Source organism: Grampus griseus (genome assembly GCF_964374135.1).
Source record: "Grampus griseus genome assembly, chromosome: 19".
Classification (NCBI taxonomy): domain Eukaryota; kingdom Metazoa; phylum Chordata; class Mammalia; order Artiodactyla; family Delphinidae; genus Grampus; species Grampus griseus.
In genome coordinates this window covers 40,631,565-40,692,512 of record NC_139013.1, presented here as the reverse complement: position 1 = coordinate 40,692,512, position 60,948 = coordinate 40,631,565, and the positions used below count along the sequence as shown (strand labels likewise).

The 60,948-nt window shown below is 46.7% G+C and overlaps 1 protein-coding gene across 4 annotated transcripts; it reads right to left on the bottom strand.

The window, feature by feature from the left end:
• Window positions 1–4,270: 4,270 nt before the first annotated feature.
• ZFP90 (ZFP90 zinc finger protein) lies at window positions 4,271–25,008 on the bottom strand. 4 transcript variants are annotated; one of them, XM_082677215.1, is made up of 5 exons: window positions 24,903–25,008; window positions 24,511–24,577; window positions 12,298–12,424; window positions 11,863–11,958; window positions 4,271–8,402 (listed from the first exon to the last, which is right to left on the bottom strand). In XM_082677215.1, the coding sequence occupies exons 2-5, from the start codon at window positions 24,541–24,543 to the stop codon at window positions 6,757–6,759; spliced, it is 1,902 nt and encodes a 633-aa protein (XP_082533341.1). In that variant the 5' UTR covers window positions 24,544–24,577; window positions 24,903–25,008; the 3' UTR covers window positions 4,271–6,756. The 4 variants fall into 4 exon arrangements, with proteins under 4 accessions (XP_082533341.1, XP_082533342.1, XP_082533340.1 ...); XM_082677216.1 differs by having other exon boundaries at window positions 24,892–25,002; XM_082677214.1 differs by having other exon boundaries at window positions 24,853–24,974.
• Between the last annotated feature and the right edge of the window lie 35,940 nt (window positions 25,009–60,948).

The following is a 60,948-nucleotide window of genomic DNA, read 5'->3' as shown; positions in this document are numbered from 1 at the left end:
TAGAAGAAGAGGATTCCAGGAAGAGTCAATAGCAAATGCAAAGCGTCTGAAGTGGAAGCTTGCCGTGGGTGTTTAAGTTACTGCAGAGAGTTTGGTGGAGCCGTAGTACAGTGATCAAGAAAGAAGACGAGTGGTGAGTCAGACAGATAATACAGGAGGGTGGCACGTGGTGGCAGTACTGCATAGGGCTTTTACTTTAGTCTTTATTCGTGGAGAGCTATTTGAGGGCTTTGAGAAGATGAGTGACACAATCTTAGACTTTTACAGTGTCACTCTGGCTGCTGAACTTCGAACATAGAGAGACACGGGTGGAAGCAGGGAAACCAACTAGGAGGCTATTTATTGCAAATACCTGGACCGTAGATGATGATGGTGACTTGGCCTAGGATGGTAGAGGCAACAAGAAATGGCCATCCACATATATCCTGCAAGTTGGCAGACAGAACTTACTGAACCTTGGACGTGGGGTGTGAAAGAAAGGTATCAAGAATCGTTCCCCAGTTTGGGACTTGAGCAACTGGAAGGATGGGGTTGCCTTTTCCCAGACGGGAGGGCTGAGGTAGGAACATGCTTATGATGAGGGTGGGAAGGGGAGATCATGAGTTAGTTCATTTTTGGACATATTAAATTTGAGATGTCTGTTAGAAATCCAAGTGGAGGTGTCAAGTAGGCAGTTGGTTATGAGTATGGAATCTTGGGCCGGAGATAAAATTTTCAAGCAGGTATTTAAAGTCTTGCGAGTAGACGAGAGCCCCAATGAGGGTGACTGTAGAAAAAGAAGAGAGATCCAAAGATGGAGCCCTAGAAGAATTCCTATTTCTAGAGCAAGGGAAGATATAGAACTTGGGAGAAGTAGCTGTCAATAAAGTATAAGGAAATCTAGGTGTGATAACCTGGAAGCCAAGGATGAGGAAGTGATCAACTGTACCAAATAATGCTGACAGGTCAAGTAAAAGGACTGAAAAGGGCTTCCCTGGTGGCGCAGTTGTTGAGAGTCCGCCTGCCGATGTGGGGGACACGGGTTCGTGCCTCGGTCCGGGAAGATCCCACATGCCGCGGAGCGGCTGGGCCCGTGAGCCATGGCCGCTGAGCCTGCACGTCCGGAGTCTGTGCTCCGCAACGGGATAGGCCACGGCAGTGAGACCCCGCGTACCGCAAAAAAAAAAAAAAAAAAAAAAAAAGGACTGAAAAAATACGACTGGATTTAGCCACATGGAGTCCATCAGTGACCCTCTGACAAAAGCAGAAACAAAGACCTAATTGGAGGGGGTGCAACAGAGACTGGAAGGAGAGGAATTGGAGACAATGAGTATTAGACACCTCTATTGAGGAATATTCCTATTAAGTAGGGAATGAAGTGGCAGGTGGAGGGGGATGCAGTGTGTGTGTGTGTGTGTGTGTGTAATATTTGAATATATTTACAAATATAGATTTAAGATGAGAAAAATCACGTTATTATGCTGATAGGAAAAATTCAGTAGACAAGAAAAAAAAGATGCAGGAAAGAGGACAACTGTAGGAATGATGTTCTAGTTTATGAACAGGATCTAATACACCAGAGAGAAGCTGGTCTTAGATAAGAGAACAATGTGTCAACCACAGTAGCAGGAAAGAAAGGAAGAGCACAGGGACAAGATGCACGTAGGTGAGTAGTTACCTTCTGGTTGCTTTTATTTTCCTGTTACCTAGGAAACAAGGTCACCAGCTGAGTAAGGACTGGGGTGAAGTGCTGGAGGTTGAGAAGACAGAAGCTATACAACAGTACCTTAGGAGACTGGGACAACGACTGGACTAGGGAAACAAATGCCTGAGGTTAGCAGTCAGGGATTTAAAGTGGGACTAGTCACTGTGGCTCTGTTTCCTGCAGCCACATTTAGCTGCATGGGTACAGGAGCGGAATAGGCGAGTTAGAATGTTTTTTTGTTTCCAGATACTCTGGTTCCTTTACTGAAGTACTGTATTATATTAAGAATATGCCACGGTTTATTAACCCATCCACTTACTGTCAGACATTTATGTTGTGTCCATATATTTACTATTTCAAACACTGCTGCAATAATCATCCTTGTACATGTCTTTGTGCTCACATGGGAGTACTTCTACTCTACCACATAGATCTAGAAGTGGAATCAATGGGTCATCAAGTGTGCTTAACTTCAATTTTACTGGATATTACCAAATTACTCCCCCAAATGATTATACTAATTAACCCTCTCACTAGCAGTGTATAAAGTTCTCATTTTCCTCCTGCCAGACTTCTAACTAAATTTTTTGCCAGCCTAATGGATATGAAATAGTATCTCACTGTTTTGCAGTATTCTGATTTCAAGATTGAACATCTTTTCATTCTGAAAAACTAGCCTTCTTTCTCTATCAACACATCTCCACTATACTGCTAACAAGACTATATTAAGTACCTATTGTGTGCCTGGCATTGTGATAATCAAGGGAACAAAAAATGTTAGCAAAATAGATGTGGACTCTGCCTTCCTGGCACTCACAATCTACTGTGGGGTGGGGAGAAAACAAATAATCAAAAATACAAATTGTGGTAAGGTGAAGAACATTAACAATAATCCATGAAAATTTAAAAGCAGACCAATTTAGCCAGGCAGTCATTAAAACCTTCCCTGATGTGACATTTGCATTTTTAACAGGTAGGAATTAACTATTTCAGTATTTATAAAAGCCCACTGCAGCTATAAAGAACCAAGCATCACCAGCATCAATATGCCTAATAACTGCAGAATTGTTTTATTATCCATGCTGGCACAGAGAAGTGCTAGATGCTCTGGCAGACATAGTGCCTACCTTGGGGCCCTTCCCCACATACACCCAGGCACCAGGAGTAGGACACTGGTTTTCTCGTTTCCCTTTTGCAATTTTGAAGCTATTACTCCTGCACTATTGTAACTAGTTTATTCTTGCATGAATCTCACACCTGGTTATACTTACCTATACATGCTGACCCAGTAATCCCATTTTGGATATTTATCTCACTCTGGATATTTTAAGAAAAAATTCTATAGAAAAAAAAAGTGGGGGTGCTTAAAAAGGTGAAAGTATTCAATGTCATTATAAAACCAATGCCCCAAACTATTCAAATATTATTGCAACAGTAGGGAGTTTGTTAATGGGATCATGAGACTGTGTAGCAACATGAAAAATATTTGTAAGAAAGTTTTTTATTTAAGTATGAGACAAGATTTTATCTACAGTCTAGGCAAATGCAAATAACTTATATATTAAAGTGTGAGGGTGTGGGTGAATCTGGGGGATTTAATTTACTGAAACAGTCAAGAAAAACATTCCAAGGCCCTTCATCATTTTGCTTCCACTTGGTCTCCCGTCTAACCTATCACCATATCCCTTCATCCATTCACCCCCAAACGACACTGTGTTACATGCATCTCTTTGAACATAGCATGGCTCTGGAGACATGAAATTTAGAGGTTAAGAGCTCTGCCTTTGCAGCCAGGCAGTTCTGGGTTCCAAGTCTGAATCTGCCATGGGCAGTACTTTACTTCTCTGGGTTTTTCTCCCCATTATAAAACAAAGATATAATACATGCATTGTTTCTTTAATGCAAGCAACAGAAATATAAGAAAGGGGGACTCATTCAACTGATAGTGGGGAGCCCACTGAATCCCAGAAGAGCTTCAGAAATTGAGCCCAGTCCAAGGACCTCAGGAATGAGAAATGAGAACACAATCATGGCGGCTGCATCCTCTCCTGCTACAACAGACCTCCCCGCTCTGGTAAGGAATCAGGCTCCAGGCAACTTTAGGCCTTCACCTTACCAGCCTAGCAACCTCAAATTAAAGTATCCTTGCTAAGTCTATTTTGAAAAAATTCTGTCAAAGGACTCTGATTGGCTCAATTGTTCCTGGAACTATCATTGAGCCCCAGGATGTCCTGACTTGTGTTCCTGTGGTCAGTACAGCAGGGATTGTTACAAGAGGAAGAGTGGGGAAAAAGTTGGGCAAAGACAAGACACCACAAGACCTATTAGGGGACCTGTAAGGATTAAATGAAATGATGGCTATATAGTACTTAGCACAATGTCTTTCAAGTAGTAAGCAATCAATAAATGCTATTAACTCACCTGGCTGTGATGAGTTTAGCAGTTAATCCCTCTTCCTTGATGCACCACTCTTTAATCTTAGCCAAGTTCTGAAAATGGAAAAAGACAAACTGACTCCCATTCAACTAAGAAGGCTATTTATTGAAATAATACAACAATGTTACAAGGATGTATTTCATATGGCCTAGAAGCTGGGTGTTCATTAAGTGCATGGTGCATGGTTGCTGGGACTAGAGAATCCTCTGCTCAATTAGCCATACATACATCCTGGGCGCCCTCCCTGCCAATGATGATATGCTGAGATTCAGAGACTGGTTGGATCTAGGCCAGGCTGCACACACAAACCAGTGGTCTCCTTTAGGTCTTCTGGAACTAAGTCTTTATAAACTTCCACAACAGCTGCGTAGCACTCAACTGGTTACAATTCATGCCATTCTTGCAAACAGTCCACTATGGGGATCCCCAAACAATCAACAGAAAAATGAGTTCCTGATAGGCATCCTAGCCAATCAGTAGAGGAGGTTCCGAGTAGAATTGCCCATTGTCAAACTATGTATCAGACAACACAGGCACAGTCTTGGCATTGTGGCGTATGCTAAGCGTGGAACATCATAAACAAGGTATTTTTGAATGGTTAAAGTCTTGGAAGGGCAGATCTGCTATAGAGCATCCCATCTTGCTCCACATATGACAAACTCACTGGGCTGGACTTCCCACATTTCAGGCCCCAGGCACATTTTTCCAGCAGAGAATTACAAAGGATGTTTGGGAGCTGCCTCATGTTGTCCAGAATGAGACAAAAATGATGGATCCTCCCACCTGGCATGCAAAGAAGCCAGTAGGAAAGGTTCACCATCAACACCACCCCATATCACTCCTCCCCAGGATTCATCATTAGGGCAGGAACATTTGCTTATCTTGGGGGGAACAGAGGCTCTTTCATGAAAAGGGTCAATTTCTACAGTTGCTTCCAAATTTCTCTGCACTACTGGTGCCAATGAACGAACAAAGATTCTGGAAATTCCTTTAGAATAGGCCATGGGAGGCTTTAGGGGATATTAAGGATTAGAGTGGGCTATTGAAGCTTACCTCACGCTTTACTGATGGAAAGTCACCACAGAGCCATAAAAGTTAATTTTTTAATGGTGAAAATTTCCTTGGCACACAAAATGACCCACTACATGATGATTGCCTAAACTGATTTAAAGGCAAATTTTATGGCAATGGATAATTGGATTTATACTTCTCTACAGTAAAATTAATTTGAGGAATTTTTTTTTTTTTTTGCGGTACACGGGCCTCTCACTGCTGTGGCCTCTCCCGTCGCAGGGCACAGGCTCCGGACGCGCAGGCTCAGCAGCCATGGCTCACGGGCCCAGCCGCTCCGCGGCATGTGGGAATCTTCCTGGACCGGGGCACAGAACCCGTGTCTCCTGCATCGGCAGGCGGACTCTCAACCACTGCGCCACCAGGGAAGCCCAATTTGGGGAACTTTTTTTCTCTTAGTTCTGTGTTGTTTTCCCATTGATCAATACAGGAAGCTTGGGGCAGTGCTTTTTCATGGGAGGATCATGAAAAGCACAGTAGGAAGACTTATTAATTCTATGAAACTGACATACCTTAGCTGAAGTATGATATTGGGAAAAGAAAGAAAGTCATTAGTAGTTCAACTATTTACAATTTCTGTTAACATTTTGGTTTGTAAGCTTCCAACAAGCTGCTTTAAATAAGTGTGTGACAAATTTGCATATGTCTTGCTGCCTCTTATGCTTTTATGAATTCCCAAAGTATTCAACTCCTGAGCGTTCATTAAATATTTGTGCATCTGATTTATTTTAAAACTTATTTTAAAGCCCTGAATTCCAAAATATCTTTTCAGTGGCAAGACTATGAGGCCAAAGATCCAGGAGACCTGCATTTTCCACCCAGCTTTGCTGCTATAAACTGTATCATGCTGTGCAGCCACTTCACATCTTTGGCTTTCAGTTTCTTCATCTGTACAATGAAGCGGTTGGACCAGCTGATCTAATTCTTTGAATGGTGAATTCCTGGAGGTGAAACTGGTTTCCATGGTAAATTTAACATAAGAGCTGCAGTTGAATGCAGCTGTCAAGCAATTTAAAAATGAGTTTTGGTAACTACCATGGGAGTTTTATTTATTTTTTTAAAAAGCTGTAAACAGAGTTACAAGTTAAATTGTTGAAAGTTGGTGATCTCCTGCAAACACATATTCAAAAAATTTACAAAGTCCAATATATAGGCATACCATTTCTAACAGGCTATATGTTTGTAGTTGTTTTTACACACGTCTGTAATCAGATCTGAGAATGTGGCTTTTATTTATTCTTTTCCTTTTTTTTTTTTTTTCTCTTATTTGGCTGCACCACATGGCATGCAGGATCTTCACCGACTAGGGATCGAACCTGTGCCCCTGCAGTTGGAAGCGTGGAGTCTTATAACCACTGGACCACCAGGGAAGTCCCAGAGAATGTGGCTTTTATTAAAAAAAACACTGTCTACTAGCACAGAGTTTTCTCCACACACAATGTGCACACATACACACACACAATTCATTACATTCTCAAGCTTTCTCTCCAGTAAGAATCCTCTGATACTGAATAAGAACAATATTTTAGCTAAAGCTTTTGGCACATTCCCTAATGTCAAGGTTCCTAGAGTTTATTTCGTGTATGAATTCTCTGATGTTTAGTAAGAGCTGAGCTTCGACTGAAGTTTTTCCCACATTCCTTACAAGCGTAGGGTTTTTCTCCAGTATGGATTCTCTGATGATCATGCAGATTAGTTTTCTTTCGGAAAGCTCGCCCACATTCATTACATTCATAGGGTTTTTCTCCGGTATGAGTTCTCTCATGCTGAATGAGAGATGAACTCTGACTGAAGGCTTTACCACAGTCGATACATTCATAGGGTTTCTCTCCAGTGTGGGTTCTCTCATGTTGAGTCAGTGATGAGCGTCGACTGAAGGCTTCTCCACATTCATTACATTCATAGGGTTTTTCTCCAGTATGAATTCTGTGATGCTCTATGAAACTCGTACTCCTTTTGAAAGCTTTCCCACATACATTACATTGATAGGGTTTCTCGCCAGGGTGAGAAATAGATTGTTGACTAAAGGCCTGCTCACAATCATAGGGGTTTTCTCTAGTGTGGATCCTCTGATGGTCAGAGAAGTCTGTAATGTGACTGAAGTCTTCCCCACAGTCATTGCAATGATAGGATTTCACTTCAGTGAGAGTGTTTTCATCTTGAGTAAGAGATGAGCTCTTGAAATCTATGCTGTAGTTACTGCTTTGGTAAGGTTTGCCTCTCTTATGAATCCTCATATGTTTATAAAGGGATGGGCTCTGACCAAAAGCCCTCCCACATATGCTACATTCAAAAGGTTTCTCTCCTGTGTGAGTCCTCTCATGCTGGACAAGGGAAGAACACCGACTAAAGGCTTTCCCACATTCCTTACATTGGAAGGGTTTCTCTCCACTATGTGTGACCTCGTGCTGAGTGAGGGATGTGCCATGCCTAAATGACCTACCACACAAATTACATCGATATGGTTTCTCTCCAGTGTGAATTCTCTGGTGTTGAACAAGGGAGGAGCTGCGCTGGAAGGCTTTCCCACAGAGACTACACTGATAGGGTTTCTCTCCAGTATGAGCATTCTCATGCTGACCAAGGGATGAGCTATGCCTGAAGGCCTTCCCACACACATTACATTCAAAGGGTTTCTCCCCAGTGTGAATTCTCTGATGCTCAGTAAGTTGTGTCTTCCAGAGGAAGGTTTTCCCACAGTCAGTACATTCATGGTGTTTCTTTCCAGGATAAATTCCCTGATCTGTACCGTTGGGGAAAGTTCCATCTCCTTTATGAGTTTTCTCATGTTTAGTCAGTGATGACCTATGAATAAAGGCTTTTCTACATTTATTACATTTATAAGGTTTCTTTTTTGCAAGGATATTATTCTGACTGAGTAAGTCTGAATTATGTCCCAAATTGCTCCCAAGTGTATCACATTCATGAGACCTTGGAGGAATGTTCAGTTGTGTAACCAGGTCTGTGTTCAATCTAGAATTTTCAACAAATTTATTTTGCTCACAACCTTCCTCTGGTGTGATTATTTTCTTCTGGGTGGATGCATCTGGCCCCAAATGTCTCTTCCAGTTTTCCTTGTGCCTCTCTAACTGGCCATTAACATCCCAAGTGTCTTCTAACGTGGTACATGAGGGATCATCTGTGCTAAGGGATACTTCAGATATGCTCTGCTGCAGATTTGAAGATTTGGCTTCAGGCCTGGTCCTCCAGTCTGAAAGAAATCCAAAGTGCAAAAGTCCCCTATTCACTCCTGTTAAAACAAACTGCTACAGGAATGAGGAAGTGAAAGAGATATGTTATACATCACTCTGTTTTGAAATTAGTCCTGTAGCTTCAGGAGAAGACCCAAAATGGAGAAAGGAAGAGTAGAGAGAGGTGACAATGCAGACTGCAGATCCAGAGAGAAGAATAAGTCCAGAATGAAGAAGCCCATGTAGGAGGGCTTGTTAGGGAGTAGGGAACAGGTGAGCAAGATAGAGTTAGGCACAGATACAAATGGAATAGGATCATGGTCTGTCTTGCAGAGTCCTATCTGCTATCCATGCCTCCCGTCCATTTTACAAACTGCCATGGAATCTATCTTCCTAATACATTCATTTCATAATTTCTTTAAAGTCACCTCTGAGGCTTCACATCTTCAAACCCTGCAGAGAAAATCTGCAGCCAGTGATCTAACTGAAATGATTCTTTGACATAACCCGAGATCAAGGGCTATACTTCCCAAAGCGGAAAAAAAGTACTATTTCAGGAGGCAAATCATCCTTGCCCTTACACACGCAGCTGTGATTTTAGTCTATTTGAGTTCTGATTCTACATTAATCACCTCTCTTAACCAAAAACAATTTATTTTAATCTGCCTAAAAAACCGATCTCTAAACCTCTGTTTAACCTCAGAATACTAATAGCAGAAAATTAATTAATGTCTAGGTTCTAAGAAAGGTAACCTTTTAAAAACTAAGGGGAGGGAGGTTTCTGGAATGATGGAGATGTTCCATATCAACAGAAGTTTCGGTTGGATGGGAGAATGCACTTGTCAAAATCAAATGGATGGTACATATATAAGAGGTATATATTTCACTGTATATAATATTTTCTAAAAAAAAAGAACTATGAACAAATATTGAACTCTAGCCAATGATATACATGCTGAAGCATGTAGGGGTGAAATGTATTCATGTCTGCAACTCACTAGGAAATGCATCAAAGGTAAGACAGATTAATAGATAGACAGACAAAGAGATATGACGAAGTGATAAAGCAAATATAACAACATGTTAACAACTATAGCACCATGGTGGTAGGTATATGGTGTTCACTGTATAATTCTTTCAACTTCTCAAATATTTGAAAATTTGCATAATAAAATATTAGGAGGGGAAAAAAACCCCCAGTAACTAAGGAGCCCTAAACTCCCAAATTCCTTACCCTGGAACAAGACTCAATTCTAAATTTCTGAGGACAGAGAATGCTTTGTACTCCTTTTAGAATCCTTCTCAGTGGGACATTCAAGAAATGTTTGTTGGAATGAATGAATAAGAAAGTTCTCTCCCAGCAAGATTCCATAACAATCAATCAAGTAATTTTCTGACTGCTTTCTACATGCTCTGCAATACAAATAGAAAATATTTAGAAATATAATAAATAGACTCTCCAGGAGCTTAAAATCTAAGAATAAAAACAAGACTCAATCTTTTGATGACTTAATAAAAAACCCATCAGATGGCACGTATTAAATCTGAATTTTTGTGGTAGAGATGATATAAATGGTATTTGTGATCAAGGAAGAAACAAATAAATATATTAGCATATATTAAGTTTTATGGATTAGACAGACCTTGAACTTAAAGAATAGATGGTTTTGGATAGGCACGAAGTATTATCTAATGAGGGAAACTATATGCTACTTACAGAGAACATCAAGAAAAAGTTTAAACTAGGTGGAGTTTTTTTTAGCAGGAATAGAAAGATAATACTGGAAGGGATGATGGGGACCTTTAAATCAAGGGAGTTTCTGCTTCCTATAATGAGGTACAGGGAGTAATAGCAAAGTTCTTTCAGAGGTGGCTGGTTTAGGAAGATAAAGCATTAAAATCCAATATGGTCCATGAAGTGATGAATAGATAAACAAAATGTGATATATCCATACAGTAAAATATTACTCAGCAATACAAAGGAATGAAGTTCTAATACATGCTACAAGATGAATGAACCTTGAAACATTATGCTAAGTGAAAGAAGCCAGTCACAAAGGGCTACATATTATGATTCCATATATAGAAAATATCCAGAATAGGCAAATCCATAGAGATAAAAAGTAGATTAATGGTTGCCAGGAGCTGGGAGGTATGGGGAATGGAAAGTGACTGCTAGTGGGTATAAGATTTCTTATTGGGGTGTTGAACATGTACTGCTTAGACAGTGGTGATGGCTGCACAACTCTGTACATATCCAAAACAACCACTGAAATGTACACTTTAAAAGGGTGAATTTTATGGTATGTGAATTATATCTCAATAAAAGTATGATTTAAAAAATCCAGTATGGATTACAAAAAGATAAGATTCAGTGAGCAATTTCAACTGGGAATTATAATAATCTAAGTCTGGGGTTTGGTTTAGGATGTCACCAGTCCAAGTTAAAAGGGAGGAAAACCTAAGATACTTCTCAAAGGAGGAAAATAACTTGGGTTGAAAGAAAAAGACTAGACTGACTATGGTGTCTGGCCTGAGGGACTGGAATCCTGGTAATTTCTAATGGGCAAGGGGAGAAATGGATAATGGGCAATGTAGCAAAATGTGCTGACTGGAGATGCCAGATGATTAATCTAGATCTTACACCTCTAATAAGAACGTTGTGGGACTTACAAGTGGAGGGGTCCTGTGAGAAGAAAATAAAAGTGACCAGGGTACAAGTAAGGATGATTCTGAGTCTACAGCACACAATAAAGAGCTGCAACTACCAGAAGGCAGGCACCCTTTTATAGGGAGGTAATATAGAAAGAAAGGAGAGGAAGCCGGAAGGCAGGCTCCTTAAGGTAGATTCACTAAGAGGGAAAAGCAAGAAAAGCCAAAGACCCAAAGCCAAGAAGCATTGAATGAGTGGGGAAACCAGGAGAGGATGATACTCCAGGAACTGTGGAGGGAGGAAATGGACAGGAGTGCAGGACGGAAGGAGGATGGTGTTGCTCGCCAGACAGGTGGTACAGGAGTGCAGTCAGGGAAAGAAGTCTGGAGGGAGGGAGAATCAAGGTTATGGGTATTTCCTGCAAGTCTGGGGCATTCGACAGTGAAAGCAGCAAGAAAAAACAAGGAGGAGATATGGAAGTTCAATTAATGTCTGAATGAGTAAGAAAAGAGATCTCTAAATAATGAAGGGGTACTGAGGACACCAAAGGAGAAAATAATCCAGAAGTAAGGATATAGGATAGGGACAGATGGTATTCTGAGTGTAGGACAAAGGGCTACTTTCAGAAAGGAAAAAGAGGTACCTTTTCTTCCAAGACCTACCAGCAGCAAGACACCCTAATGGAGAAGGGAGACATACAGGTAGGTGTCATCCAGACGGTCCAACCTCTTCTACAAGTCTAGGCGCTCCCAAGGCAGCAATCTGAAGGTGCTTCCCTCTCCCTCAGCTGTGCCACTGTCCTACATGCTTGATTCTCCCTCATTTACCTGGACAGAAAGGTCTTTGGATTTCTCCCTCTGCTATCCATGGCTCTTCTCCTTGCTCCAATTTGAAGATCACCTCTGGCTTGGAAACTTGATATCCTGCTCATGGGTAAATACACAAGATTTGGTTGTTTGTGCAAGTAGACAAAGAACCCTCTACAAGTCAGTATTAGGCCTTGATCCTCAGGAACTCTGAAGGGAAAAAATGGTGCAACTTGAGGAGTCATGCAATCAAATGGCCTATTTCCAGTTCTGCAAAAGAAAGACCTTTTACCTAAAGAGCAGGCTCAGAAACCCATAAAGCTGGGTCCCAGCAAGATGAACAAGCTCTAACCGTGTACACTCTGCTCACAGTCACCCAAACTATGAGTCCCACAACCTTAGCAACTGAGAAAGGAAAGACCCACCAATACATAGACAATGAGATGTGGTCCTTACCAAGAGAAACCAAGTGGCTATAGTTCTCCAGCATCACATCCCTGTACAAGCGCCTCTGAGCGGGATCCATGTGGTGCCATTCTTCCTGGGTGAAGTTCACAGCCACATCTTTAAATGTCACCGATTCCTGTAGGAACACATTCCTGCTCAAGTAGGGATCAACCCCACAAATGTTCCCATGGCAAAACTGGGAACCTACTGTAGGGTCTATCACAAATGGTGATCACACGTGTGATATCCTGAGGGGGCAATGTTGGGTTAAATATACTAGTTGTTATACAATTTTATAGAGAATCTAATATGGCAGGCAGGAAAGTCATGAGGGGCAATGTGTCCCGCAATCCTGTAAGCCTAGTTTTCTTCTTGTTCCCTTCAAAGCCAAGCCTTTCCTATACAATCACCAATTCCTCACTGCCCATTACAAAACCCAAATACAGCAGGGAATAAAAAGTGACAGCCCTTCTTCACCCCCATCACCAATCCCACACAAACTCCCTACAAATAACCACTGTTAACAGTTTGGTGTATACACTTAACAGTCCCTTTCCATGTTTCACACACACACAGTCTTGTTTTGTGAAATATCATATAAATTGTTCTACATTCTGCTTTTCACATTTAGCTATGTATCTTGGAAGTCTTTCCTTAGTGCTATGTATAATTTCACCTTATTTCTTTGAATTGCTTCATAGCACTGCAGAGTACAGCTGTACCATAAGACACCCATTGCCTAAAACCCATAGCACCCCACTGTACTAGGAACAAGATTCAAACTCCCCCATCACTCACTGGGCTCTGGCCATGCTAACCTTGCCCTGAATATATCAAGCCTGTTCCCACCCTGGGCCTTGGGATCGCGACATGGTTGACAATCAGTCAACCTAAACCACGTTTAGGTCTCAGGTCCAGGATCGCCGCCTCAGAAGAGGTGTCTTAGCACCTCCTTCTAATTTACTATGCATCATATTACCATGCTTAATTTTTCTCCTAAAACAGGTGTTGCTCACTGTCCAAATTCCTGCCACCTGAACTCAGGAACCAAATAGATTCAGATGAAAAAGGACACTTGTACTTCTAATCGTTATGAGATTTGTTAGCTTTTCTGTCTCCCCAATTGCAAGTCCCGTGAGAATAAGGACTTTACCTATCTTATTCACAGCTATATGCCCCCCAGTGCCTAGACCGATGCCCAGCACATAGTGGATGCTTAGAAAAACTTGGTGAATGAATAAATGGACCAGTTCTTTTTTTTTTTTTTTTTTTTTTTTTGCGGTACGTGGGCCTCTCACTGTTGTGGCCTCTCCCGTTGCGGAGCACAGTCTCCGGACGCGCAGGCTCAGCGGCCATGGCTCACAGGCCTAGCCGCTCCGCGGCATGTGGGATCTTCCCGGACCAGGGCACGAACCCGTGTCCCCTGCATTGGCAGGCGGACTCTCAACCACTGCACCACCAGGGAAGCCCGATCAGTTCTTATTATTAGATATTTGGATTAGTTCCAATATTTTGCTATTACAAACATCACTGCAATACACACTCTTTGTGCAAATATATTAGAATTCCTGTAGGCTAGCTAGCTAGAATTGGAATTTCTAGGTCAAAGATTTTTTCATGCTTTACTCCACTCCAATCACTTCTTCCTCAACACCCACTGAAATTGGCTAAGGACTCTCGTGCCTCTGAATAGTCAGTTCTGATGCTCACAGGTTGATTTCTGTCTTGCCTCACCAGGCCTTGTTAAGCCATGGGACACCTGTCACTATGCCCAACTTGAAATATCTCCTTTGGTCCTGGTTAGATTTCTACCTCAAGAAGTACATAATAAAGTATGTAAAGACAATCAGCATGAAAAGACACTGAAAGCAGAGCCATGAGTTCACTGGAGCAGTGAGGGAAAGTTACGTGAAGGTTTCTACCTTATTCCATGCCCTCCTCCCATGTGCTTAGCTATAGCTGAATTGGACTTCTGTTTCCTGGAAGATATAATTCTCTCTCCACCCTCCCATCTGTCTTTCCCTTGCTAATTCCATACTTCGGGTGTAGGTTAGCAGATCTTCAGTGAGGTTTTCTGATCCCCCAATGGAGGGTCAATCCCCATATCATGTGCTTTAAGCCACTTTGCGCATCCACAATTGAAATAGACCTAATAATCTACTTAATGCTTGTTTTCCTAGTTAGATGGTGAGCATCGTGAGAGCAGGGACTCTACTTTTCCTTTTTTTTAAACTCTAGAATACCAATGTCTAGCAAGTGCCTGACCCAACACTAAATATCTGTTTCCTGACTGAGTTGAGCCTTAAGGAGATAGCTGAGATCTGAATTTTAGAGAAAAGGAGAGTGGCCCCATCTCCTACTGGGTGAGGTGCATGATTGCATCCGTACACAACAGTGCCTCCTCCATATCACATTTCTGCTCAACACTGTGGCTGTGTCCCCACAAGAACAGAGAAGGGTTGAAACGTGGCAGATTTTTCTGACAGAGGTCAGGGATCTGACTGTGCCAGGTAAGATGATACTAGATGCTAAAAAAAAAGACACTAGATATTTACTAGGCGCCTGGCTTTACCATATGCACCATGGCAGAATAAAAATGCAGAAGAAAAACACTGCAGTCCTTGAATAGGTTTCAGTTTATTTTAAAATGTGTTGTTTATTAGAGCACGACATGAGACAATACATAGTAAAGTGGGTGCTACCAGCGTTCTGGGCAGGGAAAACTGGGTACAGGAGAGAAGCTTCAAGGTGGGCTATGCACTGGGCCTTAAGAGGTAAGTACCATTAGGATGGGAGAAAAAAGAGTGGGAATCCAGCCCAGGGACTGAGAAGTTAGAGAAGGGAGGCTGGATTTGGGATGCACATGGCTAACAGAGAAAAGGTTTGGACCAAAGCAGACATTTTAAGTTAGGCTGTGAGAAGTAACACCTTTCCACTCCTACTCTGTCCTCTCAACTTATAGCCCCTTTGGTTTAGGAACACAGAGTTGGCAGCCAATCTGGATTCCTTTGCTTCACTGGTTCCCTGTATTTAACACATGGCCTCCTGACTTTATTCTGCTTCCCCAAATAGGTTGAACTAATGTTAAAGAATGTGCTAACCAGTAAACAAATGTCTAGTCCAGGCCACTCATTTCTTGCCCTGGCAGGACAAGTAACTTCTGTTCTACTACTCACGGTTCCACCAACTCTTTCCTGTGTACTATCAGAGTCACTTCTCTAAAACAAATTTGATCATGCATACAAACCTTTAATTTCTTCCCACTTTTCCCTATTCTTACTGCCCTCACCCTAGTCCATGCCACCATCACCTCTTACCTGGACCACTGCTACTATCTCCTACCTTGTCTCTCCTTTTCCACTCATGCCCCACCCCTCCCAAGTCTGTCTTCCATATAACTACTAGACTCATCTTGTTAAAACCTTTCAGAGCAAGTCATTCCTTTGCTTAAAAGCCTCCAATGGCATCGCCCCCCCCCCCAAAAAGCCTCCAATGGCATCCCAATTCATCCCAAGTAAAAGCCAAGGTCTCGATAGTAGCTACACAGCCCTTCACAATCTGGCCCCCAACTATCTCCCTGACTTCATCTTGAACCTCATCCCCAACCTACTGCTCTCTTACCTTTACTCACCCTGCCCTCCTTACAACTCCTGGAACGTACCACATATGCTTCTGCCTTGAGATCTTCACTCTGCCTGTTCCTTGACTTGGAAGCCTCTTCCTGAAGATATGCATGTGGCTCCCCACTCACTTCCTTCCGCTTTTTGTTCAAACGTCACCTCACCAGAGCCAACATCCTTGACCACGCTATATAAAACAGCGCCCCCCCTCCCGCAACCTTGCACTGTCACTCTCTGTTCTTTTCCTTTTTCATAGTCCTTACACCTGACGTGTCATATTTTATTTGTTTACAGTCTGCATCCTACAGCAGAATGTAAATTCCAGGAGAGTAGGAATATTACCTATTTTCTTTATGGCTGAATCTCCATTGGCTACAAGAGGCTGGGCACATAGTGGGGGCTCCATAAATATTTAATAAATTTTCCTTGAGATTAAAAACTAGACTCCTTAGTGTGAGCTTCTGAGCTCTTCCAACCTAGTCCTCACCTTATTTCTGCAGCCTCAGCTCTAGCTTCTCTTCCCCTTGTACACCATGATTCAGTGTGCAGAACACTTACACCTCCCTGAAAAAAAAGATCTCTTTCTCTTCTGCAAGTGCTGCTTCAAAATGTTCGGCCTTCCCTCCTCTGCCTGCTAACACTCTCCCACAAAGACTCACTCAAGTTCTCTCCTCAGGGGCTCCATTTCTACCTCCAGGTCTAGGCTAACCCCCGCCCCCCAGCTCCCCTCCCTAGGCCTCTCTTCAGCACAGCTCATAAGACACTACCTTATGGCAACTGTTACCTATTGTTCACTGTGCTTCTAGAGGGTCAAGACCTTGTCTCAGGCACCTTCGAATCTCCACTGGCCAGAACCATTTTGGTACATAATGGACAGTCAGTGGTCTGCAAGATTAAATAGGTAAAATGTACTCTGAGATCCTTGGTGTGAGTTAGCCACTCTGAATCAAATCAACTTTAGGGCATCTAATGCAGGTCACACCTCAGACTGTAATAAAATGATCCAGTGATGTCTTGTAAACACTGCTTACCCTTCTTCCAGATTTAACTGGACCTCATAATCAACACCTTTTAAAAACTAACAAGAAGTATTAAATGTTCCCCTTCCTCATGCTGACATAAAGAGGACCTTGGCCAAATGATGGAGCCCAAAGCAAAGAACTGGAAACAGCACATACTAAGTTAAGAAGTTAAGTGTGTAATATCCTTGGGCAAATCACAGACCTCCTGGAGATCCAATTTTCTCATCTATAACATGGATTCCCTGAACTGAAGAAATAAGAGTTTTAAGAGCAGAAGGGTGGAAGAGTACATCCAGAAAGGACATGTCCAACTATAAAAAGACACGCTCCTGCAACTCTAGCATATACCATCCCTGCAGGAGAAATCCCCTAAAACTATAACTCAGGAAACTTTGTAGTTTTGCAACTTTGCAAAGCTCAAAACCAGAGCCTGGAAGCTAATGAGTAAAAATAATCTAGTTATTTAAATCACATATTTTTAAATACTGTATTCATACTACAAGTAACATTTTTATTTATTAATTTAACTATTGTATATAATATTTAATTTTTATGTTATATACAATTATAGTAATATAAAAACTACCCCCCTCTAAGACCAAGTTACTTTAACCAGTTAGAATACATTAAATTTACTGGGATACAGTGTGGCATTTTCACTCAAGTACTCGGTGCTCTATGATACTGGACAATAACAGTTTGGTAAGCTGAGAGTTAACAGCATCCCTAACAAGTGCGTACAGAGAGAAGTAACATGATTACTGTTAACCTTCACACACATACACAGATGCCCTACTGACGCTAATGGCATCACCATCTACAGTATCCCAACTGGAAACCTGGACCTTACCCTTGACTCTTCATTTTTCCTTTATGCCGTAGAATCACCAACAGCCTCAAAAATGTCTCCTACATTCAGTCCCTTCCCTTCACCTTTCAAACCCAGCTTAAATCCTCCCTTGCCAACAATGCCATTGGGCCAGGCAATGGCCTAATGGTCTAGATCTATGTTGTCTAATATGGTAGCCACTTGCCACATGTGAATACTGAGCACTAGTAATGTGGCTAGTCCAAATTAGGACGTGCAGTTAAGTATAAAACACTGGATTTCAAAGACTTAGTACCAAAAAAAAAAAAATAAAACATCTCATTAATAATTTTAAAATATTTATTCATGTAGAAATGATAAGATTTTGGCTATATGAGGTTAAATAGTACGCATTACTAAAATTAACTTCCCCTGTTTCTTTCTACATTGTGGCTACTAGAAAATTTAAAATTATCCATGTAGCTTATGCTTGTTTTGGACGACACTGTTCTAGGTTGTTCCAGATCTCCACCTCAGGCCATTCTCTCTAGGTGACAGAATCATCTTTCTCTTAAATTCTGCCTGCTGCCACATACCCCATGCTTCTGACAAGTGGACTCTTTGCCCTGATTACATCATTCTCTTCCATGTTTCCTTGCCTTTGTACATCCTATTCTGACCATCATGTACTTTCTTCCCTCAGCTCTACAGGATAAATTCCAAGTCATCCTTCTAGAGCCAGTTCAATGGTCCCTTCCCTTCTGAAGCTTTTCCAGATCCCTGCCACCTTTAGTATTGGGTCCACATCTCAATTTCAGAACTATAGCTATATTTTCATGTTTTTCTCCCTCAACAATTTCTCAAACTCCTTTTCATTTCAGTATTTCCAAAACTAAGCATGTTGGAATTTTCCACAATCACAGGGGCAATTTGGAAAAACTGGCCATGCATGAAGGGCCCTACCAGGCAACATTTAAAAGCTCCTTACATGATTCATTATAAAAAAGCAACAACTAACATTTATTGAGCATTCACCGCAGGGCACGCACCCCCTCGCTAAATTTTCTCACTGAAGCCTTACTGCCACCCCACAGGAAGCAGGTACCTTCTCCTGACTGGTTCTGAAGCGTGACCCTGGTTAAGAATACCACCCGGCACAGAGCAGGCATTCTAAAAATGTCTGCTGAGTGAATGAATAGAGTCTGGGTAATTCTTACCAAAGGAAAACGAGGAGTCATTTTGAGGATTAAAAAAAAATTACAGATTAGTGAATTCTATTCTTGGATTATAAATAGTAGGGGCAAATGGCAAAACGATGGCATTAACAGCCAAATCTAAAAGCTGGCTCCTCTTAAATACTGGCTGAACAAAAAAACCTCTGACAAATATACTAAAAGAAGAAATAAAAAAATAAGTCAATTTAAAAATAAGGGGAGGGACTTCCCTGGTGGCACAGTAGTTAAGAATCCACCTGCCAATGCAGGGGACACGGGTTCGATCCCTGGTCCGGGAAGATCCCACATGCTGCAGAGCAACTAAGTCCGTGTGCCACAACTACTGAAGCCTGTGCACCTAGAGCCTGCGCTCTGCAACAAGAAAAGCCACCACAGTGAGAAGCCCGCACAACGCAACGAAGAGTAACCCCCGCTCACCACAACTAGAGAAAGCCCGCACACAGCGACGAAGACCCAACACAGCCAAAAATAAATAAATAAATAATAAATTAAAAAATAATGATAAAATTAAAAGTAAATTAAAATTAAAATAAGGGGATAAACCAGTAAAATACCTAGCAGTGTGTTAAGAAATGTGAAAGATCTTAGTGAAGTGGATAATTTTTAAATCCTAAATCACCAATGTTGACACAAAAAAGGAGAGAAAATAATTGAGGAAGAAACAGAGAAAACTGTTCCCAAGTCATCCTCTTTATAAAAATCCTGGATCGAAATGTTTTATAGGCAAATTCTTTCAAAAGACAGAAAAAGATGAAAAGCAATCTGAATGTTTCTACAAATTAAGGATAAGCATGCCATCAAAACCTGCCAAAGATCTCTCTCGTAAAAAAAAATTTTTTTTAAATTATCTATTGTAACCAATGGGATTTTATCCCAGTATTATTTGTAATAGCAGAAACTTCAGAAGCAACCTAAATGTCCTCTGAGAAATGGTTAAATAAATTTTAGTATATCATACAAAGCATTATAATACAACCATAAAAGTGATTTAAAAGAACAAAAGAAAAATCCTCATAAAAATGAGATGAAATTTAAAATGTTGTCATTGAGGGGACTTCCCTGGTGGTCCAGAGGTTAAGAGTTTGCCTTCCAATGCAGGGGACCCAGGTTCGATCCCTGGTTGGGGAACTAAGATCCCACATGCCATGGGGCAAATAAGCCCGCGTGCCACAACTACTGAGCCCACGTGCCACAACTACTGAAGCCCGCACTCTACAGCCCGTGAGTCACAACTGCTGAGCCCACATGCCACAACTTCTGAAGCCCATGTGCCTGGAGCCCATGCTCTACAACAGGAGAAGCCACTGCAAGGAGAAGGCCACACACTGCAACAAAGGGTGGCCCCCGCTTGCTGCAACTAGAGAAGGCCTGCGCACAGCGAAAGTCACACTGTTTCATTCAATTGCTTTATCAGAAAATTAGCATCACTGCAACTGGAAAAATTACATTTTTGCTATGTGACGAGCAGAAAATGCAGAAAGTATGAAATCACTGCCTGGGGCTAAGTGGTTATTAATGTTCGCTCATGTGACACCCACTTACTGTGTGTGTACTTTGGAGCAAAGGATGAAAGGAGTCAGGTGGCCCTTCTCTAGAAGAGCAGAAAGCCCAGTACAAGACGGATGGGTAAGCACACCACTCCATATGACATGAGACACTACTATGACAAGTGTACATAGGTGCTACAGGAATGCACAAGAGAGGCACTTGACCTTACCCAAGGGAAGGAGGGTCTGAGCTGAAGCTTAAAGACCAGCACCAGTCAGCTCAGGAAGAGGTTAAGAAAGGGGACCTCCGTATGGAGGGAGCTTGAATATCCCTGGCCACAAACATCCTGACCTGGTTCAGCAAGTGGCTTGGTTTCCCTGGAGCATCTCATCTGAGTTTGTGACCTGAGCCAGCTTTTGCTGGGTCTGTTCAATTCTGATGACCGAACCACAGAGCTCTCTTGGGATCTGAAGTCAATAGAGACCAGGGCCTGGTCCCTCTGCATTTCCTCCCCTTCAAGATAGAACACCAAGATACCTGGTCTCCATAAGCAGCTTTTTCTTATAAAACTTTCCCCATTTCTTACTTTTCTGGTGGCTTCAACTTTAAGAATGGTTAAAAAAAAAAAAAAAAGAAAAAAAAAGAATGGTAAACACCTTTTCAAAATCCTAACTAAGGGCTTCCCTGATGGCGCAGTGGTTGAGGGTCTGCCTGCTAATGCAGGGGACACAGGTTCGAGCCCTGGTCTGGGAGGATCCCACATGCCGCGGAGCAACTGGGCCCGTGAGCCACAGCTACTGAGCCTGCGCGTCTGGAGCCTGTGCTCCACAACAGGAGAGGCCATGATGGTGAGAGGCCCGCGCACTGCAATGAGGAGTGGCCCCCGCTTGCCACAGCTGGAGAAAGCCCTCGCACAGAAATGAAGACCCAACACAGCAAAAATAAATATAAATAAATTAATAAACTCCTACCCCCAACATCTTCTTAAAAAAAAAATCCTAACTAAAAACATAGTACACATATAACAAAAAAAAAGAATGCATAGTTGTTTACACAGCTATAGTTACTAACAATCCATAGAATCCAAGGATTTTGGGGGTATTCCGCCCGGCCCATCTCTGCTCCCATTCCCCTCCCACTGTGAGACCACTTTAGGTATTTGTTAGCTAAGCCCTGGGAGAAGGTCTCAACCACAGGAGTCCCAACTTTCAAACTCTTGCTCCTGCACATCATTCACAGCCATCTGTAAAACTAAGAAACTGTACAGTTCCCTGCTCAAAATCATTGGCTCAAGCTACAAAAGCCTCCTTGCAGCTCCTTGAATACACCAGACACACATCCCACTGTTCCCTCTACCCAGAACACTCTCCCCCAGACCTGAATGTTGTTAACTCCCACACTTCCTTCAAGTCTGCTCAGATGGTATCATCTCAATAAGGATAAGGCTTACCCTGACCACCCTATTTAAACTGCACTCCTTGGACTTCCCTCGTGGCCCAGTGGTTAAGAATACGCCTGCCAATGCAGGGGACATGGGTTCGATCCCTGGTCCAGGAAGATCCCACATGCTGTGGAGCAACAAAGCCCGTGCACCACAACTACTGAGCCCGTGTGCTGCAACTACTGAAGCCCACGTACCCTAGAGCCCAGGCGCCGCAACTACGAAAGCCCGCATGCCTAGAGCCCATGCTCCACAACAAGAGAAGCCACCGCAATGAGAAGCCCGTGCACCGCAACGAAGAGTAACCCCCGCTTGCCACAACTACAGAAAGCCTGCATGCAGCCACGAAGACCCAACGCAGCAGACATAAAATGAATGAATAAATAAATAGCACTGCTACCACAAGCCCCCAGTTCCCTACTCAATCCCCCTTATCCTTCTCTACCTTTTATCTTTTTTTTTTTTTTTTTTTTTGCGTTACGCAGGCCTCTCACGTCGCGGAGCACAGGCTCCAGATGCGCAGACTCACCGGCCATGGCCCACAGGTCTAGCCGCTCCGCAGCATATGGGATCTTCCCGGATCGGGGCACGAATCCGTGTCCCCTGCATCAGCAGGCGGACTCTCAACCACTGTGCCACCAGGGAAGTCCTACCTTTTATCTTTTTTCTAGGATACTGATGCCTTCTAGGATATCATACAATTTCCTTACTTATTTGCCTCTTCCTTCTAAGATGTAAGCTCCAAGAGAGCAAAGACCATTATAAATTTTGTCCACTAATGTATACCAACCACCTAGAAAAGTGTCTTAACACTTCATAGGGGTTCAATGACTATCTGCTGAATGAATGTATGAATGAATGAATGGATTACCAAGGCCAAAGAGAAAAAAGTCCAAACGCCCTTGTATTCTCATCTACGCAGTGCCTGCAGCCCACACCCACTGTCACACAGGACAATGGTTTCGGATATAGGCCCCTCATCTTCTTGCCTCCCAACCCCTGACCCACAGTCAATCAGCTCTACCCCCACACCCTTCATTTTCACCGGCTCAGACCCTGCCCCTATTCAAAGGTGAAATCTCCACTGATTCTTCCCACCGGCAGAATTTCCTTTCCCTTCTGCACTCACAGCAGTCCCTGGATCTCTGCAGCAACACTTGACACCACCTTTCTGGTGCTATACTTCTGCATGAGGCTGTCCTCCCCCACTAAATTAACTTCCTGGATAAGTAGTCACATGACTCAACTGCTCATCTTTTGCATTCCTCTGAGGGCCAGGCTCAGAGAAGGGGAACCACTGACAAAGGGAAATTTCTGCCTGAAAAGCCCCATTTGTAGGGCCAGTGTTCTGTTCTGTCCTGTCCTCCATCCCCAGTCATTATCTGCAGCCTAAGTCAGGTAACCCAAGTGAACACTGTCAGGCCATTCCATGAGAATATAACTGAGTGCTTTTGGGAACACAGCTTTAAAAGTGAAGTTTAAAGAGGTCCCTAAAGTTCACTGTTCAGAACACAGATTCATTTTCACATCAAAAGGCAACTCCCACCCCCACGCTGCGGAAATGATCAACACCCCTATGAGGTGTTAAGTGAGTTAAGTCATCTGAATTCTCAAAACCTACTGAGGAAACACTTTATACGGAAAGGTGCTGATGACAGTGATTTGCTCTGGCTCTCCTCAAACAAAACAACTGTTTTGTTCTAGTACTGTTACTTGTCTTACTCCTTAAAGCTCACCCCTGTAAAACAAAAACATATAACAAGAAGTAAAAAAATATAAAGGCATTATATGCTGTGTTTAATTTACTGTGAACTGCTTTTAAAGAACATTGGTATTTTTACCTGATTTGTCTCACACCGTAGCAACTAGAATCTGTGATTTTTCCTTAATTGTAAAGAGTGTGGATTAAAATACCATCTGAACTTTGTTATATTTTCACTGATAAGAGTCTGTAAATCAATGGGTAAGCTCAGAGTTGTGATGCTTCTAGAAAACGCCTCCTGTCTCACAAGAATAAATGGGTTCACAAATCAGCGTTATGTTAATTAAGTTGAAGGCCGGACATCTGGGGACGTGCATTATTATACCTCTGTTAAAGCAGAAAAAAACATGTAAAGCTACGGGACACGTCCTCCCTTGTTGTTTTCCTCCTTGCCCGGGAAGAGCCCATCTCCAGGCTCTTCCTAGGCAAGTTCAGACCAGGCTTCTTTGGTCCCTTAAGGTCTCTCTATGGCCCCTGGGTCAGAAGCTAGGGCTCCTCTCTCCTTCACTCACAGTCACTTTCCCCTCTACAGTTTTCTATTCTGTCACCCGACCCTCTAGATTCCTAATGGACAGAGTTCAAGGAATTGGCTTGGCCCTCAGGATTCTCAACACTGACACTTCCTAATACATCCACTCTTAACTCCTCCCACAAGACCACCCCGCCCTGGTCCCCCTCCTCCCTACCAGCCCTCCTTTGGGGAAGCCCTTTCCCCCCAGCTCTGGACACCTTGGTTTTGCAAGGCTAGGAGGCTCCGAGGGGGCAAGCAAGCCAGAAAGGAAGGTCGCTCAAGCAGTGAACAATGACTACTCCAAATACGCCCCGGGGTAGGAACGGGCTGCTCACCTGCGGCCTGGCCGTCGGAGGCCTTGGGGCCATTCCTGCGTCGCCGGGCCCGGCTCCTAGACAGGGTCTGGGGAGAGAGGAGAGGGCCCACTCAGCCAGCTGTAACTGCCAACCAGCCCGCGCCCCGCCAGGCCCGGCCCGCCTCCTCCCCGCAGCCACTTCTCCAGGGTAGAGAGATGGGGCGGTGCGCGGGCCCTGGCTGAGCCTGCCTCCCCAAAACTAAACGCTCACCGCCTCCTAGACACCCTCCTCCGGCCACGCCCAGTCCCACCCGCAGGATGGTGGGCGCGGCCGAACGCACACGCGCAAAGTCCGTGGGAGGTGCCGCCCCAACCCGCGCACTCGGAATCACCGCCTCCTGGGGACTACGGATTTCGAGACCTCAGGCCCACCCAGGGCTCGGGCCGGCTCCTCCAGTCCCCGGTGCCGGTTCAGTCCTCTGCAACTCTGAAGCCCGAGGGGCGGCCTTCGCCGCACCTGGGCCGGACAATGGCTGCAGCGGCGGGGCAAAGCCGGAAGTGCGCCTGCGCATGCGGAGCCTTTCTCCCGTAACCGCCGGGCCGCGGCGGGCGCGCTAGTACACTTCCCAGCGGCCACCGCGCATGGGTCCCACGGAGGCTGCCTGGTAGGACGCTTAGCTTTCCGAGGCGCCCCAGTGGGGACCGCTATCCGGGCCCAACGGGTCGGAGGGTGGGGCTTGAGTACTCCTGCGTCCGCTTATTCCAGTAACAGTCACTGAGCGTCTTCTCTGTGCCAGGGGCGTGTTGCTAGAGGCGGGATACTGCGGTAGATCGGGCAGGAAAGATCCTGCTTTCTGGGAGCGAGTATGCACTCCTGTAGACGAGGCTGACAAAAAAAACCGTAAACATATCAACAAGATAATTTCACGTACTGACTTCAGCTGTAGGAATAAGACAGTGAAGGGAGTGGGGCAACGTTGCCTCTTCTATGCCGTCTTCATCCGTGGGTCACTACCAAAGGTTTGGACACTGACTCCCCAGACCACATATATAGAATATTACGGCCAAGATACTTGATGAAATAGTTGATACTACAGAAAGAAAAAAACAAAAAACCTTCAGATGAATCCGTAGCCTCCCGAACAGTATTCAAAAGCAAACTGTGCCACTGCCATGTTATTTCATTACTTGGTATCCTATTGCTCAGGATTTTGTACTTGGGGAAATAAATAAATGATGGAAAATTTCAACTCAAAGAATTAGATTTATATAATTATGGGTGTTTTTTTTTTTTGCGGTACGCGGGCCTCTCACTGTCGTGGTCTCTCCCGTTACGGAGCACAGGCTCCGGACGCGCAGGCTCAGCGGCCATGGCTCACGGGCCCAGCCACTCCGTGGCATGTGGGATCCTCCCAGATCGGGGCACGAGCCCGCGTCCCCTGCATTGGCAGGCGGACTCTCAACCACTGCGCCACCAGGGAAGCTCTATAACTACGTTTTATATATCACAAATAGTCTAAAAACTTCCTAGACTTACACTTGATTTTTTAACATTAGAGTATCACATATTCACATGGTAGAAAATGATTGCAAGTAAATGTTCTTTTTGTTACATGCTTTATCAAAAGGATGGACATTAAAAAAAAATAATGCTTTCCACCACTGCCGCCTGAATATGATGCTGTGGAACAAACAGAAGGCATCATTCAGAAATATGAATGAGTGGTCTAAGGAGGCCTCTCTGAAGCAGGAACTCAGTAGACTGAGACCTAATGAGGCAACTGCTGGAACATGAGGGAGAAAAGAATTCCAGGCTGAAGGAACTGAGGGTGCCAAAGCCCCGCGGTGGAAACAAACGATGTGTTTTAGAAACTGATGCCTAATGTAGCTGTAGCAGAGTGAGGGGGAGGGAGAGTAAGTGACATAGAGGTAGGACAGGTAGGCTGGGGCTTGATGGAGCAAAGGTTTTTAGAGGCTGTGATAAGGAGTGTGGATTTTACTTTGAATGTAATGGGAACCACTGGGTTAGCAGGAGCAATGGGTCATTTACTACTATGAGGGGATAAGAGAAAATTTCCCTGTTGTCCCAGAATTGGAAACCAGGACTCAGAGCTGAGATTAAATTCTTCTGCGTTCAAAAGAGAGACAAAATGGCGTTTTTCACAGAACTAGAAAAAATAATTCTAAAATTTGTATGGAAATACAAAAGACCCCAAATAGCCAAAACAATCTTGAGAAAGAAGAGCAGAGCTGGAGGTATCACACTCCCCCTGATTTCAAGCTACAGTCATCAAAACAGTATTGGCACAAAAACAGACACATACATCAATGGAACAGAATAGAGAGCCCAGAAATGAACCCTCACTTATATGGGCAATTAATTTATGACAAAGGAAACAAGAATATAAAATGGGGAAAAGACAGCCTGTTTGATAAATAGTGTTGGGAAAACTGGACAGCTACATGCAAAAGAGTCAAACCAGATAATCTCTCACACCATGCACAAAAATAAATTCAAAATGGATTAAAGGCTTAAATGTAAAACCTGAAATCGTAAAACTTCTAGAAGAAAACATAGGCAGTACTCTCTTTGACATAGGTTCTAGTAACATATATTTTTTGGATATGTCTCCCCAGGCAAGGGAGAGTAAAGCAAAAATAAATAAATGGGGCTACATCAAACTAAAAAGCTTTTGCCCAGCGCAGGAAATATCAATAAAATAAAAAGACCACCTACTGAATGGGAGAAGATACTTGTAAATGATATATCCAATAAGAGGTTAGTATCCAAAATATACAGAGAACTCGTACAATTCAACATCAAAAAACCAAACAACCAAATTTTAAAAATGGGCAGAGGATCTGAATAGACATTTTTCCAAAGAAGACATACAGATGGCCAACAGACACATGAAAATGCTGTCTGTTGAAAATGAGTGATGCTCAACATCACTAATCATCAAGGAAGTGAACATCAAAACCACAATGAGGTATCACCTCACAGCTGTGAGAATGGCTATTATAAAAAAGACAAATGACAACTGTTAGTGAGGACACTGAGAAAAGGGAACCCTCATGCACTGTTGGTAGGAATGTAAAGTGCTGCAGCCACTATGAAAAACAGTTGGAGATTTTTCAAAAAATTAAAAATAGAACTACCATGATCCAGCAATTTCACTCCTGGGTATTTATCCAAGGAAAACAAAAAACACTAATTAGAAAAGATATTTGTACCCCTATGTTCATTGCAGCATTATCTACAATGGCCAAGATATGGAAGCAACCTAAGTGCCCATCAACAGATGAATGGATAAAAATGTGGTATATATACAATAGAATATTAGCCATAAAAAAGAATGAAATCTTACCATTTTTGACAACATCGATGGACCTAGAGGGTACTATGCTAAGTGAAATAAGTCAGAGAAAGACAAATACTGTATGATATCACTTGCATGTGGAATCTTAAAAACAAAACAAATGAACAAACATAAAACAGAAACAGAGTTATAGATACAGAGAACAAACAGGTGGTTACCAGAGGAGAAGGGGAGGGGGGAAGAATAGGTAAGGAAGATTAAGAGGTACAAACTTCCAGTCCCAAAATAAATGAGCCACAGGTATAAAATGTACAGTGTGGGGAATATAGTCAATAACAAAGTAATATCTTTGGGGTGATGTAACTAGATTTATGTGGCGATCATTTGAAATGTATAGAAAAAAATCACTATGTTGTATAAGAGGAACTAACATAGTGTTGTAGGTCAATTATACTTCAAAACCGAATAAAAAACATACAAACAAACTCAGAAAAAGAGATCATATTTGTAGTTACCAGAGGCAGGGGGTAGGGGGAGAGGAATTGGATGAAGACAGTCAAAAAGATACAAACTTCCAGTTATAAGTAAGTACTAGGGATGTAATGTACAACAATGAGCCGTATAATGAACACAGCTGTATGTTGTATATGAAAGTTGTTAAGAGAGTAAATCCTGAGTTCTCATCATAAAATCTTATTTCTATTCTTTCATTTTGCATCTATATGAGATGACAGATGTTCACTAAACTTATTGTGATGATCATTTCATGATGTAAGTCCAAATATTATGCTGTATACCTTAAACTTATACTGTGCTGTATGTCAATTATTTCTCAATACAACTGGAAGAAAAAGACAAAAAATTTGGGGCTAGACACCCTCAGGTCTTACAGAAGCAGACCGTGTTCTAAATTTGCCCTGCTTCTATTAACCATTGCCTCAACACCACCCCTCTTTCCCAGGCTGTATAAGGAGACTAGGATGGGAAAGAAAAGGAAGAATTCTTCAGAATAGCAAGCCCTCCGCCTAGTGGAGAATGCGAGGTTCTACCCTCACACCAAGATAAGTGTGAGAAAGAAAACAGAGAGCACCCAGAAGAAGAGGAGGGTTTATAAACTACCCCAAGGCCTCCCCAAAGCAAGGGAAAGGGGAGTTAAAGAACAGGCTGAGTGTAAGAAGAGTAGCCTGAATTTTCATTATTTGTGTAGTAAGTGGATGCAGTGGAAAACGACTGGGCTTTAGCCCCCAGGGGAGGTGGGGGATGGGTGCAGCTCACCACAGTTAGAGGCTGTGTAATTACATGGGTATGAGAAGAAGTTGAGGAGGTTAGAAGAGGTTGAAGCAGAGCCAGATCTCCCAAGTCTGGTATTGGTGGGTTTCCTCTAAAGAACTCACAAATGCACCCCCATTTCTGCCAGTGTGACTTCATAACTTTAATGCTGGATGAAATATTTTAAAAATCTTTTTAAATGGATTGATGAGTTAGAAAATTGGTGAGGAATACACAGAGCCAAAAATGAAGCAAAACTGATAGAGTGGTAGACAGATCACTGAAAACTAGTTCTCACCTGGAAATCATTTGCCAAATGAAGCAAACTTGAGCTTTATTTTTCATGGTCCTGTAAGCACAGGGGCCAGGTGATGAAACTCAAATCCCACCCAAAGTAGGATATCTAATAGGAGACACATACACACACACACACACCCCAATTCAAATTGGGACTCCAAGGGTGAACACCCTCCTGGTGGAGACTGCAAGGTAAATTGCCTGTTTCAAACCTTGGCAATGAGTGGAAGAGGTAGAAAATGTTTCCCCTGAGAATTTCTAACCACAAGCTGGTTCCCATGTGGATTTGCAACCTGAATTCACAGTCCCTGGGTGCTCTAAAAAACTGCAAGCTAAAATTTTAGTTAATATTGGTCCCAGGTTAATGGTGTTTCCAGGCATCTGGCAGAAGCAAACACAAATCCTGCTTGGAGGAAACTACCTTCCTAAGAAATATGTGTTCACAGTCTTGAATCACGAAACATATATAGAAAACAGGGAACCACGAATGACAGACAGTAGGAAAAAACTGTATAATCAGATTTGTAACAACATCAAATAGAGGGAATTCTCAAACACAGAATTTACTATAATACATCTAATACATTTCAAAAATTATTTTAATAAACTCAAATAGGGGTTGAGTATATGAGTAGAGATCAAGATTGTTAAAATATTATGAAACAGAACTGAATAAGAATCAAGTAGAATTTTTATAAATGAAAAACTACAGTAAGTTAAATTTATTTTTTAAATTAATTTTTGGCTGCGTTGGGTCTTCGTTGCTGCTCATGGGCTTTCTCTAGTTGCGGTGAGCAGGGGCTATTCGTTGCGGTGCGTGGGCATCTCATTGCAGTGGCTTCTTTTGTTGCAGAGCACGGGCTCTAGGCGTGCGGGCTTCAGTAGCTGTGGCATGCGGTCTCAGTAGTTGTGGCTTGCGGGCTCTACAGCACAGGCTCACTAGTTGTGACGCATGGGCTTAGTTGCTATGCGGCATGTGGGATCCTCCCAGACCAGGGCTCAAACCTGTGTCCCTTGCATTGGCAGGTGGATTCTTAACCACTGCGCCACCAGGGAAGTCCCAGTAAGTTAAATTTAAAACTTCACACACAGAGTTAACAGCAGATTAGGCATAGCTGGAGAGAAAACCAGTGAACAGTGAACAGAAGCTAGACCTCAGGAAATTATCCACAAAAGGACAAAGAGAAGGAAAAGATGAAAAAAGCAGAGAGTTATAATGTATCTAACTGTGTTCCAGAAGAAGAAAAGAAGGGGACTGAGGTAATATTTGAAAAGATAAAGGATGAGAATTTTCTGAACTGATGAAAGATACAAACCTACAGATTCTGGAATACCAACATCCCAAGCCAGATAAATAAAAAGAAATATATGCTTAGACATATCATAGTGAAACCGAAAAACACCAAAGAAGATCTTAAAAGTAGTGAGAGAAAAGACAGATTACCTTTGAAAGAATGAGGTGTGTATAGAGATGTCACTCATCACAAGGTCCAGGGCTCAGAAGGGATCTCTGAGAAATAGGAGGGAGACCCGAGCTGGGCTGGAGCTGAGTGTGCGTATGCCTTCAGCACTCAAGAGCAGTAGAATAGCAAAATGGTGCAAAGATACGTTTATTCATTTTTAACCTAAGATTTTAAAATTTCCAATTGTCCATTTCAAGGATCATTTATAAAACCTGAGAAGGGACCAACTGGAGATTTTGGGGGCAAAGCCCCTTGATTCACACCGCTCTGGTGGTTAGCTTGGATTTCTGCATAGACAGATTAACAGAAGGATGAACACACTTGGGAGGAATCACTGGCTCCTCCTCACAGTTCTGAAATGCCGCACCGAACCAGAGCCACCCCTAACCCTCCTCCTGAACCAGCTCACCTAAGGTCTGGGTGCACCACAGATGGGCGACGTAACTGGTGCCTGTCAGCTGACTGCCGCTCCGGAGGTCCCACCGGGCTCTGAGCCCTGGGGAGGAAGCCGAACCCGCTGAGGAATGGGGGGATGGTCCGCGGGGAGTCCAAGAGCAGCCTCACACAGCTCTGGACGCCGTTCCTGGGTCCCAGGCGCAGTCCCCTTCCTTCATCTGGAGGTCAGCCCTCTGGATGGAAGAGTCGGGGCACCTCTCAGGGGAAGCGCGGCCCTACGCTGCCAGGCTCTGCTGCTGAAGGTCAGGGGGCGGTTGTGGACTGGCCGCAAAGCGCAGACATCCGAGTGGCCAGTTTCCTCAAGCAGGTCTGCACTTTCGGGTTGACCACAGCGCCCACTGGCCCTAACAAGCCTCCCAGCCAATCAAGAACCACATTCTTCTCCGCGCCCTCCTGTCTCCATGACAACCGCCTCAGCATCTGCTCCACACCCGCAGTCCTACTGCTGAAAAGACAGACTTGAAGGTCCAATCCAGGTTCCCGGCACGCGGGCCGGGCCAGGGAGATCAGCGGGGGCCTCCAGGTACCCTAGTGGTACCCCAAAGCCTCTTCACACCCCGCAAGCTGGTGGGCGGGAGGCTGCCCCTCTGTTTGGGGAGCAGAAGATGCGAGACTCAGCAGAACTTTGTCTTTAGCAGGGCAAAGGCTAAATGTTTTCCATGTTACCTGCTCTGTCTTTTAATGCCCACTTGGACTTGACTTTCAACTCCTCACTCGGCCCGCCATGGGTCCAGGTTTCTGGCTGGGTCCTCTCCCATAACACAAGAATATCCAAGTTCCAGTCACTTTAAAACGTTCGTTAAAATGTTCCACCCGCTGGGTTCCACGAAAACTCCTCGTGAGGGGAGACGGGACCCGGCGAAAGTAGCTCGCTCAAATCCGACCCTGTTAAGCCAAAGAACCAGCGATTCCCGGAGCAACAAGGAACTCGGGTCGCCTGTCTTCTGGGCACACTCGAGCCAGGAGGACAAGACGGGGCGCTGAGTGGGGGTTGCGTAGCTTCAGCCCTCCATTGAGAGATCTTTGGCTAAGCTTCGAGTGGGACTCTGGGGAAGCGAGTCTCAGCGCTCGGGTCCTCCTCTTCAAATATGACCAAAGCACCTGCTTCAATTTGGAGCTTCCAGGGCGTCCTTCGGCAGAGCGCTGGGCTCGAGCGCCACCTGCCTGCCACTACGACCCTCTACTGCTGTAAAGTTATCGGCATAACAATAACTCAGATCCTGGCAGTTTTCACCTGGCTAGGTGCTTTACATACACTATATCAACTGAATTTAACAACCTATGAAGTATTCTCATCCCAATTTTACATGTGAGGAAACAGGTTCAGAGAATTTAAGAAACTTGCCAAGGTCACTCAGCTACCAAGTGTCAGATCCTGGATTCAAGTGGCCTCTTGTCTCAGGCATGCTCTTGACTCTGTGCATATATCCTCCTATGTTACAGTTGAGTTCCTGGTGATCCTGTCCCAAGGGCCCTCCAATGGGTTCTTCTGCCTGCCTCTGACACTGTAGGCTCAGCACAGTTTTTCCCCAGAGCTCATGCCCCTCTGTGGACCACCCACCCACTAGTCTTCAGGCCAGAGCCTGGCTGGCACTGAGACTCACCTGATGATCACTGTGCATGCAGGCCACCACACTGGCACTTTGAACTGTACCACCAAGTTGTTTCCTTATTTCTAATAGATTCAGGGGCTGTTTTCATTAATATGCTAGGGACTCCCCTGGTGGTCCAGTGGGTAAGACTCTGCACTCCCAATGCAGGGGGCCCGGGTTCGATCCCTGGTGGGGGAACTAGATCCCGCATGCATGCCGTAACTAAGAGTCCGCATGCTGCAACTAAGAAGCCCATATGCCACAATTAAGGCCTGGTGAAGCCTGAATAAATAAATGAATAAATTTTTAAAATGTTACCCCATTTAACATGCTGTAATGGACATCTTTTCTCCCCCTCTGCCCAACATCCCTTCCCTCATATCTCAGTAACAGCATCCCCTTTCTTTGAGAGAAGTTCTTCTCCCTCTTCTATGAAGGGATGGGAGATGGGGGATGGGAGAAGGGGATGGGAAAGGGGAATGAGAGAGAAAACAAGAAAGAGAATTTTGTCTGTGTGATTCCTACATTAGCTGGACGTGTGTGCAGCTCTATCCCCGCTGTTCCATAGTTTGATCACATGCACCAATAATGTCCTTTTTGTCCTATGCCAGTTTAAAATGGCTTCTCTGACTCTTGTAACTAGAGTCCTAGATGATACATTACGCTAACCACCTCCAAACTCAAAACATTCAAAACAGAATAAAGCTACTCACTAGTACAGTTTTTATTAAAATTCTTATTTTGAGGTAATTATAGACTCACAAGAACGTACAAAAAGTAGTACAGAGAGGTTCCATGTACCCAGTATCCAGCTGCCCCCATAATGGCATTTTATGTAACTATAACACATTATCAAAACCAGAGAAGTGATATTGGCACAATACAATTAACTAGTCTACAAACCTTACTTAGATTTTACCTATTTTGCATGTATTTTTTAATGTCCTAAGTGTATAATTCTATGGCACTTTATCATTTGTATAGAATAATACAACCATCACCACATTCAAGACACAAAGCTACCATCACCACAAAAGAACTCCCTGTGCTGTCATAGTGATACCTGCCTCGCTCCCTTCTCTAATCCATGACAACCACTGGTCTGTTCTCCATCTCTATACTTTTGTAATTTCTAGAATGTTATATAAATGGAATAATAGAGTATGTGACCTTTTGAGATTGGCCTATTTTTCCACTCAGAATAATGCCCTTGAAGTCCATCTAAGTTGTTGTGTGTATTAATAGTTGATTTCTTTTTATTGCTGAGTACTATTATATTGTATGGATGTACCAGTTAGTCTCTGGTGCAATCTAATGAAAGTTCTTCCCTCAGACATACAGGGTAGGGAAGGTAGAAAAGGGAAAAACTGGACACTCAGTCCCCCAGACACACATAGTGAGTTGTGAGCATCTGGGGCCTTGTCACAGACACCCCATGGTGACATCTGATAAGGTTTGATCTTGGTCAGTTTCTTGACCATTACTGACCCTGCCAGCCCACCCTCAAGTCAAGCTTGAAGCCTCCACAAGCCCCCAAACTGTTTTAAATTCAACAAAAGTTCACTGAGCACCTACAGCTCAAATTTTCTGAGCCCCTGCTGCTCCAGATTGCCTCACAAAACCTCCCTGGTGGTCTCCAGCCACCCCGAGCCAAGCTGAAGGGACCCACAGACTCTTGGTTCATCTCTGCTGTGGTGACTCAGGCCAGAATCAAGTGATGTTACCTCAGGGACAATGTAGTCCCTGCAAGTAACAAGGGCCAGGGGTCAGGAGACCTCACTTTGGCTCCTGGCTCAGCCATCTGGCTCTCCCAGACAGGTTCTCCTCAGGCCAGTCGCTTGCCTCCTTGTTTATTAAGTCTCCTCATTTGTCAGTTGATGGGATGGGCCCTAGGAGCACCCTAGCAACCCATCTTTGCCCTGACCCTGTGGCCTAGTCTGTTTGATCCCAGGCTCCCCTCATGGGTTTGGAATCATGAAAAATGTCTACTCAAGGAAGGCTCTCCCCAGATACCTCTGTACCCCCTGAGACCAGGATGTTCAATGACCTTGGGATATGGTTGGTTGTGTGGGGAGATTATCCCATTGGGCCTTCCAAGATGCAAATGGCACCTGAGGGCTCTTGCAGCCAAACAAGGGGCTTTGCTTAGAGATCAGAAAGTAGAAAAAATGAGCGAAGAACAGGATAGAGAAGGAGGGCAGAGAAAGAATGAGGGACTAGAAATGAAACAAGATTACTCTCACATGATGTTTACTGAATTAACTATGTTTGGATTTGAGAGTTTTTTCCCCATCATGATGAGTGTCTAGAGGCTATTTCTTAATGTCTTTGAGTTTTAAAAATAAACTTGCAAGTTAACTAACTCTCAAATATTCTCGTGGAGGTAGTTTTTGTTCATGGCTAATGTCCTCCAACATTGCAACCAGATACATGAACCCAACGGACCTGGGCTAGCCTGTCAGGGGCCCAGTTACAGAGACATCTGGCTGCCAAGCAGTCTCTCACTCCAAGAAGTCCTTACCTATTCGTGTGCCCAGTTAACTGGGCTGAGTTCATGAAATGAAGGCTTTGCTTTATTATAGACAGTGATGGGGTTTGAGATCAGCTAGGCCAGCTTCTTCATTTTATAGAAGCAATAGAAGCCCAGAGAAGGAAAAGACCCTAATTGGAGAAGGAAGAAAATGGTACAGGAAGGAAAAGATGCATGTGACCGGCTAAAAGAGATTCTTGTTACATTGCAGCATTATGTATATGCATACACACATGTGTGTTTAAAACATTTTAAATTAAAAAATGGTAATAAAAAAATTAGAGCACATTGCCAGATTGGTCTTTGGTCATTTGCATACTTTTCTTCCTTTTTTCCACCAGTTTCTCTTCAGCTCTACTTACAGGACTGCTGTTGTGTGGTCTCCAGCAACTGTCTTTCCCTCTCTGGGTTTCTATTTCATCTTTAAAATGAAGGATTTGGTTTGGCTGATCCAAAACCCCATTTTATTTTTCTTCCACAACTGCTATGCCTGGCTCAACCGGCAAAAGTGTGACTTGGGTGGAGGTGAGAAAACATTAAAGTCACCTGGGTCCTTCGTCCTTGCCTGGAGCTGATGGCCACAGACCCGCGAGCATTCGCAACACCCTGCTTGGGCGTTCTCCTTACCTCCCTGCCAGAGTCTAGGGATAACTCAGCAGCTGGCTCTGCGGTTACCATGGCTACCCGCCAGGTGGCTTAGCCTCTGTTTCCCCCTAGCGGACATTCCGGACACCTACAGCTCTGTCATTTTTCCCTTGGGCGGCGTGTTCCGCAGGCAGCTCTGTCCAAAGAGGCGGCTTTCGTACAGGCCCCTCTCTGCTAGGCCCCGTCCTGAGCCTTGGCTTCAGCGGGCCCGCTCCCCGTCCCGCCGGTCCAACCATTCCGGCTTCTCTGCCCTGGGGCCATGTTTCTCTGGCTTTGCTGCCCAGGCCCAATAACCCTAACCACCCACCCCTCCCAGCCAGAGTTCTGGGAATAAGAAGGGCTGTTACCCAGGGCACTTCCAGAATCCCTCTAAAAGTGCAAAAGTTCGATGTGATATGAACTAAAACACTCTTCCCTTGGTCAGACTCCACCCTCCGACCCAGCCAACAGCCCTTAATTCAGACCTCAGCTTCTGGAACTGCTTTTCCGGATGGACTTTGTCCATCCTTAGGATGGGATCCCATAGACAGGACAGCCTGGCCAGGATCCAGAGAGGCACCAGTGTAGTCGGGGCACCACCAGAGCTGGGCATGGCAGCTTCAGTTGGGAGATGGGCAGGCATACAGACAAACGAACCCAACATGGGGCTGGGGTGGGCCGTGACAAGGATGGTGGCACAGGGTGTGCTGGGAGCATGCGTGGGGAAGGGGGACTCACCCCAGCCTGAGCCAGAAAAACTTCTTGGGGGATGCAATGTCTCAGTTGAAGCTCCAAGGATGAATAGGCACTGTGGGCTGCAGTAGAAATTTCAGCAATAGTAATAGTGGACTGGGAGGTCTTCAGTGCATGCCTTCCTCAGGGTGTTATTTCTCATCAGGGTCCATGGATCCTGTGTCTCTTCTTTGTCCTCTTCCTCTTCTCACCCTGCCCCTCTCCCTGGGCAATCTCCTCCAGCCCCATGATTATAATCAGCACCGCTTTGCTACATGTGGTCCATTCTACCTTGTCACACGCAGTCCCTTCTACCTGGACTTCCCTTGACTTACATGCCTAGCTGGGGAACCCATCTTTCAAGACCCACCTTGATATTCACTCCTTTTTGGAATTTTTGGCCTTTTCAGAACCAACCTTTCAATCATGCTTTCATTCTACAAACTTCTATTGAGCATCAAGTATTAGGTCCAGAATGTGTCCCTAACCCTGTAACTTTCTGTTCACTTGTCTGTCACCCCAACTGACCAGGATCTCCTGAGGGCAGGAGTAGGCAAGACTGTGTCTTTTGTCTTCTTAATCCTCAGGTTTTAAGATTCACTCCCTGAACGAATGGATGGATAGGTGAAATGAATTTAAGTACAGCTTCTCCTTGTAAAACAACCAAAAACACCCCAGTTAGCAGAGCTGGCACTCTCTGACTCCCAGTTCTGTCTCCTGACATTGCCCCAAAAGAATCTGGCCATATGTTATTAAATTAAAGTGAATTAAAATTTTCTTGAAATAACCACAGACTCCCCCGCTCCCCTAAGCCTGCAATGACCAGATTACATCTCCTCCAGGCACAGAAGTTTGACATTTCATTGCAAAGTCATTTTCTTCTCATTTCCTTATGTTGCTAAAATATTCTATTTCTCTTCACTTCCCCTTTGTGTTCCCATTACTCACATTTAGTTAAATTTATCTGCTGCCACTTAATCATCTGAGATAGGCTTGCTGGTGTGGACATCCTTAGGGCACTGCCTTCCAGACCATTTGTCTCCTCCGGGGCCACTCTGAAAACAGGACCCAGATCCCTGCCCCAGGGCTTCTGGGCTGACCCTCAGACCCTAGGTTTGTGCCCAAGACAACTCTGACTCGGGTCCTCCCTCCCTCCTACACCTACTGCCTTCCTTTCCCCAGCTTTCTCATCTTCTCTTTCCTGGGGCATGTTTTTCATTCTGCCTCCAATCCTGGCACCTCCTGAAACCCCTTTGGTCACCCTGAGCAAGGGGCCTCACAGTTCAGCTCTCATTGGGCTCCCTGAGTAGGTCCTTAACAGGACAGCATATCCAGCAGGGCAGCCAATGTGGGGGTTGTTTGGTGCCTGCTTGGGACACTGCCACATCCACCATGTTTCTGTGGCTGTCCGGGACACCTTTCTTCTCACCTGCTCACCTACCCTCATAATGTAGGGGTGGGGAGTATTCTTTTCCCTGGAGACAGTTGGCAAAGACCAGGAAGGCAATTTTGGCTTGGAGTGGAATCCCAGTTTCTCTTCTCAATAACTGTGTCACTTAGGGACCTGGGATTGCCCTTGGGACTTAGGGCTTAGAACTGCTTAGGACAGGGGCAGTCAAGGCCCAGTGGCCACAGAGCCCTTTCCTCAGCCCTGGGAGGCAGGATCAGGAGCCCGGGATGGCTGCCATTTACTGGGCATTTGCAGTGTGCTGGGCTCTGTGGGCATATCTGGAGAGTTGGTGCTGTGCATCTCCTCTTCCCAGGAGGATAGTGAAGGATGCTTGCTCCTCACCTCAAGCTTGGGGAAAGGAGCTTCTGTGAGACCACGCAGAAAGCTCAAGACATGTCCTTTGGAGCTTCAGGGACACAGTGAACTGGGGCGACTCATGCCAGAGAAATCCTGATGGCAGGAGACAGGCTGGCCAGATGGCTTAGCAGTGCAGCTAGGAGAGCAGCCGCGTCGGGATCCGCCTGCATGCCCAGAGATCAGGGGGGCAAAGGAGGAGCGAACACTTCCAGAGGATGAGAGGTGGCTGCTGACATGAGAGAGCCAGCATGGGGTTGTCTTATAGCCTGATCAAGAAAGCCTCCAGGAGGAACAAAAAGACATCAGCCAAGGGGTGAAGAAGGGGTCAGTAGGCGATTTAGCTTAGATTTCATCCAGAGGCTATAGGGAAAAGGTAGGTCCATAAGTACATTTAAAGGACAAAGGGAGACAAAGAGAAACTGTTTTATAGTTAGTTCTATTTTATGAGTCATGTTTGTAGGGCTGTGCATAAATTACCTTACTTTTTTCTTTAATGAAACGTACTTCATTCTTGTGGCAATTCAAAACATATTCATCTTTCTAGAACAAGATCGTATCTCCAGTCTACACTCATCTACATTTTCTATGATCTCTGGTTGCATCTAGATTAAAAAGATCTATTATCTTTATTATTTCTGAAATAGTTTATGCCCTCGAACTCTTATCTCAATTTTCACAGCAACCCTGGAAGGGAAGGGCTCCTGTTAGCCCTGTTCTACTTTTGAGGATCAGAAATTCAGAACAGGGCTCAAGGGTACACAGGAGTAAGTGGCAGAGTCAAAGTTTACTTGGAAAAGTCAGGCCTGGTTGGGGTGCCAATAGGGGAGAAGGGGCTTCCCCAGCCCTCCCCCAAATCTCTGTCCCCACCCCCATTATCAAGTATGGGCAGCTGTTGTTTAGATGCCCTCCGAGGAGGTTCTGGGGCGGGGGGGCTTCCTGACAAACGCCAGTGGCCCTGGCTGCCCAGGACCTTGACAAGAGTGCACGAGCCACTCTGTCCCCTGGAGACCCCCAAGAAGGAGCCAGAAGGGGGTCTCCTTGGTTAATAGTGGCTCTCAAGCTACTGGATCAAGTGTCATGACTAGAATTAGTGAACCCAGAGTCATGCTTGTGTGAGTTCAGGTTTTGGGGGGAGCAGGAGCCAAGGGTTCATCTGCAGAGAAGGGGGTGCCCAGAGCTAGAAGATGGGTGAGCAGCCCCAGGTCCAGCACCATGGAGGTGCTGCCTGTGACTGGACAGTTCCCAGGAGGCCTGGAGGGCTCTCACAGTTGGCTCCAGCTCAGGATTTCCCTGGATCCCTGCAGGGACACAACTCCCCCTTGTAACCTTGGCTGTTGATGGTTCTATTCTGACATCAATACATCCCCAACTAAGAAACTCTAAGAAACTGGATTTCACGAAAAACGTACAATTCCCTGCATGCACTGACCCACACCAGATTCCTCCTTTCTTAATGCCACTTACTTATCACTACTATGTCTCCAAGAATGCTACATACTCCCAAGAAGACCACCAGCCCTGCCTTGGTCTCCTAGCCTCCTTCCTGCCATACTGTTTCTTTGGAATAGATGGAGAAAAATGGGAAGACTGGCCTGAAATCAAGCCCCTTGATTTCACATGGCTGTTGCTTGCAGTAGGAACAGAATGAAGTCCCATGGGTTTTTCTCAGCCCAACCACATCTGCCCGGCAGGTCAGAGGAGATGTCTGCCAGGGGCTCAGATGCAGCTGACGTCAGACTGGTTCTGAAGGAGGGGTCTTGCATTTCACCCCTTACTAGGACTTCACGGGTGACTTAACGTGACTCTGGTAGAGGCCACACCGAGGATCCAGTGGGTGTTACTTTGAATCAGAAGCTCCTCTTTCATTTTTTCCAATGAGGAGGTTTCAGCAGGTGTTGAAGAGCCTGAGGCAGTAGAGGGTGAGATGCACTAAGCAGCATGTGTCTGGCATCTAATTTGATTTGACTTGTTTTCCTGGCCATGCGAACCTGCAGCCAGGAATAAAAAGCACAGGCTGCGGGGGTGACAGCTCCCTGCCTTGTGTCCTTAGCTCTCTCCAGCCCAAGGGCTCACTCTACAGCCACAGGGCCATGTGAAGGGAGCATGGCCAAGGACTCCTGCCAGGCATACACAGCATGGCAGATTGGTTTTGATTATGTTTGAAAAGCCCCAGAAAAATCTCTTTCCCAAACTTTCTACAATCAGGCAAGGAGGTGATTTATTAAGCATGGGTCAGACTGGGCCAGCTCTCCTGGTTGGCTAAAATTGGCCTAAAAAATAAATTGTGGTTGTCAGATCCATTAAATTAAATGATTCAAATACTACTGTAGCTGATTAAAGAACTTTATTCAATTTCCTCTTGACCACATGCTCTTCTGTGAGGGCAAGAGAGATACTGTTTCTGGAAGAATTGCAATGTTCGGAGACTGTTGATCTAATCTAATGGATGATGTTTATTAAATATGGTTCCTTCTCCCTTGTTTGATGAAAGGTGAGACTAAAGAGGGAAGAGGAAATGACTTACTGTTTGTTTTACTATGAATGACCCTCCCTCTGCCAGGCCTCTAGGTAGGAGCCTCCACAGTGAACCAAGCTGGGTGGCTGAAGAATTTTAAGGATCCTTAAAAGACCTCTAGGCAACAATAACAAAGGTCAACAAATGAAACTCAAGCATGAGTAAACAGATAAAAATAATTAATGAATCTGGGACTCTAGCAGACAGTCTAATAGTGGTGCCTGCATCACCCAGGGCACTGGTGGGAGAGACAGCCTTGTGCCGGCCCCCTTAGTGCCTTCCCTTCTTGGCCCCACTGATTGGACCAGGAGGGGACCATGACCCAAAGCAACCAATCCAGAGACACATGATGTGCTGTGGCACAAAATAGGTGAGTGAGCTTGGGAACATGAATGAAGAAGTCCAGCAATGAGGCAGTTAGCAGCTGGTGCAGGCACGGAAAGGAGGAAAGGGAGAGGTCAGGAGATGTTCAGATCAATAGTGTGTTCAGATACATGAAAGCAGAAACTAGCGGGAAACAGAAGCTAGGAGACAGGGAAAGGAAACTCAGAGTTAAGGAGATACAAAGGAGCTGTTGGTCAGGAGAGAGAAGAGAGCAAAGCAAGCTCAGAGAGAGACTGTGTGACCCTGGGAGAGACATGGAGAAGAAACCAGTGACCCCAGAGTGGCCCTTACTCTCACCTGCCCTCTGTGCCAAGTTCTGGCCCAGTTTGCGCTCATCTTGAAAACCCCTTCATAAGCTGGTCTAAGCAGGACTCAAAAGAGCCCAGGTGGACACAAGAATCAACAGAAGTATTCAGCACTGAACAAAAGAGCAGTTCACCATATGAAACATAAGCAATTTTTAGAGGTGATTCATCTAATCAAAGGGATGTGATGAGGCCACACCAGTGGGGAAGGGAATGGCCTTTCGGCCACAGCAAGGAAAGTGGCAGGCACTGGGAAAGAACTGGGTTCGCCTCCTCCGGGGCCACCTGGTCTCCCTTTGACCTTACTCTGGGCTTCTGTCTCTGGAGGAAAGTAGGCCATGCAGATAACAGTCATGGCCTGGCCCTTCTACCCCAGGGCAACAGGCAGGGAGCTCACTGAAGGGAAGTTCACTTCTGAATTCTAGGTGCCGCCAAGATCTAGTGAAGCAGAGAGACCACAGACGCCTGGGCACCCAGGATCCCGCTGGGGCCCATCGGTATGTGCAGAGCGCACTCATCCCCGACTCCCTCAGGCCCCTGTGTGGGCTGACCTCTCAGAGTCTGGGATATGGGTTAGATGGTCCCTCCTGGTAATCAAACCTCTCTCATTGCATTTTACAGGGCTGACTTTTGCTGCCATCCCAGCTCAGAGGGCCAGAATCTGGGTTAGTTATCTCCACCTAAATATTAGTGGGGGCTTCCCTTCCACTTCTGCAGATCATCCCACCCTCTGCTGAGACTCATGGGGACAGTCGTCACATGGGACCGGCTGCAGGGAAGTAAGCAGATGCCCAGGGCAAAAACAGGTGCTATCCTCACTTAATGGTTAGCAGGCATGTCCTCCCTGAACACCTCGTATGGCCCTGGGCACTGGCGATGGACCAGGGAGGCCAGGAAGGAGCCTACCACCTCCTATGCACGTGGACAGCACCTTCAGCACTGGCCTCAGGGACTTTCTCTCTGCCTGGAATGTTCCTCTCACTGATAATCACGAGGCTTCCCTTTCTTTAGGTCTCAGCTCAAGTGTCACCTTCTCAAAGAGGTCCACCTGACACCTGATTTAAATAGCCCTCCCTCTCCCCCTTTCCCTGCTATTTTTCCCCATGCACTAGCCCACCTGCCATAGAATATTGTCTCATGTTTACTGTCTGTCTCTCTCCCCAATGGAATGTAAGCTTAGTGTTTTGTGTGTTTTAGTGTCTATTCCCCTGCACCCATAATAGGGCCTGGCTCACAACAGGCATCCAATAAATACTTGTAGGACAAATTAATTTACTGAATGAATTGTTTTAATGTATACTTTGGTTTTTAGCCAGAGTGTATATTTTCCACATGTTGAGAAACAGTCTGGTGCACTGAGTAAGGCCCTAAGACTCTGGTGCCAGGCTGCGGGGTCAGATACTGGCCCTGCCACTTACTGTATAACCTTGAGCAAGTCACTTAGTCTCCTGTGCTTCAGTTTACTCATCTGTGGAATGGGAATACTCCCTAGTAGCTCTGTTGAGAGATCTAAAGGAGCTGATGCATATAAGGGCTTGCAACAGATCCTGCCTATGTAAACATCAGCTTAATGTCTTATTGGGCGTTTGTGTTTCATCTCAAATGCCTCTGTTCCTGTCCTTTGCCCATTTTTATGGGGGTACTTTTCTAGTTGATGGGTAGGTTGTTCAAGCCAGCGCCCTCCCGGGCGTGTGCTGCGCATTCGGGGCTCTCACCGCCTCCAGGGGGCGCCCGGGGCCTGCGGGCGCAGGGGCAGAGAACTCCAGATGGAGCTAAGACCTGGGTGCACGTGGGTTCGTCCCCCTCGTGCCAGATCCTCTTCCCGCTCCCCCACCCAAGGATAGTGAGCTGAAGCGGGCACCGGCGCGGGCGGCTCTACGCGTTGTCTGGGGAGCGCAGCCTCCCGGATCGGTCCCGCTTCGACCTACCTTTGTGTGTGATACCTCGAGCTTCCAAACCGACGTTGGAGGGTTTCACCGCCTACCGCGCCCACAGCGCCCCTGTGGAAGCAAGCAGGGATGCCGGCCCGAGGGTCTCAGAGGACGCCCCCTGCGGGCTGCCTGCATCTCAAGCAAAAGGAAGCCCTGGTTATTTTACTCTGAAGAATTTGTACATTAACACGTCTTCATGGGTGTCTCGGTGTGACCCGAGGAACTAGGGACAGAAGCAGTGGTGGGGTGGGGCGGGCTGGGGGGAGTGGGAGGGAATCCGGGGCCAGGTTTCCAGCCACGCTGTCTAGTAGTGTCACCAGGCAGCAGCTCCCTGCCCAGGCAGGGGCCTTAGATGGCAGCACCTGGGAGTGAGAGATGGCAATGATGAGCTTCAGGGTCCAGAGAGGGAGGTAGTGGGATGGCCACAGTGTCCCAGCTGGAAATGAGGGGACACAAAATCCTCGGGGCTGCTGACCAGAGACCTCCTGGGGGGCGGGGGGCAGAAGATGAGAGAAACACAGACTGCTGGGTGTGGCCAAGACTGTACAGGGTCCAGTCTGGACATGGCAGCCTGGATGTGGCAGAAAGTGAGGGGCATCAAGGAAGCTTGTGACCTGGACGGTGGGATGGGTCGTTCACACCTCATTAAAGCTACCCAAGATGAAGGCAGGTCTTTGAAGTGGGAAAGGGTGAATCAGGGCCCAGAGCAAGGGCTGGAAAATAGGGGGGCAGCATGAAAGAGCGTCAAAGGCTGGGGGCTTTGTTCAAGGGCACAGGATCCATGGTATCCAGGGGTATAGGGGGGCGGCTGGAGAATGAGCGGCAACCCCCAGCGGCTGTGGGGAAGCTGTGGTGGGAGGGGGCAGGTTAACAAAGCAGATGGAAGAAGAGGCGAGCATGTTTCTATGGGGATGGTGCCTGTGGTGGGAGGATTGCAGAGGGGAGCAGGTGAGGAGATATGAGACTTCACTGGATGGGAGGGTAAGATGGGGCAGCCAAGGGTGTGAGGGTGGGAGGCTGGGCAAGCCCCAAAGCATCACAGGGCCTCTGGATAGAGCCAGGACAGCAGGGGCCTCGCTCATGCTCCAGACCTCAGCGGCTGCTTCGTAGGACCCATCTCCTATTAAGAAACCCCTGTACCACAACAGGTTCTTAGAGGGAGGGAGCCCTGGGCTCTCAGCGCACACCCAGGAGCCTCACACGTGAGAAAGCTCCGGAAGCATTTAGTGCTTTAAAAGGCCCACTGCTCGGCATGTTGGCCCCATTAGAGGGAACATTTTATCACAATGGAGGCACAAGTAGGTTGCCTGATGATAATTGCGTTTCTAACCCATAGAGAAAATGCATCACAAACCCACCACAATTAAGTAAAGTGGTCACATTCCTCTTTTTTTGATTTAGAGCTATTTAGAAATATTAGCAGCTGACTTTGCTTCCAGGTTTTTTCCCCTCAGCTGAACCTTTTTTTTCTTTTGAATCCCATTAAATAATCTAAGTGCTCTAGGAGGGAAGAATGAAAAGATGTTTGCGTTTCCAGCTCTGCAGCCAACCATTGCTCAAATAATACCTTCAATGCGTAACCTGGTAGTTTAATATCCCCAAATATTTATAATTATGCAGAAATAGCCCTAAAAAATGTTCGGCTTACTCACAGCTGGATAATTATCGGCATCCAATGTTCACAAACTCAGAGCTGCTTCTCAAAGTTCGGTGGTGTCCCTCTGCCACCCAAGGCATTCTGGGTACGTGGAATCAGTGGGCAGATCCCTAAAGGGGCAAGGAGATGGCCTGTAGAGCTCCGGCTTTCCCTAGCACCTTGCAGCCCCCTCCCCTGCTAGGCTTGACTTCCCTTTTCCTCTCCCAGAGCATGAAACGTCCAGACGTGGAACACAAATGGTGCCCAGCCCCACTGGTCATGAGGAAGAGCCAGTGTTTTGTACAAACACACACAAAAGGAGGACTCAGTCACTCCCAAGAAATTCTTTAGTCAACTCATGGATGAAGTCCCACATCCAGGAGTGTCCCATGGAGTCTCAGATGCTGCCCGAAAAAGGGTGCCGTGATCAGATAAGCATGGGAAGCTCTGCACACTCTATGGCCCTTTGGAGAGGCACAATGCACACCCTCTATTAATACATGTCCCCTTTCCTATCGTCTCCCCTGCTGCTCTCTCTGCTCCAAGCACATTTCCAGAAGAATATCAAGAAAACTATTTTCCCTGCATAATTACCCACCTCCTCCCCACCCACCTACACACATCTTTCCTGCTTTGAAGTGGCAGCTGCTCTGATTTCTTTAAGTGGACTGCACTCTGCATTTACCAGTCAGGTGGAGTTAAATTGAGGGAGCGCCAGACAGGCTCGGGGGGGAGGGACCTCAGCACCAGCCTTCCCCTCACCAGACCTGCTGCCCCTTGGCTTCTCTGTCTGCAATGAGGGCCATTTCCCACCTCCCCTGGGCTGGGGGTGCAAGGCTGTCACTCCCTGAATGGGTCACCAACCAGCTGCCTGGTCTCCTTCCCTTGAACAAGGAACCCTCAGTCGTGACCTTGCAACCTGATTGGAACTTTCTCTTTAGTGAGATCAGCTAGCATGCTCTCAGCTGGAGGTTACAGAAAACCCAACCCAAACTACAATAGAGTGCGTTGGCTCATGTAACCTCGGAGTCCAGAGGTGGCCGAGGTTCAAGCCGAGCAGGGCACTGGCTCCAGAACTCTGGAATTCTCTCAGGCCTGTCTGCCTCTGGCTCTGGACCTCATCCCCAGCCTGGCCACACTCAAGGACACAGATGGGTCAAAGCTGCTCCAAACCCATGTCCCCCATGTCCGTGCTCTGACCATCCGGAAGAGTCAGTAGGTCTTTCTCCAGATGATCAAGAAAACATGTTGCAGGGGCCCTTCAAAAGTTCCCCTGGTCTGGTTGACCCAGCTTGGGTCTGAGGTCCATCTGTTAGCCAATCACTGTGGCCAGGTGGACGGGTGTGCTGACTGGCTTCACTCAGTCAAGGCCCACACCTGCAGCTGGGGGAGGTTGGGAAGTCCACAGGCTGCTGGGGGAAGGATGGGCATCCAAATAAAATGTGGAATAGGGCACCAAGGGAAGGGAGAATGGATGTCAGAGGCCCACAGCGGCAAACATCCATTTCTCTGGGTAACTTGTAATCGAGTCCCCTCACCTTATCTCTCTGAGAAGCAAATATGAACCTCTTTCTCTGTGCACCTCAATAAAGAGCTTTCCAAGTAGGGACCTTGCCTGTCTTGTGTCCCCGGTGTCTAGAACACTGGCTGCCCAACCAGGTGCTCCACCAGTATTAGTGGGAGGAAGGGATCAAAGGGAGGGAGAAACAAGGAAGCCAACTCCCCACTTGCTTGGTGCATTGGCTCTGGGGCTCTGGGTGAGTGGATGGACTGAGTCAGCCTTGGAATCAATGGAACTGGCTGGCTGGGGGTCCAGAGCCCAGAGTGACACACGCCCTTCTCCACAGGCCTTGCTTCCGAGATGGCCAGGAGGTGAGAGAGCTTTCACTGACCGAACTGTGTGTGCCTGGCATGTAACTATTCCACTACCCAGGTTGCAGGGATAATTCAGTGAAATTCTGGAAGCATTTGTGGAACACCTACTTAGGCCAGGTCCAGGAATGGGCAGTGCAGAGCCCAGAGCACGTGGACAAGGCACAGCTAGTCTATGCCCTGTGGGTGTACAGCCTGATGGATACAGGTCACGACGAAGCCAGCACAAAATCAGTGGGAACTCCATCACCAGAGGTGGGAGGGGCCCCCTCACTGCGTCCTCTGTATCATCTCAGGCCTCTCGCTCAACAGCCAGGATGAGCCCCTAGGTGCCCTCATATAGTTGCTGGGTGTGCTGGACACTTTCCTTTTATAAACACATGATTTGTGACAAATCAATCCAAACCTGCATGTTTTCACCTTAGATGCTAAGGCTTCAAGGAAAGAGCACCTCCCTAATTTTCCTTATGAGGAAGTTGGTACCTTGGACAGAATGTTCAGCTTCCTTGAGAACTCTTATTAGTAAGATGAATAAATTTATTTCTTCAGTAAAATAATCTGTTGCTCCAAGTTTTTGAAAACTGCCTTAATCTCTATGCCTAATTCCAGAGTGGATGTGTGTTCAATGTCAAGGGTCAGTATAGACCCCAGGTCAAGTGTTGGGGCAGCAAGAAGGGATCCTGTGGCCTCGCAAAGCCAGCTCCCATTTGCCAAGAAACAAAAAGAGGAATAAAATAAGAGCCACGTGGAACCCTGTAAAATATGAGATGCAGTAGGGACTTCAATAACCTTCTCATGTAGTATGGAGCATGTCCAACATTTTTGTTGAAACTACCTGGCAGCCCTCCCCTGGGCTGACTCATCCAGTGAGACCCCCTAGAGCCCTTGGGTCTGGGAGTAGCTGCGTCACCTGAAAAGGGGCACTCTTGGGGTTGGGATCCATGGTGTTCGGTGGGAGTCCCCGTTAGTCACCTCTGGAGGGCACTGCTTCTCCCTCCCAAGCTATTCTGATTCAATCATCAGACTGAAATGTATTCATTCACCTTGCAAATGTGTGCTGGGCACATACCATGTTTCAAGTTCTGTTCTATGTGCTGGGTCTGAAATGCTGGGCTGCCTAATTCTCAGGACAGTCACACTGAAAAGGGTCTCCGTGTTCTCCCACCTTTTCTCAGCCCTAATGAGGAGGTGCGGCTGGGAAGAAGTGCCAAGGAAATTTCCAAGCAGGCTTCTCCCTGGGCAGACTGTGTTGCTAGAACACACGTGGGCTTTTCTCACTGACGTGTCAAGCAGGCAAGTGCATACCTGATGCCATCCACGTTCAAGGCTGCCTTACCAGACACTGGGAGAGCATCCCTGAATAAATCTCATAGGCTTTAGTGGGAAGAATCCCCAGTGACTCTAAAGTTCATCTCCCTTGTTTGATGGGTGAACAAACTGAGGCCCAGGGAGGCTGGAGGTTTGCGGAGGAAGCCATTAAAGCAGGATGGGGACAGAGTGGTAAACTGAAAACCGAGTCCTGGACTCCTGATCCCCAGGGCAACATTCCTATCAGATGGATTAATTAGGGAAAAGCCCAAGAGTATCTGCTGAGAGCGATGGCACTTGGGTGAACTGCCTGCACAGGGATAACTTCTTTCTGGGCAATATGTCATTTACAAGGGTGACCAACTCTCCTGGTTTGTCCACTACTGAGGGATTTCCCTGAAAGTGGGACTTTCGGTGTAAAAATGGAAAAGGCCCAAATGGGACAATTTAGTCACCCTACATTTAACCCTCTCAAAACCTTATGAAGGGGCTTCCCTGGTGGCACAGTGGTTAAGAACTTGCCTGCCAATGCAGGGGACACAGGTTTGAGCCCTGGTCCGGGAAGATTCCACATGCTGTAGAGCAACTAAGCCCGTGTGCCACAACTACTGAACCTGTGCTCTCGAGCCCGTGAGCCACAACTACTGAGCCCACGTGCCACAACTACTGAAGCCCGCGCGCCTAGAGCCTGTGCTCTGCAACAAGAGAAGCCACTGCAATGAGAAACCCACGTACCGCACGAAGAGTAGCCTCCGCTCGATGCAACTAGAGAAAGCCCGCGTGCAGCAACAAAGATCCAACGCAGCCAAAAATAAATAAATAAATTTATAAAAAAACAAAACAAAACAAAAAACCTTATGAAGGAGCCACTATTGCTGCTTCCATTTTAGGGATAAGAAAACCAAGGGTTAGAGATGTTTCATGACTTGTTGAAGGTCTCACAGCCAATGAATGAAAGAAGCAGCATTGGGACCCAGGAAATTCAACTTCAGAGCCCACCAGCTTAATCACCAAGTTAAAACAGGGACCTTTCCTAAAAGATGAGGAATCTTGCAAAATTTGGTTTATGAACATATGTTTTTGGGAGACTTTTTTCTGGAAAAAGAGTCTAAGTGCAGCACTCATCAGAATTTTAAAGGAGCTTAGGATCCCATAGAGGCTGAAGAGAAGGTCTGGGGGTGGCATAACAAAGGCTCACACGTCGAGCTAACTTCCCTTCTGCTCTGGAGATCCAAAGGGGCTCACCTGTAAGATCCGGCTTCATGTGCAACCACAGGGAAACATAGACAGTGGGGGCTGTGCAATTCTGGACCGGTCCGGAGGAGTTGTGAAATCGCCTTCCCGGGAAGTGTTTGCAAAGGGGAGAGTCCCCCGTTCAGCTGCCATGACTCAAGCTTGACCTCCACATGGCTCTGGGGGGCTCTGGGGATGTAAGCCCTTGAGCGTCCAATCTGGGGAGGCCGGAAGCAGCTCCAAACTTTACCAGCTCAGCAAGGCCGCTTGCTTCTCCATGTCCTCCCTGCTTTGGTCAGCTCAGCAACTAGCAGGGGGCTTTGGGATTCCACTGGGAAGGGCTTGTCTAGAATACACCATATACGCTAATATTGATGGGGCAGGTGTTTACAATTTGAAGTACTGTGCTAAATGCTTTATGTGAAAGAAAGAAATTCATTTCTCATCACAGCCTTATGAGGTAGATACTATTATCATCCTCATTTTATAGGATAAACTGAGGCTCAAAGCTGCTAATGGACTTGCTGAGGTCACCCAGGTGGTAAGAACTGGCCCTGGGCTTTGAACCCAGGCAGTCTGATGCCAATCACCCCTCTACCAAACACTTGGCTCTTTGCTTCTCCTGCCATTACAGTCTGTGGCCTGGTCGACTACTCCTGCTCCCCCCCTGTTGGGTGCCTAGGGGCACTCTGAATGTCCCTCCCCACAACCTGGTGGAGCCCCTTGGGAGATACTACGGACATCAGCACGGTGACAGAGGTCAGCATACCTACATCAAGGATGGAAAGTGAGAGGAGAGAGAGAGAGAACGAGGCTTCCTCACCCCCACCTGTGTGCCACTCCCGAGGATGAACCTAGAGAAGACAGGACGAAGGGGCCCACAGCTACTCAGCCCTGCGTGGAAGCAGCGGGGCCTCACCTGCAGGAGGAGAAGGAAAGCTCTGGCTCTGGAGAGGAATGGCTCTCAGCCCACCTAGGCGACCCCTGGTCCTTCCTCCCCACTGTGGCTGGGGAGTCGCTTTCCCACACGGCATCCAAATAAACATCCCATAAGCTATGGCTCTTCCTCAGTCCCAAATGATCCCCCGAGCTCCAGACCTGCACATCCAGGGCTTCCACGCAGAGTTCTGTAGTTTGTTTGCTGCACAAGGGTGTGTGGCCAAGGGGACTCATGGGGCTGAGGTCCAGCTGTGCTCAGCTCACCCAACCATGTGCCCTGGTAGGAGGCTACATTTGCCTGAAGGAAAGGATGCCCTTCTCTCATTTGCACAAAGGCACCATATGGGCTGGTGGAGGCCTTGCATTTATCTATCTGCCTCCTGACAGTTCCACTTAGTACCTGACAGGCATCTCAAACACTGCAGGACCAAGATTGATCCCTTGATTTCTGCACCCTTCAACCTGCTCCATCCTAGACTTCCCCTTTTCAATGATTGGCACCTCCATTCACCCAGTTACTCACACAAAACACTGGACTCTTCTCCTTTCATTGCCTCTCACATCCAAAGCAGCAGCAAGTCCTTCAGCTCCACCTTCAAGCTGGCCAGCTCCCCTGTCCTCCATAGCTCCCATCCAGGAAAAAGACCATCGTCTTTTGCCTGGACTGGTGCAGTAGACACCTATCATTTCACTGCCCTGCTTCAAACCCCCTGGGGGATTCCCCACATTCTTAGCAAGCTAACATCCAAACTTCTCACAGTGGCTTACAGATGCCTACAGAGTGTGGGCTCCACACTCACCCCCAAATCCCCAACAGAAGAGAGCTGGCCTGGGGTCTTCATAAAGGGATCCTGCCCAAGAGAGCTTCCTTCCAGGTGAGGGACAGTGACAGAAAGAGGCTGGTGTAGGTCACGAGCAGCCACTTGAGGAGGTGAACCCCATGCCAGAGAACTGTATTTGGAGGTTCCCAGTGGGGAGGGCATGAAGAGGAGCTCTGAGGAACCGATAACAGTGCCCAGCTGATAAAGATCCAGAAGTTATACATCAGTCACGAAGAAGGCCAGGATGTCAGGTCCCAGCTCCAGAGTCAAGAAAGTCCTTCTTAGGTCTCTTGCTTCTCTCTCCATCTCGCTCCCCAGCCCTAGTCCCTCCCCAAAGAGATGCACAACGCAGCAGCTAGGAAATGGAGGGTGAGCTGGAGCAAGAAAGAAAAGACAGGCATACCACAACCTCCTGTCCCCATTGCAGGCTTCTGTGGTGAGGTAGGAAGGGGTTTAAATAGGATAGATATTTGATTATGTGAGGGTGGCTGGAAAAGATCTGGAGTGTGCTTGAGAGCTTTTCCAACAGATGGAGGTGAGACTAGAGAGAAGAGGGGTTTACAGAGGCCAAATCCAGCTCATTTTATAAACTGCATACAGGACAGTTGGAGATAGAAAGTACAAGCCATGTCCAAGGAACAATTCATTCCATGCAGCTCTTATATGGAATATGCTGGGGACAGTTGTGGGAATGGTGATGAGTAGCAGGCAGGGACAGATCACACTGATCTAACAGGTCAGGTCAAGTAATCTGAAACTTACCCTGAGGACAGTAGGGAGCCATAGATGGTTGTAGGCAGGCAGTGCCATGCTCTGATTCATATGTTCTGAAGGTTATTCTGAGTGTGGAGATGGTCTGGAGGGGTCAAAACAGATGTCTATAGCCTGAACAAGGTCAAAGGAGGTGGAACTGGCAAGGAGCAGGTGGACTGGTGAGAAATTAAGGAAATGAAACTGGCAGCACATGCTATCTTGGTCCTAGGGTCCCTTGCTACACCAATGAGTCACTGAGGCCTCATGGGAGGAACTGAGCATCTACTGCATGCAGGCCCCAGACTGGGTCTTCCCATCTGTTCTCCCACCCAGTCCTCAAATGCCCCTTGAGGTGGGGATCATCATCCTCACGTGGCCAGTGAGGGGACTGGCTCAGAGAAGCCCAGTGACTTGTTGGAGGCCATACATCTGGGTAGTGAAGCAGCCAGGACTGGCCTCACTGCCGCTGCCTTGAGGTGGGGATCCTTCCTTTCCTGCCACTCACAGGGGGAGGGCAGTCTCAGGTGACCAACTGTCCCACTGTCTATTCACAGAAGGACAGAGCAGGGCCAGGAAAGGTCTGAGCCACAGGGGACTGCAAAGTGCCAGGCAGGGTTCTAAATGTTTCCCACTTAACTCATTTAACTTTCTCAGTGGTCCTTGGTGTAAGTTACTGTTATTATCTACATTTTACAGATGAGTAAACAGAGGAACAGAGAGATTCTGTAACTTGCCTAAGATCACACAACACCTGGTAACTGGCCAGGCTGGGGCTTGAACGCGGGTCGTCTGACTCAAGTACACAACAGCGTCCCCACAGCCACCCATCCCTCCAAAGCCCCTCCGGAGTCCTCCGCTGCCTGTATGCTCTCCCCAGTTTTCCTACTTCACAAGATGCTCCTACTCCCCTAGCAACTGCCTCGACTTGCTCAAGTGCCTCAGGCAGGGGCCTATGATGGACCTTCCCTGTCTACTTGGCCTGAGGGGAGTCAAGCCAGACCTCTGGGGTGGAGAATGAGCACCCCTGCAGGCATGACCCACAGGAGGTCAGATGAGGGCTGAGACCTGGGCCCACTGGCGCCCCTCCCACCACAGCCTCGCCATGCGCACAGACCACAGACCACAGAGACACTGAGCCCTTTGTTCCACCCAGCTTAAAATAAGTCAAGCCTTGCTCCACAGTGAGAAATGCCAGGCCAGGCCACCCTCCTAAAATGGACTCCTGCATAGAGAGCTCTGTGGCTGCAACTCAGTGACCCACTATGATCACCTTAACTCCTGCCTCTCCATGGGGGACTGCTGGACAGTTCCCATTCTAGATAGGATCGCTCTTCTCATCTTGGCCTGGTCACTCTGGGCTCCTCTTCCTCCAGTGGGAGTAGTAACTACAAAAAAGGGGGGAGAAAAAAAAAAAGAAACCAGGGGCTTCCCTGGTGGCGCAGTGGTTGAGATCCGCCTGCCGATGCAGGGAACACGGGTTCATGCCCCGGTTCGGGAAGATCCCACATGCCGCGGAGCGGCTGGGCCCGTGAGCCATGGCCGCTGAGGCTGAGCGTCCGGAGCCTGTGCTCCGCAATGGGAGAGGCCACAACAGTGAGAGGCCCACGTTCCGCAAAAAAAAAAAAGGGGTGGGGTGGGGAGGGGCAGTGGTTCCCTGGGCTCCAAAAGCACGGGGACAGGGGTCTTGGGCCCTAGGGCAGGCCAGAACTGGGCCTCAGCCTCTCCTGCTTTTGCTACTAAGCTGTCCATTGGCATCTCTAAGGAGACTGTGCATCCCAGCCCACCAGGAGGCTAAGCCAGCTTGTTACCCCATTTTAAAGGTAAGGCCTAGAGAGGTAGGACCTACCCAAGGATGGCCAGGGAGCCAATAGGAAAGCAAGAGTTCAAGCTCCAGCCAGTTCCTATAGGTGCGGGCGCCCTGCCCCATGAACACCCCATAACCATGCCGGAGAGAGGCCATGTCTTGTTCTGACGCCCTAGGACACCCCAGCCATGCCACCAAGGCAGTGAACACGAAGCCCGCCATTCTCCCTGGCAGTTTTTCCTAACCACAACACCACGATTTTCCCTGTCATTTATTTTTCCACTCATACACATGAAGAGAACATAAAGAAAATATAATAAAAGAGCTCCTCAATTAGGGATGGTCCACAATGGCAAAGAAGTTTAACTATAAATAGAAGACATCTGACCTCTCCAAAATGCCTCTGGGATGGTCTGATTAGGCAGAGGCTTGCACCCTCTAATTAAGCAGCCCCTCCATCCTACCTCGGGCCGTGGGAGGCAGCTGGGTGGGGGGCACCTATGGGGCATGTTGCACAGACACACTTTTGGGGCGGGGGTTTTGGCAACCATCTATTGTGCTCATTTCCTCTGCTAGGGCAGGAGGCTGAGGGTAGATCTGGGGGCAGATTGTGGACAGGGGTCACTTTAGCTTGGACAAGATGCCTGGCCACTCTCTCAGGACACATTCTTAGACATGGACGATGGATGTTCAAGGGGATTCAGAAGCAGCTGGTTTAGCACCCTTGACAGCTGATCTTCCTTGGGTATTTACCAGGCCCAGCACTCCCCGCACATGATCTCATTTAATCCTCACAAGAACTCTGTGCCATAGTATTATGATTGCCTTATTTTACAGATGAGGCACAGAGAGGTTAAGCAACTTGCCCAGGGTCACACAGCAGGTAAGAGGTAGAGACAGCGTTTGAACCCAGGAAGCTGTCTCCAGTGCCTGGGGGTCTAACCACAACATGACACTGCTTCCCCGAGAGGGCTGGGGAAAAGACCTATGTCAGTTTGGAGAGGGGTCTCTGATAGGAGGCCATCTGGCTTTGGCCTCAGACCCATCTGGTTTGACAGGACCTGGATAAGAAAAGAGATGAGTAATATACTAGCTATGGTAGAGGATGACAGGGAGTCAGGAGAGAGAGAGGAAGGGAGGGACGGCTGACATGAGGGAGGATGTTCATAACCCTCAGAGTTACCTGGCAGGAGTTACAAGTTGCATCCATTAGAATGCAACATACCTAGAGGAGCTGGGAAACAGATCCTCAGAAACAGGATCCCACATGGAGGGAAGGCTGTGCCATGTCCTAACAGCAGTACATGCAGCAGGTACCCATCAAAGGGGGTAGTTAGAGAGGTTCACATACTAGAAGCTGGCCCAGGGTCACAGGGGCCCAGGGTCAGCAGGTACTGGGTGCTACGGGACCTCTGGGTTGAAGACATCAGGGCCACGGATACCCTAGGCTGCATATCCTCAAGTTCATGGGCCTCTAGAGTACCTAAGTTTAAAGGTCCCCAGGCCTTTGAAGACACCCAGGGCCACAGATCCTGGCTCCTGGCCGATGCCTTCCTCTACCTCCCACCTCCCTGGCCAGAGAATCATCCCAGTGGTTACAAATGGGTTTGTGGTCACAGTGTCTGAGGGCAGCGAGGCTCTGCCAGGTGGGGATGGTCCAGGTCAGCAGCAAGATGCTTAGCATAAACAGGGGCCCCAAGGGACTTCCCTGGTGGTCTAGTGGTTTAAGACTCAATGCTCCCAATGCAGGGGGCGGGATTCGATCCCCGGTCAGGGAACTAGATCCCGCGTGCTGCAACTAAAGATCCCGCATGCCGCAATGAAGATCTCGCATGCGCCAGAGAAAATCCCACGTGCCGTAACTAAGACCTGGCACAGCCAAATAAATAAATAAAAATATTAAAAAAGAAAAAACGGGCCACAGAGGCTGGTGTGAGGTACTCTTGGGTGGGTGGCCCAAAGGATCAGATAGTCTAAGGATCCATCCCTGGGAGGACAGCACCAGAACAAAGGAGGAGAGAGGCTGTGCCATGTGGCCTTGGGAGAACCCAGGGCCCACTGGGGGAGGGTGTTTGAGGGGATCAGGAAGGAGTCACTGTCAGGAAAGACCTGAGCTAAGGCAACATGGAATGGTTCGACGCCCACAGGCTGCGCTGGGCTGAGGGCAGAGCCAGTCCTCTGCTCAGGGCCCCACAGCCCTGGCTACACTCCATCCTAGCAGGCACACTGAACACAGAAAGGACAGCCACCTAGGAAGGTAGCCAGTATCCTCACCAGAGTCCTGAGATTTGTAGAAAAGGAAATGCTCAACCTTCGTTAGGCCTGGAGGGACAATAGCCAAGACTGCTGTGGCAGGTCTGCTTGGTTACCCTCTGAAGACCCCTGTCAGGAGCCTGGCCACAGTGCTCAGCGTTGCCATCCTGGAGCCCTGGACCAGTCCAGACCACTCGGACCCTAGGCATGGCATGGAAAGCAAGACAAGGGGCCATGAAAGACAGCTTCAGCCTGGCCTCAACACCCTGGGACCAGCCTCTCCAGGGAGCTAAGTCAGTGATAAGAAGGCTGGTTTCTTTCTCCTGAGTAATGTGCTGGCACTAATAAAGCCACTGCTGTGCAGATTTACAGAACCTCTGATTTCACAGACACTGAGGGCCTTGCAAGTATTAATTAAGGCTCAAAACCCCTGGAGCCTGGGACAGATTCTCATTAACCTCATTCAGCAGAGGCTACAACTGCTTCCATTCTACAGCCCCATGGATGTGGCAATAGCTCCAGCCCTGGAAGCTGGGCTGGCAGGGCTCCCTCCCCATGTCACAGGGTGTCAGGGCAGAGGAGGCTCTGGGCTCCTGATGACTTTGTGATACTCATGTCAGAGCCAGGTTTAGATGAGACAGACTCCAGCTTCTACTAGAGTAGCCGATACAGAAAGGATTTCCCTCCTTTTGGCTTTTTAAAAAACAACATTCCCTGGCAGTCCAGTGGTTAGGACTTTGCACTTTCACTGCCGGGGCCCTGGTTCAACGGCTGGTTGGGGAACTAAGATCTCACAAGCCAAGCGTTGCACCCAAAAACAACAAAAAAACACACAACAGCTTTGAGATATGTCACATACCATATACTTCATCCACTGAAAGAGTTCAATTCAATGTTCTCTAGTATATTCGCAGAGTTGTGCATCCATGACCACAATCAATTTTAGAACATTTTCATGACCACATTTTACTACCACAAAAGGAAACCCGCACCTTGTCCATGGCCCCTATTTTCCCAGCATCCTCCCCAGCCCTAGACAACCACTAATCTACTTTGTGTCTCTATAGATTTGCCTATTCTGGCTTGTTTTTATTTTTATTGTGGTAAAATATGCATAACATAAAATTTATCATTTTAACCATTTTTAAGCATCCAGTTTAGTGGCATTAAGTACATTCACATTGTAGTGCAACCATCACCACTATCCATCTCCGGAACTTTTTCATCTTTCCAAACTGAAACTCTACACCCATTAGACAATAACTCCCCATCCTCCTTCCTCCCAGCCCCACTGTAACCACTATTCTACTTTCTGTCTCTATGAATTTCTACTCTAGGTACCTCATATAAGTGGAACCATATACAATAATTGTCTTTTTGTGTCTTGCTTATTTCACTTAGTGTGATGTTTTCAAGTTTCATTCTGGCTTGTTTATTTATGAAATATTTAAGCTAAAAGTAGAGAAAACAATATGCAACACAGCCCCTTTATTTAACTCATATATCTCTGATTTGTTAAATGTGTTTGTTAGCTAGCCTCTTGCCATATTTGCTTTCTTTGTCTCTTTTTTTTTTATTCCCTTAATTTTTCTTTTCGCCTCTTTTTGCTATTGTCTTCCCCAGAGCTAATCCAGTTGTGAAGTTAGTATGTGTCTTTCTTGTTCATGTTCTTATATTTTTATGACATAAGTTTATAACCATAACAATGCATGGTACTATTTTGAGTACTATTTTGTAAATGGTGTCAGATACTGTCCATCTTGTCATCTTATCCTCCACTCCACATTGTATCTTTGAGATGGAGCTGTGGTCTGGGCTGCTCTGGTTTGCTCATTTCTCCTGCTGTACAATGTTCCTGTGCATTGCGTACTCCACACTGGCTTTATTCAAGGAGTTCCTACATTTGGATTCTCACAAGAGAAGCCAGGGACGCCCCCATCTGAGCTGGGCAGACACAGACATGTTCCCAAGCAGAGGACGAGCCACCCAGCGAGAAAGCTGAACAAAGAAGTGGGTCCACAGCCTCCACAATCCAAACCAGCGCAGGCTCTGTGCTCAGAGCCATAAGGGGCATGGCCTGCCCTCCTGTGCAGGGTCAGCACCACAGAGAGGGAACAAGGGTATCATTCTTTGTTCTGTCACCTTAGTCTCTCTTTCTGGGTTGCAGACTTCCTTGAGAGACTGACAAAGCTAGGATTTTCTCTCCCCATGAAAATGCACCCACAGAGAACCTTCAACCTCACCTGCAGGCCCCCAGGGTTGGGTTCCAGTCACATCTTCCTACTGGCTTCTCTACACAACTCGGGGAGCCACCTGGCTTGAAGGTATTAGGGAGGATTGACTGGACATTGTGCTGCACCTGGTGGAGGCAATCAATAAATGCTTTCTGAGTGAGCGATCAAGTGAGTGGACGGATGAGAAAACATGCACAGCCCCTGGCACAGTACCTAATAGGTGCTCAGAAACAGTGGCTGTGATTAATGTGTGTGCGTGTGTATGTGTATGTGTGTTTTAAGTCAGGTTTAATGAAGTATCATTTACATACAGTAAAATCCACCTTTTGTAGTATACAGTTCTATGAGTCCTGATAAATGCATAGTCATGTGATCACCACCACAACCAATGTGTAAAATATTTCTATCACCCTAAAAGGTTCCCTTGTGCCACTCTGTAGTCAACAGCCCTGTCCCACCCCACCCCTACCCCAGGCCCTGGCAACCACTAATCTGTTTTCTGTCCCTATAATTTCGTTTTTTCCAAAATGTAAATGGAATCAACAGTATGGAGCCTTTGAGAGTCTGGCTTCTTTCAATTAGCATAACACATTTGAGATTGATCTCTACTGTCACTCATATCAGTAGCTGATTTCTTTTTATTGCTGAGTAGCATCCCCCTGTATGGATGGATCACAGTTTGTTTATCCATTTGCCAGATGAAGGACATTTGGATTATCTGCCATTTGGGGCAATTATGAATAAGCCCACTATAAATGGTTGCATAAAGGTTTTTGGGTGAAACTAATTTAATTTCCCTTGGCTAAATATCTAGGAATTGGGATTTCTGGGTCATATGGTAAGTAGATGCTTAACTTTATAAAAAGATGCCAAAGTGTTTTCCAAACTGGCTGTGCCATTTTTCTTCCCTCCAGCTATGCCTGAGAGTTCCAATTGCTTCACATCCTGACCAGCACTTGGTATTGTCAGTTTTTTTCTTTTTACCATTCTAATAGGTGTGTGGTGGTATCTTCTTGTGACTTTAATCTGCTTTTCCCTCATGACTAATGATGTTGAACTGACATGTTTTATTGCCAGTCAATCCTGTGGCATGTGGTGTGTGGGGCTGACCAGGCCTCTAGGTGCAGACACTGCTCCCCTGGAGTGCAGGGAGCACCCAGGCCACCATGAGGCCTGTGTGGGTACAGGAGACAGGGCTGGGGCTATGCCAAGAACCCCATTTTGCTCAAAATGAGTAGACACCTGCTGCTGCACCACGTGATGGGCTCCTCACCTGTGATGGGCTGGCTAGGGGTGTGGTAACTTGGGTCAGGCTGTGACAGGTGGTGCTGAGAATACCTCCAGCTACCCACAGTGGCCCCACTCGGGGCACAGATGCACTTGTGGTACCAGGAGTGAGAGTAAAGGATGGGGCAGAGCTGCCCATGGCAAAGGCTCATTCAAAGGTCCCACAGTTGCCTCCCGCGAGCTCCACTCCAAACCTGTCAGGAAAGAGGTGCTGCCTCATTTCATGTGTAGAGCTCCACAAATGGGGGTATCTGCTTCTGCACCCAAAATGGGCTCTCCAGTGGCTCCCAATCAGATCCTGTCACCCTGCTCCGGCACCCAGCTTCTGCTGCCTAGAGGCCCAAGGGAGGCTGCAGGTAGTAGGGCCTTAGCCTTTGCCTCACCGTCCAGAGACACCCTGACCCAGGTCTCCAGCCCCTCCTCCATTTTCCTGTCTCTTCCATTGACCACAGCCCCAAATGGTACCCCTAGTGAAGCACCTGCCTGGCCCCACCAGCCCAGCTCTCTGACCAGGGCTCCCATTGTTCATCTATCCTACCCATGTTGGCACAGATTCCAGAGAGATGATCACCCCCTCAGGCTTCCTTTCCTGGGAGTCCTGGCGGCCTCCAGCCTCCACTGCAGGCCCTGCCCAACTGTCCATCTACTGGCCTGGGTCTTGCTCGTCTCCTACCTTCTTCCTCTGGCTGCCTCCCACCTTCCTCCTCTGGCTGCCTCCCGCACTGGCTGCCCACCCTGCCTGAGACTGGCACTGGGACAGGAGCAGATAAAGGCAGGAGGTCTGCAAGGGCTGATGCAGCAGGGAAGGCTTCCTGCAAGAGGTGGAGGACTGAGCTGGGCCAGGGAGCAGGGGAGGTTTGGAAGAGGGAGGAAGGGATGGTCAAGGAGCAGGAGTAGACGTACTGCTGGGGGTGATAAGGGCATGTGGGGAGAGGGCGGGAAAAGGGTCTGCCCACATCTGAAGGACCCAATGTCTGACTCTGGAGGAGCTTGGTGACCATCAGGAAGGCCAAGGTCTGTGGCTTACCCAGCCTGTTCATTTCTTCCTACCATCCCCCCAACCAGACCTGCTGGAGTCCCAGGTCACCCTCCCTCCCATGCTAATTGGTGGAA

What these genes read in the sequence shown, in the direction of transcription:
- ZFP90 (XM_082677215.1), bottom strand. Translation starts at nt 24,543, where the DNA reads ATGGCCCCAAGGCCTCCGACGGCCAGGCCGCAG. An exon ending in CTCCGACGGCCAGGCCGCAG is followed by an intron (nt 12,425 to 24,510) that starts GTGAGCAGCCCG and finishes GTGTTCCTACAG; the next exon opens with GAATCGGTGACATTTAAAGA. An exon ending in CCAAAGACCTTTCTGTCCAG is followed by an intron (nt 8,403 to 11,862) that starts GTAAATGAGGGA and finishes GATTTCTTTCAG; the next exon opens with ACTGGAGGACCAGGCCTGAA.